This window comes from Trachemys scripta, chromosome 4 (assembly GCF_013100865.1).
Source record: "Trachemys scripta elegans isolate TJP31775 chromosome 4, CAS_Tse_1.0, whole genome shotgun sequence".
In the NCBI taxonomy this organism is placed as follows: domain Eukaryota; kingdom Metazoa; phylum Chordata; order Testudines; family Emydidae; genus Trachemys; species Trachemys scripta.
In genome coordinates this window covers 70,988,046-71,047,959 of record NC_048301.1, presented here as the reverse complement: position 1 = coordinate 71,047,959, position 59,914 = coordinate 70,988,046, and the positions used below count along the sequence as shown (strand labels likewise).

At 43.9% G+C, this 59,914-nt stretch overlaps 1 protein-coding gene across 1 annotated transcript; it reads right to left on the bottom strand.

Moving 5' to 3' along the window:
• Window positions 1-13,315: 13,315 nt before the first annotated feature.
• On the bottom strand, window positions 13,316-44,124 carry SPI1 (Spi-1 proto-oncogene). The gene is made up of 5 exons (XM_034769673.1): window positions 43,795-44,124; window positions 35,187-35,280; window positions 22,252-22,439; window positions 15,204-15,360; window positions 13,316-14,130 (listed from the first exon to the last, which is right to left on the bottom strand). Exons 1-5 carry the CDS (start codon window positions 43,837-43,839, stop codon window positions 13,814-13,816), a joined length of 801 nt encoding a protein of 266 aa, XP_034625564.1. The 5' UTR covers window positions 43,840-44,124; the 3' UTR covers window positions 13,316-13,813.
• Window positions 44,125-59,914: the final 15,790 nt, after the last annotated feature.

Here is a 59,914-nt window from a genome sequence, read left to right as displayed (position 1 = left end):
CAACCCCCGCCAGGGCCTCGTCCTCTCTGCCCATCCATGACGCATCCACAGCCCCCTGTAGGGGGTGACCAGAGCGAGGTCAGAAGGGAACGGGGATTGGGTCTGGCATTCTCAGGGTTGTGGGACACTGGGGGAGGAGGTGGAGTTCTAAGGGTCTGGGGGTGGGGTTACAGAGCGGAGCGTGGGCCCCACCCGCTGGCGCCATGGTAACCCCTGACTAAGGCGCCACTTTTGGAAAATGTGCTGAGGGGAAGTGGCTGCTTCCCCTGTACCCCTCCAGCTACGCTACTGGTGGGGGATCACTGCCGGGGCACTATTTCAGCCCCACATTTTTGGGTGGACCTCCCACCGTGGGAGCTGCAGAGCCCCCCCCCCCGCGACACACAAACACACACACCCTGGTGTTGGGAGGGGAACAGGGGAAAGGACAAAAAAAGCAAGAGAAGAAAAGAAAGGAGGGAGGGATGGAGGAAAAGGGGAAACAAAAAGGACAAACCCAGTGTCCCCAGTGATGCTAAGGGACAAAATCCCAGGTGCGGAATAAAATTCTGCCTCCTCAAGCTCGTGTTTTCCATTTCTAGAATTCAACTCTCACCCGATGGATCAGACTGAACAGGTTTCACACCTCGAGGAGGCTCTTACCTTCTAAACAGGGACGTCTGCTTTCTAGTACAAATCACAAAAAGGGAAGGAGAAAACTCGAAAGAGGTTCCTCCTGCCGCTCACGTATGTGAACCCGAATGTTCTCTCAGTCCTCAAAGAGAGACCTCGAGACAGAGACTTGCTGAAGCAAAGCCACAGGAGTCTCTGAGCTTTCCCGGGCCACTCGCCTCTGTCCTGCCTGGCTGATGTCAGCATCTCTCTGTGAGGTCACCACCTTTGACCAATAGTCTGAGGTCCTGCAAAAGGCCTTTGTGATGTCACTGCCACGCCCCTCCCTTGCTGTGCTAATGTCCTGCCCCTGGCCAGGCACTTGGGAGCTTTGAGCTACTCCCTGTGGATCACCCCACTCAAGGCCTGTTCATTCTAGGAAGCAAGCCGACTAGACAGTAAAACCTCAGACGCTGCTCCCAATGCTACACTCAGTTTTTCAGAAATTAGTAGACTTGATGGCCAGAAGAGACCATTAGAGCATCTAATCTGACCCCCTGCATGTCACAGGCCTCCTGTATGACACCATAGCTACTTTGGGGGCAAACACATTCCAGAAAGGCATCTAGTCTTCATTAAATGACAGCAAGAGAGGGCGAATCCACCACTTTCCTTGGTAGCTTGTTCCTGTGGTGAATCATTCTCACTGTTGAATATCTGTGCTTTATTTGTAATACGAATTTGTCTCTTTTCACCTTCCAGCCACTGGGTCTTGTTCTGCCTTTCTCTGCTCGATTAAAGAGCCCTTTAATACCCAATCTTTTCTCTCCATTAAGGCACTTCAACACTTCAATGAAGTCACCTTTCAATCTTCTTTTGATAAGCTAAACAGGTTGAGCTCTTTCAATCGCTCACTAGAAGGCATTTTTCTCCAGCCCTCAGAACATTTGGTGGCTCTTTGCTGCCCCAGCTCCAGTTTCACAACATCTTTTTCAAAGGAGGACACCAAAACTGGATGCAGTATTCCAGTATCAGTCTCACTGATGCCGTGTCACCTCCTGTGATGCTATTGACATAATCTGTAACTGTATAGATCACCGTTGTGACCACTGTTATATATTTGCAGCCAATATTGTATAAAGGTTGTCGTTGAAGGGGTCTATGGAGAGGTTCTGATTGGCTGATTATAATTATGCTATTTGTATATGTGTATCAGTTTTGTAGTTGACGTTCTGAATGTTGGCTCTATACTGTCTGTATTTCAAACTTGTGCTATGCTTCCGGGGAACACCCCAGACAAGTTGGTGTTAGTTCTGCCTAGCCTGCTTGATGGCCCACTGAGGACCATGAGCTATACAATTGATCCATTGAGAGAAGATAGATACACCTTGTGACTCAGCAAGGCATGCAGGGACCTGCCTATGGACAGAACTCTAAGGTTTTTCTATGCCACATGCTGGATAGAGTGTCCTTGGGACAAAGAAAGCAAAGACCACATGGCAAGAGACTATAAAAGGCTGATGCCTTGTCTCCATCTTGTCTTCAATCCTGCTTCATACTTCTGGAGGGACTTTGCTATAAAAGGAAGCTCTATACAAAGGACTGAATGACCCATCCCAGCTGTGGATGTACTCCAGAGACTTGATTTGAACCTGCAGTTTATTCTATCACAAGCCTGAACCAAGAACTTTGCCATTATTGTATGCAGGGCTGGCTTTAGGAAGTGCGGGGCCCAATTTGAACATTTTAGGTGGGGCCCCGTCTGAAAAACTAGGTCTTTAGCCTCTCAAATTGCAGACCCAAAATTAGTAGACACCTTTGACTTCAATCTGTTTGTGCCTCAGTTCCCTGTCTGTAAAATGGAGATAATAACACCCCCTCATCTTACAGGTGTGTTGTGAAAATTCATGAATGTTTGTGAAGCACTCAGACACTGTAGTGATCAGCACCATACAAAAGCCAATGAGGAAATTAATAATTCTATCTTCAGAGTTAGGTCTGAATAGTATACAGTAAGTAAGGTATGGGACCACACATTGAACAACGTGGAGAAAACAAAATATTTAATAGCTGCTCATTGAGTGTGCGCCATTCATTCTGTGCACTGAATGAGGCAGAAGTCCTGTGGAAAAAATAGCATGTGATTAGGAAATTAAAGATATACACATCATAATGCACAAGGGGGCCAAGATAAGGTTGCACAGACAACTTTAATTCCGGCATTTCCTAACATTTGAGAGCTTGACTTTGCAATCTTAATAATGGTCTTGTAATTGTGTGTGTGTGTGTGTGTGTGTGTGTGTGTTTGTATCCTAACTAGTTTAAATGCAGATGATATTCTTATCCATAAAAATGGATAATCCATTTTTGAATCCTGCCAAATCCTTGTACCCAGTGGTATCGTATGAAAATGAGTTACACAGGTTAATTATGTTGTCTAAACAAATATTTCCTTTATTCTTTTTAAATGTATTGCTTTTCATTAATTGGGAATCCTTTTGGTCTTACATTATTTAAAAAGAATAAATTAGACTACCTTCTCTATCATTTTTCTTATTTTATAATTAAATGGCAAAAAAAAATTTAACTCAGAGTTAAGATTGCTCAGTCATAGCTTGTGCCCTTCCAGAACATAGAGTTCTTCAAAACTCAAACTTCTGAATACCAGGAAATACAGAATTACAGGAAATACAGAATTAAGGTAGATGCCCATGCAACCTTATTTCTTCTGCTCTGGAGCTGGTAATAACCACTGGGTATTATGTGCAAACAGTTCTGCTGCATTCACTATTTTGGGTGTAGCAATACTAGGGTTACCATATTTTGAGTGTCCAAAAAGAGGACACTCTACGGGGCCCCGGCCTTGCCCCCAGCCCTGCTCACGCCCCCGCCCCAACTCCGCCCCCTCCCCTGCTTCCCGCGAACATTTGATTCGCGGGAAGCCTGAAGCAGGCAGCAGGTAAGCTTGAGGGGGAGAGGGAGGAGGCGCGACCCAGTCTGGCCCCCCAACCGAGCGGCTCCCTCCGGCCCCGGCATCTCCAGCCTGGCTCAGCTCGGGCCCTGGGGTGCCGTCCCCAGGCCAGCCCCCGGCCGAGCACCCCCGGCCCGGCCCCGCCGGCCCCCAGTCCAGCCCCCGGCCCAGCACCGCCGGCCCGGCCCCGGCACCCGGCCCCCGGCTCCCAGCCCAGCACCGCCGGCCCCAGCCCAGCACCGCCGGCCCAGCACCCCCGGCCCCGCATGTCCCTATTTTCCAGGACATGTTTGGCTTTTTGGAATTTCCCCCTGGACGGGGATGTGAGGCCCAAAAAGCCGGACATGTCCGGGAAAATCCGGACGTATGGTAACCCTAAGCAATACTGAATGGTGAAGGAATAAATTGGAGCATCTTGGAAGAGCTGTGATTGTCGTATGAGGAGATGTGGGTCTGAGTCCCTACACCTCACACACAATGTATGTTACCAAAGGAAAGAGGTGCATGTGTACCTTGGGGGTCTGGCCTGCATCATTTCAGTACAGAATCTTGTAGGTTGTGTCGTGTGAGCAGCAGGGCACAGGTTTTCTTTCCATGGATATTGACAGTAGTGAGTTGGGTTATGAGAGCAGTCAGTTGATTTCATGATGAGGAAGGGAAAGGATAGGTTTAGATAGTATCCTGTGTGACGGGGTTGTAAAAGGATATGAACTAGTTGTTAAATTTTACAACTGTTATATTTGTTGCAAAAGTAGGCACAGTGTTTGAGCGTAGGGCAAGTTCAGGTAGTGCCTGTCCAATAAAGGGGAATGTGTGTGTGTTATGGATGTTTTAAGACAACAGAGGACAGAGTTAAGGTTTTGTGGGTGTTTACCTTAACTCTGTATTTCTTGGTTTTCAGAAGCTTGTGTTTTGCTGAACTCGACATTCTGGAAAAACATGAGCTATCACCCAGCAATCTTAATTCTGTGTTAACACAATTTTTTGCTATTTATTTTCCGAGTTTGTTTTTTTTTAAACAGAAAGCTGTTGTTGGTAGGATTTAATGGTAATTTAGACTGTTGTAATTCTCACCTAGGTTTTCAGTTGATTTGGTATTGTTTCTAAGTAATAATCAAAAGACCTAACTTTTATATAGTGCTTTTCATTAGTAGATCTTTAAAGAACTTTACCTAATTTTTCCCATTTTACAGATGGGAAACTGAGGCACAGAAGGGTGACGTGACTTGCTCAAGGTCACACAGCAGGCTAATGGCAGAGCTAGGAATAGACCCAGTCCAGTAGTCTTTCCTCTAAACCACATGGTTGCCATGAGATTCCTTACTGTTCCTCCCTAGTCCCCTCTCCTGTACATTTTGTTATAATGGAAGGAAGATAATGGTTGTGCTATAAAATGTTTTCAATGTGTATTTGCTAACAGGGCCAGCGAGAGAAATCTCATCCATGGTCTATGTCCAAGACCTTGACGGTTTTTATTACATGGTTGTTGCAGTAACTTTAAGTGTGTGCAAGAAGATTGGTGCGTCTCTGTCCATCTCCATCTCCTGCTCCACCATTCCCTGCAACAAGTAGCTCCCCATCCTTTTCCTAGGCCACTGGTTGGAAACTTGTCACTGTAGAATCTATTAGCATGTAGCCATGTAAGAGTGTTACTCCTTGCTGTCTGCTGCCCCATGCTGCTGCACACATGTCACAGGCAGCAGCTTACTAGAAGGCTGCATGCTACCTTGGTTATGTAGCCTGAGCTACACACTCTGCTGGGCCCCCTCACTCCCACTACACACCACCTGCACCAGCCACTGCTTCAGCCAAGCTTCCCCAGCCATGCCTCAGTTCCACTCAGTCCACAATCTGGTTAGCTCCCCCCATCAGGGTGATGTGGATCTTAACTATTCATTTTCTGGATTTCAAATTTTTACATTTGTGTTACCTTCATTCTCTGTTCCACCCCAAATCCCTGCTCACATGGGCTGTCTGAGCTCCTCTCCTTGTCCATCCTTAAGGGTCCCCCAGAACACACGGGAGACAGGGAGAAGAGCTCAGGCCATCTACTCTTTCACCCCTACTCATCTCTCCCCTCTCAGTGAGCATATGCATGTCTAATTTATTTTCTTTTCAGAAATAGTTTGTGCCCTCAGTGTTCTGATGTACTCAGATTATTTTTCTCAAAAAATCTTAACTGACAGGCAGATTTCTTTCAAATGTTTAACAGTTCATCCTCTGCTTTCTGCCCAAGATGGGTTTCAAATTTTAAAGTGCATATCTCTCTATCAGTGGCATAGAGGGCAGACAGTTTGAGTTTTCCCTGTATAAGCTTTATATAGAGTAAAACGGATTTATTTGGGGTTTGGATCCCATTGGGAACTGGGTGTCAGGGTGCTGGAGATAGGTGACTTGCTGAGCAGTTTTTGGTTAAAGTCTGCAGCTTTGGCAGGGTTCTGGAGTCCCAAGCTGGGAGTGGAAAACGGGCTCATAGGTAATTCCAGCACGTCAGGTGACAGTCCCAAGGGGGTCTCTGTGACCGAACCCGTCACAAATATTTTAATTATATTTTCCCCCAAAGGGTTGGTGGGGGCCATGCACTCTGTTGGGGTAACCCTGGTGCATTTGAGACCCTGGTGTGAAGAGCTATATCCGGGAGGGGGAGAAACATTGCCAGAATGTGTCAACTTTAAGAAAAGGATTCCCCACACACATACCAGGGGCTATATGTTAGGAATCCCTTGGTCACATAGACACTGACTCCGTGGGTGCTCTGGGGCTGGAGCATCCACAGGGGGAAAAAATAGTGGGTGCTCAGCACCCACTGGCGACCCCACCGATCAGCTGTACCACCTCCCCCCTGCAGGGCCTCCTGACTGCCGTGATCAGCTGTTGAGAGGAGGCACAAGGGAGGAGGGGGTGGGAAGAGGTGGGGTGGGAGTGGAACAGGGGTTGGAAGAGATGGGGTGAGGACAGGGCCTGGGGTGGAGCCAGGAGTCAAGCACCCCTTGGCAAATTAGAAAGTCAGCACCTATGCTTGGTCAAATGGCCTCAGATTTGGGTCACTGATCATACCCTATGTCCCCATGAGGCATACCAAACTTCAAGGCAATCTAGTTAACCATTCAGATTTTAGAGCACTTAAAACTGCCAGACTTTAAACAGAAAGTTGGTTTAACTTTTTCTGTTATAATCACAGGTGGCCGGTGACCTGGCCATTGGGGGAGGCTAGCCCCTGACCCCTCCCCTTGTGTCTGAGGCCCCGCCCCGTGCTCCTTCTGCCCTCCTCCCCCGCAGGACCCATCAGCACCCCCACCACTGCCCCTGGCCCCAGCGCTAGGCAGCTAGGCGATGCAGCCTCAGTGTCCCTAGCCCCGGTGCCCCAGGTGGCCAGGCGACATGGCCGCAGTGCCCCCAGCCCCAGAGCGCTGGGTGGCCGGGCTGTGTGATCTGAGTGCCAAGTGGGTAGTGCGGCCCCAGCTGCCCCAAGTCCCTGCGGAAGGTAGGCCGGCCGGACCCAATCCCAGCCAGCCTGGGCCAGGGAAGAGCGCCGGGAACTGCATGAGGGGATCTGGGGGCGGGGCCATGCAAGGCTGTTTGGGGAAGCACAACCTCCCCCAGTCTACGATGCCCGCTGCCCATGGTTATAATCCCAGATTAAAAAAAATAAAACAGGAGTTAAGGTTTAGAATACATAATCAATAATTTAGAGGGACTGTAATTATTCCAGAAACAAGCCTTACAAACTCAGGAAATTGAGTTAATGTTAAACTTAAAAGAAACCCAAATATGCTAAAGTATAGAAATGTAAAGTTAAGGCACCCCAACAGCATTAAGGCCTTGTCTACACTGCAGAGTTTTGGTGACAAAAGTTATACTACTTTAACTAAAGTGCTTTAATTAAACCGCTGTTGCATGTCCACACAATACTCCTTGTGTTGGCAAAGGGCATCCAAAGCAGCTCTCATATTGACACGAAGAGCAATGTACTGTGGGTAGCTATCTCCCTGTGCAACTGGCCATAGGGTGCTTTGGGAAGGGTTTGCAGTGCCTCATGGGGCAGATACAGCCTCACATGATGCAGGTTTCCCAATCCCTTCTTTCTGTGGGCATCCTACTAGATTGTCAGCTGCTTTTCAACTGACATGCGAGAGAGGAGCGGAAGAGTGTGTGACAGGGAGTGTGTGTGTGTTGGGAGGAGGGACAGGAACAGAGTGTGTGTTGGGGAAGTGTGTGAGAGATTGTGGGGGAGGGGAGAGTATATGTGAGAAAGGAAGTGTGTGTGTTGGGGGAGAGTGTGTTGGCATGCTGTCTCTTTAAGTTCTGACAGCAACCTGAACAACCAATCCTGGGGAAGGGGGACACCTTCACTCCATCAGTCCCTGGCTCTGTACAGCACAACAGTTGCTCCCCCAGCAGCAGCAGCCCGCTCTGCCTGTCTGCCTATGATTCTGTGATTCCCTCAGAATTCTCCCAGAGCCTCCTCAGCTACGGGGAAGCAGCATCCTCAGCAGCACTGTGAGCTCTCCAGACTGAGAAATGTCAAAGCTTCCCGGAGCTTTGAAAGGAGAGGGGTGCATGCCTGCAGGGCTGCCAAGTTCAAAACAGCGAGCAGAGTGGCCACAGCAGGCATTGTGGGATACTGGGGGAGGCCAGTTATGTCGACATAATGAACGGCAGCATCTACACTGTCGACAAAACTTTTGCGCAAGAGCCCTATGTCTCTCATCAAGGTGGTTTTATTTTGTGGCCAAAACTGAAGAGTTTCGTCGCTAAAAGTGGCATTCCAGTATGTACATCTCCACTGTTTTGCCACCACAAGCTGCCTTTTGTCGACAAAATTCTGCAGTGTAGATAAGGCCTAATTCTGCCCTAGTCAGAGGTATAAGTGGGGAGTCCAATCCCTTTGCACCAAGACATCAGTTCTTGAAAGGCTTCTCGTACCACAGTTTCAGTCCTACTGTAGTGTTGCCCAGGGAGCTGAGACAGGAGCTTAGATGGAATTCTTAAACCCCAGAGACTCAGAGGCGTATTATCGCCTAGGCCGACAAATTTGCAGGGGCAGCAAATTTATAATAGCAGCATTTTTGTAATCGCGGCATCAGTGATGCCACAATTCTACCAATCATAGCGCATATTCAAACCACCAATGATGGCGTGATGCCATTTAGTAAATTTACTCGCGAGAATCCTGAACGTTAATAATATGACTGGAAGGAAGAAATTAAGCGGTTCTCAGTTTTGGATCCATGCGTGGTCCTGCGCTATATGCGAAATTGTGCTATACAGACACGTGTTCAAGCAAGGGTCTGCTGTACTCGTAATTTTATTTATAATAAAACTTGTAAATGTTCAATTATTTTAATGATATTTAGATTCATTTTAGTTCAAACAAATTTGTAAAAAAACTAAAACAAGTTCATATGGGGCCGGGGGCGGCAATTATTTCAGGGGTTGGGGCGGCAAAATCATTAATCCGCCACTGCAAAGACTGCATTCCTCTTCACCGCAACCCCGCCCCCATAATCCTTTGCATAGCGCTGGCCTCCCTAACACACCCTTTTCTTGCATTGTCCCTTGCCTCCTCCCTGCTTCATCTTCTCCTGTCCCCCCATAGCCTTGCTTATGCTGCGTCTGAGGTAGAACTGCAGCATCTCATGACTGTTGGTGTCAAAAGGTGGCTCATAGGTTGCACAGTACTAGCATAAATGCTCTACCTCTATCTATGGCTATAAGTGGAATGTCCCTCATGCAACCAGCACAGTTTCTCCACCTATCCCTAGCCTGATGTTTCATCAGAAAGGGTCAAAACATTGTAAGACAATAGATATTGCTAGAGTCAGCTCACTAATACTTTCTTTGAATAATATTTCTAAAAGGATTGATTAGGAGCCAGACGGTAATTAAGACAGATAAAGTGAAGAATGGGTTTCTTGAACACAGACCAGATTAGAATGTTTTATATCTGCAGGCCAAATGAATACCCTGCTTGAGGGAGTCATTGATGATTTCCATCAGCCGTGGCTGTCAGATATTCCTACAAGGTTTTACTAATCATAGTTTCACGTTGCTGATTATGGTCCAGACTAAATTCCTTCAGCACCCTGTGACTGGGCCAAACTCAGTCAAAGAAGGTGGGAAGGTCACTGTTTTCTACTTCATCTTAGCCTCCTTGAAGCTACTGAGGCTGTCACATATTTGCTCAAATTTTCTCTCTAAAATTGCAGAACAGCTCCTGTTTGAGTGTGTGATGGGGTAGAGGCAATTCAGCTTCATCAGACAGACAGCTAGCTATTTAGAACAGTTCAGCTGGATGAGATATATCAGATACTATTACAGAGAAAAAAGATCCTTTGGTTCCCTTGGCAGCTGGGGCACCTGATTATTCAAACCCCTATGCCACAGATGGCAAATCTAACCAGATGCAGATGGGGATTTAGTATTGTTTCTAAAAATATTTCAAAACATTAACTTGAGGAAGAGAAAAAGATCTTGGCTTTGGAGATTAACACCATTATTTTAAACTACTTGCTAAAATTACATTCAGAATTTTTTGCAAAAAATGTTTTAACAATAAATATTTCCTGTTCCCCATGAAATTGTTTTCAGAGATCCCCACGTGGAGTCTGGATCCATATTTCATGGACCTAAAACTAGGGTAGGCATTGAAGCTTTATATTAGAGATCAAAGCAACTGCTCGAAAGGTAGATTTTGAAGGAAGCACACAGGCATCCCCTCCTTCAGAGTCCTGGCTGTCAGATCTCAAATTGTTCATCAGAGTTTTTCATTTAAAATTTGAATTTATGTTAAATTTCAATGTTTGTTATTTTCTCTGTCTGCTACTTCCTGGAGAAACAGAAAAGCAAATGGGAACTCTGATATCTGAGAGAACTCCCTGGTGAGCTGGAAATACCTGATTTAAGATCTTCCAGCCATTCTCTCATATTGTGTATCACAGATTTGCTCTGTTTGAATCATCATAGTTTCCCTGTAAGAGGAAATGATACCTGTCTACCAAGCTCTGATATCAGCGACTGTGAGACTATTCTAGGCCAGTTTTGCTATGCCAGCTGTGTTTGGGATGAGGACATAACTCACATCTTCATGAGGAATTCTCTTCTTTCCTCTCAACTCAGGTAAGAAAGGGACAAATGTCTTGCTCCTAGACAGTTCCTGGAGCTGAGTCACCCTCAGTGCCAAAGAGAAAAGACATGACTAGGAAAGAAGCTCTCAACTTCAAAATCAGCACTGAAGAAATCCTGAAGACAGTCATTGGTAGGAGTTCTTCCAGCCTTCCATTGAGAACTGTCTCAGGACCAATAGAGGTACCAGCCCATAAAGTCTACCACAATGAGGCAAATGGAGTTTAATGGTAATAGCGTTGTGTGATGTAGAAAGCAGATCACTAAGTTGCTTCTAAAATTATAAAAGGCTTTCCTTAGGACAGTTTTACAATCTCTGCTATAACATGACACCATCTGAGCGTATAAATGCTCAACTAACAGCAAAGAGATTTCTGAAGAGCATTGATTTAAAGAAAGGCTTCAAGATTTTTTAGAAAGCAACAGAGAGTCCTGTGGCACCTTTAAGACTAACAGATGTATTGGAGCATAAGCTTTCGTGGGTGAATGTCCACTTCATCGGATGCATTTTTTAGAAAATTAAAAGAAAAAGCAGTCCCCCTGTCAGCAACTGCTGCTGTTGATAAAGTTCTGAAACTCTTGGCTAGCTGTAATTCTCAGATTTCTAGCATCAGTAAATATATTTACCATGTTCCTGAGTCAAGACACTGGAAAAAGTTACACACTTGGAAAAAACCACTTTGTGCATTTTGTTAAAGCAGCTGCTTCTTCCTGTCTGGTTCCAGGGAATTACCACTGCACAGTGATGAAATCAGTCTCTTCACTTCCCCAATGGGACTGTTACTATAGACAAATTTGACTAATTTGGAACATAACTTTAAAGACTCAACCCTGCAGGTGCTGAGCACTCTCATCTCCCACAGGCTTCAATGGGACATGAGGGTGCTTAGCACCTCTCCAGATGAAGCTCTAAGAAATCAAAGTTTCTTATTTGCCCATGTCTTCCTCATCATCATGTTTGACAGCCTATGTCACTGTTGAATATGTTTGTTTAAATAAGAACCAGGCTCTTTAATCCCAGCTTTCAGTCTGGTCTGCTCTCCTGAATTATGGTATGTAATCTCCCTTCCATCTGTTTTAGAGACCTTTGTTACACCTTCCAACTGTACATGCAAGGTGCATATTATAAGCTGTGAATATATACTATGCATCTTGTACAATACTCATGGGCTGTTTGTCAAGATGCCTCATGTATTTCAGGATGTAGAAAAATTATTTGGTAGTCTGTGATCATGTAATTAGACTATTGTAATACATGTGCACGGGGGGGGGGGGAAGAGAGGCAGAATAAAGGTTCACATGGTATCTTAACTGTGACATTTCCTAATTTTTGAGAGCTTAACTAGAGCCATGAAGTCTTAACATTCTCCTAAAATAGGCTGGTTTTGTTGGTTTGTTTTTATGGAATCCAGTAAAGCTGGTTAATACTTTGCGCTGTGAAGTAACTTATATCAGTACAGAGTTATTAGTTTATTATTTGCTTTACAATAGTGCCTAGAGGCCACAGTTAAGATCTGGTTGTAATCGATTGTGCTAAGCACTGTAAAAGACACAGTAAAAGGACAGTCACTATGCAAAAGTGCTCACAATCTAAATTAAGACAAAATGCAAGAGTGGATGTAACAAACAGGGCTATGTCTACACTAAAGAGTTTACAGCAGCATATCTGTACTGATGCAGTTGCAACGATGTAAGATCTCTCATGTAGCCACTCTGTGCAGACAGGAGAGAGCTCTCCTGTCGACATAGCTACCGCCACTCATTGGGGTGGATTAACTATGTCTGCGGGAGAGCTGTGAATATTCATGCTTATGCTGGCGTAATTTATGTTGCTCAGGGGTGGTGGAATATTCACACCCCTGAGGGATGTAAATTTTGCCGATGTAAGTGATAGTGTAGACATAGTCTAGGAAAGAGCAAGAGAGAGAGGATAAGTGAAAGAGGAATAAGGGCTGGTCTACACTGAAAACTTAACTTTGGCATAGCTACATCTCTCAGGGGTGTGAAAAATCCACACCCCTGAAAGACCTAGCTCTGCTGACCTAACACCGCTACCGCCTCTCAAGGAGGTGGATTACCTATGCCAACAGGAGAACCCCTCCCATTAGCGCAGACAGTATCTACACTGAAGTGCTGCAGCTGTGCTGCTGTAATGTTTCAAGTACAGATAATCCCTGGGTGTAGACATACCCCAACATGGGTTAATGTAAGCCAATTATGTTCAAAGCAATGTGTGGGTATAAATTGCAACCATCAGTATAAGTGAGTGGAAAATTCTGAATTGGTGGTGTGTTGCACCTTCTTTGCATTTAATATGCACAGGTGTAAATGATGATACAGCATGCATGGCAGTGGTGACTTGAGACTGGTGTGTGCATTTTTCAGGTTCCTAGTGACTTTTAGGATTCTACAGCCTCCCATACTGTGATCCCTACTCACTTTTGTTTCATAGTCTGAGAATGCTTCTAACATTTCCAGGGAAATAAGAAGCCCATGGAGACATGAAATGTTGATAAAGTCCAGGAGCCTATTCTGCACTATGCCCAGTTACCATACTTGAGGTGATACTGTGTAAATGCAAGTGAGACTAGTTTGTGAAGCAGCCATTCGTCATGCAAACACCAAGACTTCATTATATCAAATTTTATTAAATATATACATGTTATTACTATTTAAACAGAACAGGTATCTTTCCAAGATCTGCAAACTTCTCTCTAGCTGTTGAGAGCTGCGGCAGAGCCTGTATTAATGCTAGTTTAAAAGCTGTAAGCTAATGCAGTGTCACTGAAGATGACACAGCACTGCCTTTGAAGGGCAAAACTTCATCAACTGTATCCATTAATTACAACACAATCAAACAAATATTTTCTGACAATAATATATTTATACACTTTTAAAATTTCCCAACTCTGTCCAGCTTGTTGGATGGAAGCAGAATTCTTTTATCTGTAGGATTCTGAAGTGCTGAAGAAGGGAATTCGTACCAGAAACATCGGACGTAAAAAGCCCTGACAAGGTAGAGAAGTGGGCACGTGAAGCAAAGAGAAAGATGCGTCCGTCTCCTCTGCTAATATCCAGCCAGGAGGTCTTCATTTTTTGGTTTGCTCAGGGTCCCAAGGCCTGTGCTCAGTGAGGATAATGCTTCCTATCAGTGCTTCCCCTTCCCATTACTTCTCCACTAAACTGGTAGGTCAGCTTCTTCTTGACCTTCTTGACTTCCCCCGTCTTGCCGTAGTTTCTCAGTGCCCGTGCCATCTTCTGGTAGGTCATTTTCTTGCGGTTGCCCTTCTGGATGCCCCAACGGTGTGCCAGTGCCTCTTTGTGTTTGGAGGAGAACTGAAAAGTGCCTTTTTCCTTGTCCACCCACCAGATGCTGTCCTTCATCTCTCCACTTCGAAGAAGGTCCAGAAGGAACTGATACAGACGGATTTTCTTCTTGCTGCCTGTGTGAGGGTCAGAGAGAGAAGGCAGTGGTGAAACAGCTTCATGGCTTCAAGTGTGTAGCATGGAATGGGGAAACTTGCACAGTTCATACTGTTGTTTTTGCTAACATGCTATTTGAAGAAATTCTTCAATGTACAGCAGTTATAGAGATAGATGATGCTGGGATGTAGTGTGGCCTAGTGCACTGAGCACAGGTATAAGAGCTAGTAACTCCTGAGATCTAGCCCCAGCCCTGACACTGGTTTGTTCTGTGGTTTTGGGTAACTCAAGTGAGTTAGTGTCTGGTTTTTTTTCAGAGGTGTTGAGCATCTACAGTTCCTATCAACTTCAAGTGAAGCTGTAAGTGCTCAGCACTTCTGAAAATCAGACCCTTAAGCTCACTGCCTCAGTTTTCCCATCTATAAAATGGGGATAATATCTACTTTCCAGAGTTGTTGTGAGGATTAAAACCAGTGCACTACTTTCAACGTATAAATCTCTATATTAATGTTAGGTATTTATTACAGCAATAAGAAGTTAGAATAGGTAGGGCCAGGGGCCTAGAGCCCTGATCCAAAGTTCACTAAAGTCAGTGGAAAGACTCCCATTAATTTCAGTGAGGTTAGGATCAAGCCCTGTGAGAGGTGTGAAGGGCTGGTGGTAGCAATCAAGTGTGGGTAACTAGCCAACACATTCTGTTTATAGACTGCATATAAGGGATGGGTTCTAAGTGCTTTTTAGAAAGGGATGGGGAGTCAGAGGAGTGGAGGCAGGTCAACTGTTCCAGAAAGCAGAGGCAGCAGAAGATCAACTTCTGGCAGAGGAAAGGACCAAGGGGTGACTGAAATGAGGCCAGAATCAGCAGAGCAGAAAAGATAGGTATAGGAGAGATAAGATCAGAGCGAGAGAGATGGGGATGTAGCCACGAAGGTTTCAGAAGATAAGAAAGTGGGTGAGGAGCCAGAGGAAACTGAAGCTTCTAGGGGTTGGGTGAAGGGGCAAACACAGTTAATTCTTTCATACCATCTGTCAACATCATACCAACACAGTCTGCACACTTGTGGCTCAATGCAGCCTCTCTGGGTTTACTGACCTGGCTCTCCATGTATAATTCCAGGACGTGGGTCCACACCATCAGTCTCCCCATCTGATACCTCCAAAGGGGGGCTCTGCCTCTCCATATCCTCCTCATCAGAGCTGGGCTGATGTGGAGAGGGATACTGTACGCACATCCGAGGCAAATAGGTGACCTGTAGAAGAGGGGAAGAATGGTGTGGGGAGGAGAAAGTGACAGAGCAAGGGGCAAAAAATGAAAAGGGTAGGTGTGAGGGGAGATTAACAGAAAGGGAGGGAGAGAGTGACAGGTGCATGAGATTATTTAAGATCATAAGTAGAGATTTAATTGCTGTCACTTAAATACAGTGTGGTTTAAACCTATTCAGAGGACCAATCAAGTTGAACAAAAACTGTCCTTAGCAGTCTTGGCCAATTTAAGAGGGGAAGGATGAAGCAGTGGAAGACAGAAGTGAGTTCTAGTTTAGGCCCTGCACAATCATGGCACCTCTTTGTGCCTTGGTTTCCTCACCTATACAAGGGAGATAATTTTCTCTAATCAGGTCTACATGCCCATCACTGTGGTATCTTCCTGTCTGCTAGGGGTGTGGTGGTGGATGTATTGCTTGTAAAGGAGATTCCTAGAGGGATGTGGCAATAGTCATGCCAAGTGTCTATTTTTCTGACAGGATGAGACTCCACCACTTTCCTAATGTGAAGACAGTATATTCATTTAACAGATGTCTTTGGGTGACAGATTATTCCTGTGGCTGGGATTTGCTGGGATGAGCTTTCTCCAGATAGATCTTCTGGGGAGGTTTCACAACAATCACCTTTAAATGTGGGGGGAAAAACCCATGGTGCCTGTGATATAGTGGGGAAATACAGAAGCAGCACATTCCTTGGTGATTTCCTGGTCCTTGTTAACTTTCCCCAGTCCAGGGCCAACCTCTTATAGGATCTTTTTCTAAGTAAGACTTTCTGGGGCAGCCCCTTTAAAGTTGGCAATTCTAAATACTTGTAGCCACAAAGTAGCCATTTTAAAACTGGCTGCTGTTTACTGTATCTTCTTCTTGTCTATCTGGTATATATCCATTACTCTTTTGCCTTTCTTATTGCTGAAGAGATTGGGCCCTGTGAGAAGGTTCTAACATTGCAGGAGCATATCCCACCTGAACTGGGGACAGCTCTCTCTGGTCCTCACCTGCTTTGAGGAGGGAGGATGCTCAACACTAAGGTGGGGGATGTACCATACTGGGTCAGATTTTGCACCATTTAGGTGATGTTAAATGGCTGAAATCAGACCCTAACTGGCCATCTGAGAATTCCCCAATGTAGACCTCTCACCTGGTGTAGAGCTGGTGTAGCCAGTTCCTATGCTAAATGCCTGGTGTTGGAGGTATGTCAATTACAGGGTGAAGTGTACTTCTGCTCTGCCAATACTTAACTGACATGTGATCCCTTGGCATGAGCTAGTGCAGACCTTTACATCAGGGCTGGTGCAGATGGATCTTGGGAATGCGAGAACTGCTCTTTGATTGCCACCCCCACCCCTTGTGCCAAACAGAGCTCTGTGCAGGAGAAAATATGGGCACTGTCTCCTCACGCTTTTGTGATAGTGAGACCATGAGGTATATTTCATCCTCCTGTGAATCGCATGGAAGTCAGGCAGGCAAGGTACAGAGACCATGCAAGAGGTTAACAATAAGGAAACCTCTCCTCTGCCACCAATGGAGGGACATTGCTGTGTGGGTCCAAATAGTGCAGGAGGTAGAGGAGTAAGGAGGTCACTCCTTCCACTCCCCCCAAAACACCACATCTTATATGATGCTGGTGAAATGTGCTAAACTGATAACCCAGGAGACTGAAGGCCTCTTGAACTACCCTCCCTTCCCTCCAGCACTGTGTGGGAGAAAGGTGTTCTGCATATGACTCCCTCAGCGCAGGGTTAGGTGATGGGTGGGGGGGAAGTGCATGGTCTGTTCATGACTCACAGTGCCCAGTCTGGGGTCAAACACTGAATGACTGGTACTTTTCTGATGAGTCTCAAACCATCCTGAAATGTCCCAATAAGGAGTGTGCAAGTGGATTGGTTGAAGGGTGCAGTGGCTGGCGGTTAGTGAGTTGGCAGATTGGCTGGAGGCGAGCATGGCAGGAAGGGCCGTGATTGGGTAACAGTGTGTGTAAGTTTCCTGTCAGATGCCCCAGAGTGAAACTCCAAACCTCACCACAGAGTCACCTTAAGTGTTTTACAGTTGAACAAACTGCAACTTCAAGGATGAGAAGGAAGGGAGAGGTGGGGGTGGGGGTGGGAGTGGGAAATAAGTAGATGGGAGAGAAATGGGGAATGGTACCCCTGGAGGGAGAAGGGGGAGGTGGTGAGTGTGGTACCAAAAGGGGGAAAGAGGACAAAGCTAAACAATGTCCCTGGAGGTGGGGGAAAAGAGCATGGGATGGTGCTGTGGGAGAGGAAGGATGAATGATTCCTCGAGAAAGGGGAAGGGATAAGATGTGGATAGTGCCTCAGGAGGCAGAATGAGTTTCTCCCATACTATATATACTTTCCATATCTGTTATATTTTTGGTAACACATATTGCACTGCTGTGTGACATTCAGAATATGTGATATGTACGATATCCTGAAAATATTACACAATGAGTCACTTTTCCTGTTGGGGTGCTTGCAGAGGCAGATGATTAATGCAATCGTGGAGAGGGGAGGTCTTAGAAACTGCTGGCTACTTTCCACAATCTGTTACTACCTAAGTATTCCTGCTCTTTATTTGTTTTTCCTCTGTCCACTCTTCTTCTTTCCTTCTTCTTCCACACAGCCTTTTCTTTTCCTTACAGTGTTGTCTGCTGAGAGCTATTATGGGCAAGCTAAGTAAACTTTCTTAAGAAGACCTGTCCAAGGACAATCTGGAACTCAGATTTGGTCTAACAAAATAGTGGGACTGTTCCAGTTTTTTTTGGTAGCTAACTTCTTGTATGTCCCTCCCTCAATAACAAACTACTGCTTTGATCTCACATGACTGTAGCGACTAGCACATTCAGCATGAGGATGAAAGTCAGCCTCCTGCTTCTTCTGTTTCCTTGAAAATGCCTTGTAACAGTAGTTGTATGATGACTGCCATCTGCCCCAACACTTAGGGAGATTAAACCACTGCACACAGCACTAAATGCATGAGCTGCTATAGCTTGAGCTAAAGTGTGACGCAGTAGGGAGCGGGGCGGATTGACCTGGGATTGTCGTCTAGTTTTACTGGGACTGTCCGCATTGGGGATGGGATAGCAGGGGATGATTTTACTTGAGAGTTATCTGAGCTTGTAACCTGAGCCAGGAGGGGGGTGGTGCCAGGTGACACCTTTGCCCGGGAAACTGGACAAAGGGAGGGGAGGAGCTGGGGGAAGGGGCAGAGAGATGGCTAGAGGGGGGTTGGTTTTCAGTTTGGGGTTGGATGGTGAAATGCAGGGAACCCCAAAGCTGGGGTCTAAGCTCCCTAACCCCACCCCCAGAAGGACTTGACTGAGGGGTCCTGGTTATACCTACATGCTCTGCTTGGGACTGTGTTCCTGTCATCTAATAAACCTTCTGTTTTACTGGCTGGCTGAGAGTCATGGTGAATCGCAGGAAGAGGGGTGCAGGGCCCTGACTTCCCCCCACTCTGTGACATAAAGCTCCCTAACTGGGAACTGTAACACTCATAGCCTCTTCACAGAATGAACTCTGTAAACCACATTCACCAGTAAGTCACAGCTGCATTCCAGAGTACTCTTTGAGGAGAAAATAGAAATGTAATGCTGGAAGGGACCTTGAGAAGTCATCAAGTCCATCCCCTTGTGCTGAGGCAGGACCAAGTAAACCTAGACCATCCCTGACAGGTGTTTGTCCAACTAGTTCTTAAAAACCTCCAGTGATGGGGATTCCACAACCTCCCTTGGGAAGTCTATTCCAGAACTTAACTACCCTGGTACTTAGAAATTTTTTTCCGAATATGTAACCTAAATCTCCCTTGCTGTAGATTAAGCCCATTACTTCTTGTTCTACCATCAGTGGACATGTTGACCACCATCGTCTTTATAACAGTCCTTAACATATCAGGAAGACAGGTCCCAGCTCAGTCTGTTTTTCTCAAGACTAAACATGCCCAGTGGTTATTGTTGTTTTTTAACCTCCCCTTATAAGTCAGGTTTTCTAAACCTTTTATCATTTTTGTTGGTCACCTCTGGACTCTCCAATTTATCCATAGCTTTCCTAAAGTGTGGATCCCAGAACTAGACACAGTTCTCCAGCTGAGGCTTTACCAGTGCCGAGTACAGCAGGACAATTATCTCCTCTGTCTTACATATGACACTCATTATTATACCCCAGAATTATATTAGCCTTTTTCACAACTGCTTCACCTTGCTGACTCACATTCAATTTGTGATCTACCATAACCCCCAGACTCTTTTCAGCAGTACTAAATAAATATGGAGCTATACCTATCTCATAGAACTGAAGGAACCTTGAAAGGTCATCAAGTCCATTCCCCTGCCTACATTAGCAGGACCAAGTACTATCCCTGACAGTTCCTCCCCGCCCCCAATTACTACCGCCTCACCAATTATTGCCCATCTTGTGCATTTGATTTTTTTTCCCTTCCTAAGTGTAGTACTTTGCCTTTGTCTTTACTGAATTTCATCTTGTTGATTTCATACCAATTCTCTAAACTATCAAGGTCATTTTGAAATTTAATCCTTGCCTCTAAAGTGTTTGCAACCTCTCCCAGCTTGATGGCTAAAGATTTTATAAGTATGCTCTCTACTCCATTATCCAAGTCATTAATGAAATTATTGAATAGTGCCAGTCCTAAGCCTGACCCCTTCAAGACCACACTAGATATGTGCTCCCAGTTTGACAGCGAACCATTAATAATTACTCTTTGAGTTCAGTTTTTTAACCAGTTCTGCATCCACTTTATAATAATTTCACCTAGACCACATTCCCGTAGTTTGCTTATGTGAATGTCATGTGGGGGTGTGTTAAAAGCCTTGCTAAAATGAAGATATCACATCTATTGCTTCCTTCCTATCCACTAAACCAGTAACCCTGTTAAAGAAAGCAATTAGGTTGATTTGGCATGATTCGTTCTTAACATCCATGCTGGCTATTCCTTATAACCCTATTATCCTCTAAGTCAGGTGCTCTCAAACTTCGTAGCACTGCAACCCCCTTCTCAGAACAAAAATTACTACATGACCCCAGTAGGGGGGACTGAATCCTGAGCCTGCCCAAGCCCCGCGGGGAGGGTGGGAAGCCCAAGCCCCACTGCCCTGGGGGAAGGGGGTAAAGCCGAAGCCCCTGGGCTTCAGCCCAGGGGCCTGTAACCTGAGCTCCGCCACCCAAGGCTGAAGCCCTCTGGCCTCGACTTCAGCTCTGTGTGATGGGGCTCAGACTTTGGCAAATCTAACCCAGCCCTGGCTACCACATTAAAATGGAGTCCCAATCCACTTTGGAGTCCCTGCCCACACAGTTTGAGAACCGCTACTCTAAGTGCTTACATATTGATTGTTTGTTAATTTTTTCCAATATCTTTCTGGATATCGAAGTTAGGCTGCCTGGTCTATAATTCTCTGGGTTTTCTTTGTTTCCCTTTTTAAAGATAGGTACGGTGTTTGCCCTTCTCAGGTCTTCTTGGACTTCACACATCCTCCATGAGTTCTCAAAGATAATTGCAAAGGGTTCTGAGATTGCTTCAGCTAGTTCCCTAAGTACCATAGGATGATTTTCATAAGGCCCTGTCATCCTTAATAGATCTAATTTGTCTATTCCGTAACCTGTTCTTTCCCTGTTTTGGCTTCCATGGATGGAATTAGCCCTATCACCTCTGTACTGAAATGCCAGACAAGGCGCGGATGGGTGAGTGGAACAAAGCAGTGGGATGGGCAAAATCTCCTTCTCTGCCGCCATTCGGTGATGTTTATAAGGAAACAAAGTGGGGTCAATACTCATTTTCAGCCTTCGGATGGACATAATGGTCAGTCACTGCATTTCAGCAGCTTGTCTAAATGCTGGAACTGGAACAGCTTGAAGCTCCTCACAGAGTGGTGTCCCACGCATTTTTTTCCCTGTCTTTTTGTCAGTACCTGATTCTGTTTGTTTGCATCTGCACCCTATAGTCTACATTTCACATACTATTGTTGTGTTTGTTGTGTGGTAGATTTTGAGGCTTTGCAGTGGATGAGTTTCCTGTTGGAAGAAAAATTAGCCACATAGATGCAGGGTATTTTCTCCTAGGCTGTTTAATTAAAACAATATACATACACAAGTCCTATTTACTCTGAGCATTAATGGCATAAACAGCTAAGGGGCTTCCATCAGTTATGTAATGCATTAGGAAGTGGGTGGGTCCTTAATTTTAAATGTTTGCTAAAGTGTTACAAGGGATGGGTGAGTGTTGAAAATCATCAGAACATGTGTTTCATAATTTATGGTCAGCCCTACACGGCAATTCCATCTGCAAAACCTCAGCTAAGACACCATTGTGTCCATGTCTGTAGAACTGCCTTGGAGCCAGGGCTACCAGGATCTGTGGCTTTCAGAACAGCCTGCCAGGTAGACTGCATTCAAGTCAGGGACCTCAGGGTTTGCAGTTCCAGGGCAACCTGCCAAGTATACTACCCCAGAGCTGGGGCTCCATTCTCATTTGTGGAGAAATTTGAAATATTTGATTTATGTTGATGTTCCAAATTGGAACGAAGCCAAATATCAAAATCCTCTACGAAACAGAATGACCCTTTCTCTACACAGCTCTAAAAAATCACACTTCCTTTAGCAGTGAAAAGACAGCCTGTGAGCCGCCATCCAGACAAATGTGCTTAACCAACACTTCTCCTTAGCGTGGTTGCTGTAGCCAGCCCTTCTGTGGGACTCTAGGCTAGGCTTTCTGTTTAACCCTTTCCTTAGGGAGTTTTATGTCAAGATCCATAACTTGTACCCTGCATTTCACTAACACCTTTGGCAAAACACTGCTCAGTCTCTGATGCCTCTTGTTCCATGCTCTTTACTGTCATCCTATATTCTGTGCAAAAGGTGACAACCATACCTGGTGGTTGAGGCCAATATGTGTGGTTGGGATCCCCGAGTCTAGGACATGCATCTGCTCAAACTCCATGTGCCGATAGAGCTGTTGCAGCTGAGGTGGCTGTACGCTCTGGAGTTCTGTAAACTGGTTGTCCCCGAAGCTCTCAAACTCACTGTGCATGTGGTGTGGGTGATACTCCCAGTAATGGTCTAAAAGAAATGGAACAATTCTCTGTTAATATAGAGGTAAGAAACATGCAGCATTCATCAAACCTTTTCACTCCCTGTTCTCCCTCTCCCCATGTAGTGACCAGACCCCTAAATAACACTCTACATAGATCATCCTGCCTGTGAACAATGTCTCCTCATCTCCAAGATGGCCTTGATGGGGGCCAATCATCCTATGGCAACTTTCAGTAGAATGATACCATCAGACAGACACCTAATAGGTCTCAAAGGGAATATATTATATGTTGCAGAAATGGTAAATGCTGACCCTTTGCTCTGTGAACAAAAAGTAAAGTTGTTTCTTTTAGGGCCAAGTAAATTTTTTTTAATTTCACCCAGGGGCTAGTATGTTGCAATAATTTTTCTTGCCTCTCAATGTCATCACAGTCTTCCTCATTGTGGGGTGAGGAGGAGAGAGAAAAAAAATTACAGATTGCTCCCCACAAATAATCTTTTCCATTTTCCACTTGGCCCCGTCACATCTATATGTTGCAGAAAGACCATGGTGTACTGCTAGAGTCGGCATGGAACCATGCCTCACTATACCACACACACACACATGCATATACAGAATCTTACAAGATGAGATGGGGAAGAGGAGCTATTGGTGAGTCCTGTTTACTTTGTTGTACTGTGGGCCTAAATTCTGAGGCAAGCCCCCCTCATTTCTGTAGCATGGCAGTGCTAAATTTTGTGGCACACTAGAAATTTCTGTGACAGATTCAGATACATTCAAAAAGGGGTTGTTTTGGTTTTTTTTAATTAAAAAGATTAAGGCAACCAGTACACTATTTCTTGCATTATTTATCTTGAACTTAAAGTCAACACAGGTCTCAATTTTGGATTATTGTTCAGTTTATGCTGCCCCAAATTTTCAGTGTGCTGCAGAATTTTGTATTGGTGATGCATAATTTAGAATCTGCCAAGGGACAGCCGGAGGCTTTGCAAGCTCCATTTCACTCACAGTCAATAATTATAAGTACAAATTTGGGTGTACTCAGGTTTTAAAATCTAGCACTAACTCTCCGAATTGATGGGGTTTCCACCATGTCCCTTGACAGTATTCCACCATCTAATACGTCTAATTGTCAAAAAGCCCTTCCTGATATTCACCCTGAATTTTCCCTTTCTTACTTATACCCATTACTCCTTGTTCTAGCCCCTTGTACTATTTAAAATCATTTGTCTCACCCTTCACATATTTGCAGACTGCTATTATGTGCCCTTTCAACATACTTTTAATTGTCACTTAGCCTAGCTGTATATACTTAGCTCCCTTAATCTTTCTGTATAAATCAGTATTTCCAGCCCCCTAATCATGCTTTTGCTCTTCTCAGAATTCCCTCCCATTTGTCAACATCTTTCTGATATGTGGTGGGTAGAACTGTTCCAAGTGTAGTTGCATTAAAGTCAGAATGAGAGGGACAACTGGTCCTTATTCTGTGATATGATGTTATTGTACGTGACTGTATCTAGATACTTATGTCATCCATCAGCAAAGTGTCTGAGCACTCTCCAAGTATCAAAAGCAGAAATAAGAATAATAGTCTCACTTTTCCTTCAGACTGAGAAGGGAGAGAAGCTTAATCAGTTTATAGGGTTTTGGGGACTGGGGTTGTTTAGAATTGTCGCTTGTTCGTGTGTATGTGAGTAAACGTGTTTGTTTCTGGGTGTAGCTGCATGAAGAACTTACTGAGATAAAGCTAAATGGAAAAGATGAGTTTTGTATTTAGTTCTGAATGTGGTGAGGTTTGTGCTCATTCTTTTCTTTCAGGAGTGAGTTCCTTAGTCTAGCCCCAGCTCCTGTGAAAGTTGTCTCCTACTGTCATGAGCTTCTCCCATGGTTTGATGGTTTCATTGTTCTAGTCTAACATAGCTGTCACGGGAGATCGTGGTCACAGTGGGAGAGGCAGTCTCTCTAGTAGCTAGGGTCAATCCCATGGACAGCTTTCAAAATCAGAACACTAACTTTGAATTGAATTCTGCATTCACGGGGGAGCCAGTGCAGAGATTAGAACCCCAGGATGATGTGTTCACAGCAACATGTGCTGCTATGGCAGAGGAGAAGTGGGGAGGGGGGGGTTGAGGTATGACTACACTGCAATCACAGTGTGATTGCAGCTCAAGTAGATGTACCCGAGGTAGCTCGGGTATGGGAGCAGTGAAACCTCGGCAGCACAAGCTGTACAAGCCCACCTGGAACCCTGCGTAATTTCTCAAGGGGCAAGCACGCGCTGCCGCAGCTTCACTGCTCCAGGATCCAAGCTAGCTAGATTAAAGCTAGCTCAGGTATGTCTACTTCAGCTGCAGTCACACCCTGTGATTGCAGTGTAAACATACCCTTTGCCTCCTTTGTGACAGTGGCAAAGGTCTGTAGAAATTATTTCTCTGGGTCTGTTTGTATCAAATGATTTTTGGCCACCCATACTTGTTTTCTTCCTTTCTACTTTTTCTATCACAGGTCATTCACGTCAATATGTGTGGGAGGGGATGCTTGGGAGTCTATAGCAGTAGTCAAGGAGTAGTTGTGTTGCCTCACTAATTCTACTCTTTGGGCTCTTCGTTTTTCTGTAAGCAAGGTCTGAAATTTGGCAAGGTCCAACAGTTTACGCATTTTCAGAGGGGAAACATGAGGGTGGTTGTTTCTTGCCTTGCAATGTGAGAGTGTTTTATTTATACCTGGAAGAGGAAGTGGTCTGAGTAGGATATTAGGATGGTTCCTGCCATTTTTTTAATGTTAAAATCTAACATCAGAATCCAGTCCAGGGTATGACGGGCTGTGTGAGAGTGTGGGTCCATAGGTTACCTAAGGTGGAATGTTCCAATAGGAGGGTTTGGGCTATCCTATCAGAGGATTATTTGTCTAGTTAGAAGATTGAGCCTTTTGTTTTCACATGCAGACTTAGTCACTATGATCCATTCACCAGTTTCACCAGTCTAGATTGTCACAACACATTCTACTTAGGATTGACCATGAATGTTCCAATTGATCCAACAGGCGGCAGCCCATCTTTTGGGTGACAAACTGATGAGAGCATAGTAAACAGTGCTCTGCGCTGGCTCCTCAGCCTGTTCTGGACCTGCTTGAGGGGTCTAGTGTTAATCTTTAAAAAACCCTCAATAGGCTAGGGCTGACTTTTTTCAAAGACCACCTCTCTGCAACCCAGTGTAATAACTAAGATTAGCAAGGATGCCATAACTGACCCCAGGATGAAACTCTGGGTGTCCTCAGTGTCAAGTCCTCATCTGTGGAACTTCCCACCATCAGTAACCATGGCTACCAAAGAGGTAACGAGTTATGCTTCATACATGTGCAGCCTTTGTAATCTTCATTCCTAAATAGGAACATTGTGAGTGCTTCCCAGCAGGCTTCCTTGAATCCTTCTGTAGCCATTTTTCATAGCAATTGTTTCTTCTATATTTCAGGATGTCTCTTCATTTGTTGGAACTCCTGTCAAAGCCTCTGCTACCTCTAGAACTTCCTTGTTAAGGCTCTTCTGGACAGCTAGATTAACTTTTAGAATGCTATTAATTCCCACCCCTGTTAATCACTGTCACCTGGCCTATTCAACAATGAATTCCATTTTTATTTGAATGGTGTAACAAGTGGTGCCATCGTCTCCATCAGGGCATCAGAGTCTATGACTGGAGCTGGCTCCTACAGCTTGAAGAGAAAAGAGCCCTTAGGAAGCAAGCAGCTCCCAACCAAGATACGTACATTTGCAATAACTGCCAAAGATCATGCAAATCTCGAATTGGACTATTCAGTCACATGAGACATTGCAAATCGTCTATCTACATCATAGGCTGCAATTCCCACTGTCTCCTCAGAGACGAAAGGATGCCAACAACACAACACATGTTACTGAAGTACTATAAGAAAGTAGCTGCAATTCAGATATGATGATGATGATGATGATGATAATTATGCACCATCTTGGGAGTTATCACACCGACCACATGCCACAGATAGGTAACAAACCTGCACCATGTCATAAGTTAACGTAACACAATACTGTACCCACATGCATAATACTGCTCCCATGTATGCAACAACCCTTGTGAAGGGAGGACAGTCCCTATTTCTTTTTAGTGAATTATTTATCAATCAGTTCTGCTCTTGAGCAAAACTTTCTTAATCCAATATATTTTGGTGATGTTGAAAGATAAATCCCCATGTCTGTCTCCAAGTATCCCTACCGTCAGAGCATTCAGGTGTGGATAGGTATGCTGCACCACATTAGGTGTCAGCACTGCGCACCAGAAGATGGGAAATTATAAATATCCACTTCCCCAGATATTACTATTATCAATTTGAGTTGGAGTTTTTTCTTTTATAAGTTCTTTGTAGGTTTGAAGTTGGTAATGAGGTGTAGTTGTTCCTTACTGGTCAGAAAGATGCAAAGGTGGAGAGAGAGGAGAAGAAAGGGGAGAAACACTCAGGAAATGAAAGTGTCTACTTTGTGGCTCAAGGACAGCGTCAGTAAAAGCCAAGCTGTATCTGCACTCTGGAGTCATTCTGAAAAATTTCATGTGAAGTGAAAGAGGATGTGAGAAAATTCTCTGTTGTAGAGACATGGAGACCATGTTTGTTTTGGTCTTTTATGTAGTGAAAGGTTAAAGGAAGGACAGTGATGAGCCCTGAATTCATTGTCTTTACACACATAGAGGATGTTGGCCTGCTGGGATGCAATAATTGCTCTACAGTAGAGCTGTCAATTAATTGCAGTTAACTCACGCAATTAACACACAAAATTAATTGTGATTAATTGTACTTATACCAATAGAATACCAGTTGAAATTTATTAAATATTATTGGATGTTTTTCTACATTTTCAATATTGATTTCAATTACAACACAGAATACAAAGTGCACAGTGCTCACTTTATATTATTATTTTTTTACAAATATATGCACCGTAAAAATGATAAATAGTATTTTTCAATTCACCTCATACATGTACTGTAGTGCAATCTCTTTATTGTAAAAGTGTTACTTACAAATGCAGATTTTTTTTTGGTTACATAACTGCACTCAAAAACAAAACAGTGTAAAACTCCAGAGCCTACAAGTCCACTCAGTCCTACTTCTTATTCTGTCAGTCGCTAAGACAAACGAGTTAGTTTACATTGACGGGAGATACTGCTGCCTGCTTCTTTTTTATGTCACCTGAAAGTGAAAACAGGTGATCCCATGGCACTTTTTGTAGCTGGCGTCATAGGCACCAACTTTCCCCGGCGCCGGTGGGTGCTCACTCCCCCCAGCCCCGCCCCGACTCCACCATTTCTCTGCCCCGCCCCCATTCCAATCCCTTCCCCAAAGTCTCCGCCCCAATTCTGCCCCCTCCCTGCCCCTATTGGACCCCTTCCCCAAATCCCTGCCTTGGACCCACCTCTTCCCCCGAGCGCGCCGCATTCCCCCTCCTCCCTCCCAGCCACGCAAAACAGCTGTTTCATGGCGCAAGTGTTGGGAGGGAGGGGGAAAAAGAGGGCACATGGTAGGCTCAGGGGAGGAGGCGGAGCGGAGGCAGAGGTGAGCTGGTGCGGGGGCGGGGAGCTGCCGGTGGGTGCTGAGCACCCACCAATTTTTCCCCGTGGGTGCTCCAGCCCTGGAGCACCCATGGAGTCGGCACCTATTGCTGGCGTTGCAAGGTATTTACATGCCAGATATGCTAAACATTTGTATGCCCCTTCATGCTTCGGCCACCATTCCAGAGGACATGCTTCCATACTGATGATGCTTGCTAAAAAAATAATGTGTCAATTACATGTGTGACTGTACTCCTTGGAGGGAGAATTGTATGTCTCCTGCTCTGTTTTACCCGCATTCTGCATATATTTCAAGTTATAGCAGGCTCGGATGATGACCGAGTATATATCGGTTTTAAGAACATTTTCACAGCAGCTTTGACAAAACGCAAAGAAGGTTTCTAAAAATAGCTACAGCACTTGACTCAAAGTTTAAGAATCTGAAGTGCCGTCCAAAATCTGAGAGGGATGAAGTGTGGATCATGCTTTTAGAAGTCTTAAAAGAGCAACACTCTGATGCAGAAACTACAGATCCCAAACTACCAAAAAAGAAAATTAACCTTCTGCTGGTGGCATCTGACTCAGATGATGAAAATGAACATGCGTCAGTCTGCACTGCTTTGAATCATTATCAAGCAGAACCCACCATCAGCATGGAAGCTTGTCCTCTGGAATGGTGGTTGAAGCATGAAGGGACATACAAATCTTTACCGCATCTGGAACATAAATATCTTCCAACGCCAGCTACAACAGTGCCATGCGAACGTCTGTTCTTATTCTCAAGTGACGTAAATAAGAAGCAGGCAGCATTATCTTCTGCAAATTATAATCAACCTTGTTTGTCTGTGAGATTGGCTGACCAAGAAGTAGGACTGAGTGGACTTGTAGGCTCTAAAATTTTACATTGTTTTATTTTTGAATGCAGTTTTTTTGTACATAATTCTACATTTGTAAGTTCAACTTTCATGATAAAGAGATTGCACTACAGTACTTCTATGAGGTGAATTGAAAAATATTTTTTTTTACAGTGCAAATATTTGTAATCAAAAATAAAGTGAGCACTGTACACTTTGTATTCTGTTTTGTAATTGAAATTAATGTTTGAAAATGTAGTAAACATCCAAAAATATTTAAAATAAATGGTATTCTATTGTTGTTTAACAATGCAATTAACCGTGATTAATTTGTTTAATCGCTTGATAGCCCTAATCTAAAGGCTTTGATATCCACACCAGATATGATGGCTTTAGTCCAGGATTAGAAAGCATAGCTCAACCTCTCTAGCATCCTTCATCTCACAGGAGTTGATGTTCTCTTGCCTTTGCTCAGTGAATACTAGCTAGACAACTAGGAGGATGGAAATTGGGCTATAGAAAAGTATCTGTTAATGAAGCGGGATCACTATGTTTTACCTCTATCAAAAACCAAATGAGCAAAAAAATAAAAATAAAGGAAATCAGGGAAAATACTGAGAGCCTCTGCAAAATGTACTTCTGATTCTCTGCAGAATCATTCCCTTCCCAGAGAAATGCCGCCTTGTCTATAACTATAGATAAGCTCATTACTTCTCACTTTACTAATTAACAATCTGATCATTTCAGTAATGCCAAGCATTCAAAACTCATGAGTCAGCTCCCCCAAATCATGATATTTTATTTTTATATATTACCTCATTTCTTTAATTTTTATTATTTTGCTCATTTGGTTTTTGATAGGGGTAAAACACAGTGACCCCTCTTCATTAACAGATGTGTTATGTTTTTTTATATATATATTAGGGCTGTCAAGCAATTAAAAATATTAATCACGATTAATCGTGTGATTAATCGTGCAATTAATCATACTGTTAATAATAGAATACCATTTATTTAAATATTTTTGGATGTTTTCTACATTTTCAAATATATTGATTTAAATTACAACACAGAATAGAAAGTGTACAGTGCTCACTTTATATTTATATTTATTTTTGATTACAAGTATTTGCCCTGTAAAAAAACAAAAGAAATAGTACTTTTCAATTCACCTAATACAAATACTGTAATGCAATCTCTTTATCATGAAAGTTGAACTTACAAACGTAGAATTATGTACAAAATAATCCGAATCCAAAAATAAAACAATATAAAATTTTAGCGCCTGCAAGTCCACTCAGTCCTACTTCTTGTTCAGCCAATCGCTCAGACAAACAAGTTTGTTTACATTTGCAGGAGATAATGCTGCCCGCATCTTGTTTACAATGTTACCTGAAAGTGAGAACAGGTGTTCTGATGGCACTGTTGTAGCCGGTGTTGCAAAATATTTACATGCCAGATGCACTAAAGATTCATTTGTCCCTTCATGCTTCAACCACCATTCCAGTGGACATGCGTCCATGCTGATGATGGGTTCTTCTCAATAACCATCCAAAGCAGTGCGGACCGAAGCATGCTCGTTTTCATTATCTGAATCAGATGCCACCAGCAGAAGGTTGATTTTCTTTTTTGGTGGTTCGGGTTCCGTAGTTTCCGCACTGCAGTGTTGCTATTTTAAGACTTCTGAAAGCATGCTCCACACCTCGTCCCTCTCAGATTTTGGAAGGCACTTCAGATTCTTAAACCTTGGGTCGAGTGCTTTAGAAATCTTACATTGATACCTTCTTTGTGTTTTGTCAAATCTGCAGTGAAAGTGTCCTTAAAATGAACAACATGTGCTGGGTCATCATCCAAGACAGCTATAACATGAAATATATGGCAGAAGGCAGTTAAAACAGTAGGGGACATAACAATTCTTCCCTAAGGAGTTGAGTCACAAATTTAATTAATGCATTATTTTTTTAACGAGCGTCATCAGCATGGAAGCATGTCCTCTGGAATGGTGGCTGAAGCATGAAGGGGCATATGAATGGTTAGCATATCTGGCACATAAATATCTTGCAATGCTGGCTACAAAAGTGGCAAATGCCTGTTCTCACTTTCGGGTGGCATTGTAAATAAGAAGAGGGCAGCATTATCTCCTATAAATGCAAACAAACTTGTTTGTCTTAGTAATTGGCTGAACAGGAAGTAGGCCTGAGTGGACTTGTAGGCACTGAAGTTTTACATTGTTTTGTTTTTGAGTGCAGTTATGTAACAAAAAAAAATCTACAGTTGTAAATTGCATTTTCACAACAAAGAGATTGCACTACAGTACTTATATGAGGTGAATTTAAAAATATTATTTTTTTGTTTATAATTTTATAGTGCAAATATTTGTAATAAAAAATATGCAATTTGATTTTGATTACAACATAGAATACAATATACGTGAAAATGTAGAAAAATATCCAATTATTTAATACATTTCAATTGGTATTCTATTGTTTAACAGTGCGATTAAAACTGTGATTAATCACGAATAATTTTTTTAATCGCAATTAATTTTTTGAGTTACTCTCGTGCGTTAACTGTGATTAATTGACAGCCCTAATATATATATATGTATATATATATATATAGAGAGAGAGAGAGAGTTCTGGTTTTATTAATTGTCTTCTGGATCTTGAGCTTTTAGGACTCAATCTTGCTTTTCTCTGCAACTATGAGGGCTATAAACTTTTTTAAAAATGGAAGTTGAAATTCTTATGTAATCAAATTATTCCAGGATCTGGCGCTTTAAGAAAAACACAGAACAACATGAAATGGGGATAAAATATGAAATTATGAGCATGGACAACACTTTAACTCTCTCACACAAACTTGGTGGTCTCCCCTCTGCTCAGCAACAATTTAATCACAGAGTTACAATGAAGTCTCCTACATTGAAGTCTTGTATTTTAAAGGATATGTCAGCACTTCGAGCTGGAGAGGATGATTCCCAGCTTGAGGAGGCATACCCATGCTAGCTCTCATTGAGCTAATGCACTAAAAATAGTGTAGCCAAAGTGGTGTGAGCAACAGGACAGGCTAGCGATCCCTAATACATACCCATCCAAGATCCTAGGCATATACTTGGGGCAGCTAGCCCATCCCGCAGTTTGTGCCACCATGGTTATGCTCTCTTTTTAGCATGCTAGCTCAATGAGAACTAGTGTGTGTCTCCTTGAGCTGGGCATCACACCCCCAGCTCGAAATGTAGACATACCCTAAGACTGCATTGGTCTTACAAAATGTGCTACACAATACTTACTGGAACAACGAGGAGTCCGGTGGCACCTTAAAGACTAACAGATTTATTTGGGCATAAGCTTTCGTGGGTAAAAAAACCCACTTCCCAAATAAATCTGTTAATCTTTAAGGTGCCACTGGAGTCCTCGTTGTTTTTGTGGATACAGACTAACACGGCTACTCCTCTGATATTTAATACTTACTGGCTTACTAAAGTATTAGTAAAAATAATTAATAATTATTTTGCTATAGCCCCAATTTTAGAGGTCTGCTGCTCACCATAATCACACCAGGGCTGTCCTGAGGATTTTTGAAAAAGCCTTGTGATATATTTTTGGAATACATCTTAAGCGTAATGAACCCTTCACACTCTGCCCCTCGCTACTAATCTGTTATTGTATTTTATCATGTTGACACCCCTTTTACTACATTGATACCACCACCAGCCCTGACTCATTGTTTGTCCATTTATCCTACAACCGTCTTTGCACTTTCCTCCACACCACTCCTTACACAAAGAACACACCCCTTAAAATAGCTTGTAAAGTCTCTTTCCTGTGCTCTTTTATATCCCTCCTCAAGTCTCATTGCTACTGTAATGCCTACAAGAAATTAGCCAACTTGGGGATGGCTGATATTTATAGGAAACAGCAAAAGAGTTGACTTGTATGGTTTATTTCTCTCCTTTACTTCTTATTTCTTGCTTGTTCTCCTAGATAATGAGAAATTCAGGGGAGGGACTGTGACTTACTATATGTTTGGACAATGTGCGGCAAATTGCCGGTGCTACCATAATACAAATAAACAATAATTTATGTGAAATGTGTGTTGGGATTGTGAGGTATTGTTCCCGCCTAACCACCTCTAGTAGGAGAACTGAAACCCAGCTGTATGTGTGTGTTGGAGATTTTGCATTGTTGCTAACATTAAGGCCTTGGCTACACTTACCCGGTAGTTCGACGGCTGGAAATCGAACTTCTGGGTTCGACTTATCGCGTCTAGTCTGGACGTGATAAGTCGAACCCGGAAGTGCTCGCCGTCGACTGCGGTACTCCAGCTCGCCGAGAGGAGTACCGCGGAGTCGACGGGGGAGCCTGCCTGCCGCGTGTGGACCAAGGTAAGTTCGAACTAATTCGAACTAAGGTACTTCGAACTTCAGCTACGTTATTCACGTAGCTGAAGTTGCGTACCTTAGTTCGAATTAGGGGGGTAGTGTAGACCAAGCCTTAGAAAAGGTTAGCAAGGGGCAAATGTCCATATAAACTGGGGGCCTGGTTGTCCTTAGGGCCCTGATTCAGCAAAGCACTTAGTATGTACTTAAATCTTGTTGATTTTCAGTGGGACTTTAGCACATTATTAAAGATGTGCTTAAGTGATATGCAGAATTGGGGCCGAGGTTGGAAGGAGTGGATGCATGGCGGGGGCAGTGTGTGCGCATACACACGTAAATGCATTCTGGTGAGTGTTAGGACTTTTAAAATATTAACTACTTAACTGTCACAACCAATCTGTTAGATGAGTATAATCCCCATTTTGCAGATGTGGAAACTGAGGCACAGAGCAGTTAAAGTCAATGTTTTCAAATTTGGGTGTATAAAATAAAACACCTGAATATGCATCTCTAGATTTAAGTGCCTTTCTTTAGGCATTCAAATTTGACTATTTTGACCAATATGCCTTCACAAAAGCTACAGTGGTAGTTGGGTCAAAATAGGATTACTCCCTTACTCTTTCCCTTATTTAGTGTGCAATTAGAAATTTCATATCTGGTCTGTGAATGCAATGTCAAGAGCAGATTTAGGTAGTTTGGTTTTTTTTAAATTAAACATCCCAGGTGTGAGACAAGCCTCTTCAGAAACTTGCTGTCCTGTGCCATCTCTCTTATTAGCTATAGTACATTATGTTGTGAATTTGTTAGATCTCTTAAACTAAGCAGGGATGGCCCTGATTACTACATGGATGGGAACCTTCCAGGGAAATCTGAGGAACTGCTTTGAATGGTACAGTAGCGGATGCTTTTCAATTTGAGTCAATACTGACTGATGTCCCAGCATGGTGCTGGTTGGATGTTGTGCTGCAGAAGGAGATGTGGATCACTCAGTGAGGGGTGGTCTCACTTCAGCGTGAGTACTGAGCTCAGTGCCCCTAGAACATTTGAAAATACTTCAAAAATTAACTATCAAAAAGGAAATATTTTTATTAATTATTAATTGTGGTTTGTTTCATATAATAATGCAGGATCAGCAGAGATGTGCTCAGTTAGTGTTCACGGCAACTAGGAAAATGGTTACACTTTCAGATGATACAGACTGAACAGTTTCCTGCATTTATCACATTAATGATGTCAAAAGAGTCCAGACTTGGCTCAGCTCAAACACTAATGAGATCTTACATCCACCAGAGCAAAGCCCAGATTTAATTCTAATAGGATTTTTAAAATATAGGAATCCACCAAATTAAATCCTAGCCAAAACACCAACAGGCCCTCCAAGCTCCAGGTACACCACAGCTCTAATTCAACATTAATTGGATATCACATGTATAAACTGAAACAACAGATTAACATGTGTTTCAAAGTAAACCAGTTTACATACAATCAGTTGTAAGATGATGAGAAAAAGCAGGTATAAACAGATTTAAAGAGAGGCATATTCTCAGGGTCTGGGGGAGGGTGAAAGTTTCAGGTAGGTGGGACAGCAACCCGGAAAGGTCAAGATAGAAGAGTAGGTTATGTGGGATTGAAGGTGGTCAAGAGCTCGGAGAAATACATTTGAGATTGAAGAAGAAAACTGAATAGTTAGAATTGAAGTCAGAGGAGAGGTAGAGATGGAAGTGAGTCAGAGAAGTAGGGTAGAACAAATCCATGTCCCTTGAGCATTCTGAAACTAGGTGAATGAGTTTGATTTGGATTGAGAGATTGTGTTGGATGAATAAATATTGTTACTAATTCCAAAATACATGTATTTACTCCATGTACCATAAATGGCATCTTTGCTTCCTCCCTGAATGCCCTAAATCTCTCTTCTCCAGGATCCTAAGATGTAGCATGCTTCAGGGAGATTTTTTTCAAACTTACCACCGTGACTCTCTCCATCACTGTTGAGATATTGGTAATAATCATGGGGCTGACGGTAGAGGTCTGACTCATAGGATACCACGTCTTCTGAGGGCTGCAGAGAGAGGAGGAATGGTTAGGCCTGAGAGCCTGGACAAAACTCTCTCACAATTATTTAGATCAGTTAGGCACAGGAGGGGAAGGGGGATGCCAAGACACTATCTGTCAAGGAGGGGATGGGGAGAGGAGGGTCTTCAAAAGTTCTTATTTTACTAGCAGGGAATGAGGAAAAAATAGAAACCAAAAAGCGGCCTGCAATAAAGGAAGTTCACTTCCTGGGAGCCAATGGGAAATGAGTTTGCTGCTATCATTGCCGTAGACAAGGAGATCCCATTCATCCTACATAGTCCTTTGGCTAGCAGTTGGAAAGAAAAATAATTCAAGGACTTGTATAATGCTGTAGGAAAGGTGTGCTCTTGTGCTCTTGGAAACCAAGCACAGGCCATGATGCTATGCTACCAGCACAGATGACAGCATGCATGCCTCCTCCCTAGTACTGGCAGATACCCACTCTCTTCCCTCCTCCCCATCACCAGTGCCGGCAGACCTCTGCCTTAAATGCTGGCTCTGGGTGCTTGTGGGTGGTCTATGTGAATGGTGCTGAGGTTTGTGACTGCTAGTGTGTGGATATAGGTGAGTGGTCATGCTGGGACTACAAGATTGAAACACTTCATTTCTGATCACTTGTCCAGGACCAGTGTTCAGAAAAGTTCACTGGTGCTGTAAGCATTTGTATTGTTCTCCTTGAAGTGTTTCAGTCCTCTGGAAAATCCCAAACACTGGACACTACAGCGTGTATATCATGTAATGGAGTAAGGTATTTTTAAATAAATTTGGTGGTGTTTAATATTAGTTATGCATAACTCAATTGTTTCACCAGACTAAAAAAAAATTAATCTTTCTCTCTTTTGGTGGTTCCCATTCCCAGCACTATCTAATAGATCCCTGGAGTCTAGACCACTGCTGACATCACAAGCAGTTCCCATTTCCAAGCTCAAGAAAAGCAACAACAGTGCAGTATTATGCAGTGGACTTCGTTAAACTTTTGTCCAAATAACTTTGTTGTAGTACTTTCTTTCTGGAGAAACAGGAAATTCTTACAATGTCAAGTACAATGAATAGTCTCTCAGACTTTGCTGCGAGAGGAAATTACAGTTTGGAGATAAATATAAACATTTCTATAATTTTTTCTTATCCTGAGATGTTTTGTTTAATTAATGTTCAAGAGCAACACAAATATTGAAAATAATTTAATAAATTAGATGACACATATTTTTAAAACATCATTCCAATTAATATCTTGCTTCCATATTCTGACCTCTCCCCCAGCCTGAGATATGTGCTACACTTCTTTGTGAAAATGCCACAGGCTTTTCAGACTCGTCCACATCCCTTCTGCTAGATTCTCTGCCTTTAACACTGCAGAGTGGCTGCTGAGTGATCCCACTTTTTATTGCAATCCTAGTTTTTAAATCAAAATTTGGAGTGACAGTAATCAAAATCCTTCCCCCCATTCTGTCCTCTCTCCCTTAAGTGACTGAAATTTTAGGGGTTTTGGTCCCCAAATGGGAACCCCTGCCATGCTCCTTCCCTTGTTTGTTTTCCCCTCCCTCGTCATGGCAGAGGAATCCAAACAGCACAAGGAGGCCTTCTCAGGAGCTACAAAGGAGGATGTCTGCCATAATTCCTCCCAGCCTATGCACCCCTTGCTATGACTAGGGAAAGGGACTTAGCATCTAGACTTGACTTGGTAGGGCCTATGCATCCCTCCCCAAACAGCCAAGTATTCCTGGAACTGACTGTCTTCGCTGATTGTACACTCTTCAGAATTAAATTAAAAAATCTCCCCAAACTCACCTACCCCCAATCCAATTCAATCCAAGGGAAAAGTTTCAGGGTCGCAGCCCAGGTTTTTAAGTAGGTAATTGAGTCACTTGGGAAAGAGTCTGGTATCTTTTCTGACTCTCGTTATTGCCAAAAAGAAGCTCTGGAGTCCTAGGGCTGACCCTCTGTGCTTTCTCCTCTCTAATTATGTATCTGATGATGTGTACTGTGGCTTAGGAGCTCCCTCCCGCCCAAGATGATTAAGATACAAAAGGGAACATCAGCCCAAAAGGAAGCGACTGCTCAAAGGACTGATGACCACCACCTCAAAAGAAACACCAAAAGGCCAAAAAACAGGAAAAAATCAGAAAGTATTCCAGATCCTCATCTCCTGCCATTAGATGTATTTCCTCCGCTGAAGAAGGGGGTACTCTTAGCTTTGGAGTATGATAAAACCAAGCTAGAGAAGCAGGAGAGGTTCTCTCTCCCACCCTCCCCCCAGATTTGTTTGAAAACATGGGGAGTAAGGTGATGGTTGCCATTAAGATTCTGCCAGAACAAGAAGATGAGCAGGCTAACACATGGGAGAAGTATTTCCCATTGAAAATTAAAACAGAATTTGCCTTTCCTCATTGATTACTCCTTCAAAGATGGCAGTAGGGTGGAGCGTGAAACTCACAACAAAGGGGAAAGGGTAAGCACTGAAATGCTACAGGGTCCTAGAACCCAAAGACTTTTTTTCTCCAAGATCAATGCAGCAGTGGCAGCACTTCTGGAAAAGGATGTGGCAATTCTATAGAGGGGGATTTCTTCCCAAAGGATAAAGAAGATAGAAAGATAGAAGTGAACCTTGGAAGGGACTTTGAAGCTTTTTTAGTGTCCTTCAAAGCCTCACTGGCACCATGACTTTGTTAGCACCACCTGTTAGAATGTTCTGATGGGATGACCTAAAAAGCCACAACTCAATTAAAAACAATACTAAAGAGGCAGACAGATTGCTGTCATGGCCTTAGAGAATCCATAGAACTAACTTGTTGGCCAATGGATAATTTATTCAAAGCAAATCTTCTATGCCTCAAAATTCTCAGGTACAGCTGTTCAGGAAAAGCTTGATAAAGTGGTAGCTAACAACCAGGACAAGCAAAAGTCCAAGAAGGACAGAAAGCTCTCACACAGGACAGAAGCTGTATTCACTTGTACCCACAAACAAGAGGTACCAGAAAAGGGACTCCTCTTATTTGAGGGTTAAGACCTAGTCCCAAAACACTGAAGGGAAGCCCAGATCACAATGAGTCCAACCCCTCCTTCCAGGTCAGTATGACTGCAACAGAACCTGTGTCCATCCAGAAATAGGCCTACAGGGCAGTATATACCACTTCTCAGATTTCAGATAGGTGGGTACAGGACAGAGTACAGCATGGATACTCTTTGGTCCTCCTGGTTTCTCCTCCACATCCTTTCTTCATGCCCTCTCCAATTACAAGTGATCAGAAACATCAAGTAATCCTGATTTCTCACACCTCCAACAGCTAATGATGATAACGATCCCTCAAGAGAAAAAGTGCTGAGTGTCGTACTCAATTTTCTTCATAGTGGGGAAAAAAACAGGAGTCTGGTCTGTATTAAAGCTCAAGAGTCTGACCAGCTTGATAATGTTCTGAACTGATGTTCTAGCTTCCACTGTCTCTCCAACTTAACTCACTGTATTTTGTTTCCATATACATGCAGCCTGGATACAGGTCATGTCAGTAAGAATTTCTGAAATCTCTCCTCTTAGAAGACATGAGCCTTAGTGCTTCTTCTTAGTCATTTGTAACCACCAGTGACTCTCCCCCCACTCATAACTCATAAGAAATAATTCTTACTTTTTTTGACAGAAACTTCAACACACAAAAGAAAAAGAATTGCATGTGCTAGTTATGCAAAGTGCAGTTAAAATATTAGTCTTTGTAATACAGGAACATTTCAGGAAAACATCTATGTATTCCTTTCACCCCAAATACCTGAGTCTGAAAGCATCCCAATCCTCCATAGCTAGATGGATCAAGTGCTGTATCGTTAAAACATATTCAGCCACACATAAACAAGTTCCAGAAAGGTTCACTCAACACATTCCACAGCAGCATCCTGTACAGAAAGGGCCTCAGCCACCACAGAGGAAATCTGTAAAGCTGCCACCTGTCATCCGTAAAAAGTTTTATAAAGCATAACCAACTTCACATTCATATCTCTGAAGATGCATCCCTTGGCAGGAAGGCCAAGCAGTGGTCCCAAAATAGATAAATACTACCAGTTTTAGATAAGGGAGAGAACTTTCTTCTTTCCTCCTTGCTTCTCCTTCCCTAATATTTTTTCCTTACTACTTGTGATTCCCCAAATTTGGGAGTGAGGTGAGGACACAGAGAAAAAGTTTTACATGATTACTTCTGTTCTGGGACTGACCTCTTCCCCCAAGTCCTCCCACACAAGAGAACTCCAAAGTCACATGAGGTGTGTTCTGCCATCAGTATTTACAGGAAGAAAGGCACAGGGCAAATGTCTGATGGGAGAAGAGGTCAGTTCCAGAAAGAAAATATCAAGTAGCAAATTTTCCATATTCCCCCGTTTCAGTATAATTTTTACCAGCCAGTAGTCTCTCAAACTTGATTATCATTCTCAAATCTAACTGTCTTCAGTGGGAGCTGTGGGTGCTCAGTGCCTCTAAAAATCAGGCTTCTTTTATTTAGGTTTATTTATTTATGAATTTAGATGCCTAGATTTTAGACACCCTATTTTGAAAAATTTGGCCTAAGATTCTCTGCCTTGTGGTTTATTGGCCTTTCTGGTCACTGCTCCCTTGGACAAAGGAAAAATATCATATTAATTCTTGCATCCCATGCCAGTCTGCTCCTCACAAGGACCTTAAAATGGAACTTCCTATCACCAGTGTATCTAAGTAGATTCTCTCAGCTGTATGGGTGGGATGAATGATATGTGAAGATCGATAATAAATTGATGGACAATTTCTATTTTCTCTCTCCTTTTCCTCGATGAACTCTGTCATAGTAAGACTGAATGTTTTATCAATCCTTCATAGAATTCATCTCAAAGTCCCTCCTTAAATCACTGTTTAGTTTCTGCTTTAGGTTTCATTAAACTTATATTTTTGTCTATCATCAGGAAGAGAGAAGAGCTTTCCCTGAGCCCCTTCTCCCATTGACACCAGCATGTGCTCCTGAGGTCTCTTGGCCTCCCCACACCATGCACTTTGGGCTAGCCTGCCCTCTTCTGGAGCCCCCCAACCAGGCACACATTTTACCAGGTAATTTAAGCCATTATTACTTCTGTGATACAAATTGATCTGAAACCTTTTTCCAGACAGGAAACAAAAGAGCAGCATATTTTACTTTTTAGAGATTTTAGTTGATGTATATTATGATGATTCCATGCCCTCTGAGGAAGGGTGACAGGAAGTTTTGCTAGGAACTGATTGTGCTTTGAAGCTGGTCTCCTTTCCTACATGCCCTGAGCTACAGTATGTTATCCAAGACCTCAAGCAAGTGTTCAGCAAACACACAAATCAAATATGTCATTGAAATTAAAGGGAGAATTGCCCCACCTTCCCTTTGGTTTAGCAAACCTAGATAAAATTACTGCAGTAAGAAACGAGCTACAAAGCTATTTGGACAATGTAAATGACAGAAGTTGAGAAGAGCTGCAAGCGTTCCAACTGAATTCCAAGTAATAGTCTGAATATTTTTCTCTAAGATTTTGTCATATGGTTCAATCAGATTGTACATTTACTGAATTCTGTTTGGGTTTTTGTTTTTTTCCCCCTTGGTGTGTGAATATGGTTCAATCAAATTGTACATTTACTGAATTCTGTTTGAGTTTTTGTTTTGTTTTTTTTCTCCCTTGTGTGTGATTCAGAAATACCCAACACAGCTCCCCGTGATGTGCAGCTGACACTGGTTTATGGACAAACGCAACCTTATTTCCTTGGAAAAATTTACAAAACTCTTTTTTAGAAAGGATGGGGAAATCATGTTAACTCCAAAGACTCAGTGGCCCACACAGGAAATGCAGGTGTGCTGGACGTGCTGTATATGTGTGTGCTCTCTCACACACAAAATTTCACACCAAAGCTGTTGGTTCTACAGGCAGCTCCTTAGAAATTCTCAGGCATCTCAGGGCAGCACGAGACAGAGGTTTACATTGTAGACCTTTCTGCCTTGGTGTTAAAGTGATTAGATCCAGAAGTGCACTAGAGAGGACATTTGTCCCAGTTTATAGGATTCTTCCCACTGCGTCTTCCACATTAATTGTTTAACCTCCAAAGAAAGAAACTGTGACTTTTAAACCATATTCAACCATCACTTTCCAAACCAAGCCTAATGGTTCTCTAGCAGAATCAGGAGGAAGGCAGTTACAGACACACCCTAAACTGAAAGGGGAGGGACAGAAGAGGGAAGTGTCACTTCACAGAAACACTGTCTCTATAAACAGCTAATGTCTGTCCCCTAAAGAGTCCCAGTGGGCCAGCCACTTACAGTGAAACTGTGTGTGCTCAAATTGCTGGCACGCAAAGCACCTAAATTCAAAACAAAATATAAAAATTGTGGAAAATACAAAGTAATCTATTTTTGAATATTTTTAATCACATAAATCAGAAAAAATATTTGTTCTGTCAGGTGCTTCAATAAGATGTGATTCTATTTCCACTATAAATAGTCTCTTCTCTGAACAGATTGTAGCTAGAACTCCAATCTGAATGGATTAACAAAGGTTATAATAATGGGCAGATGGTGTTGGATTTTCACTCACTCCACACCCTGGAATTTGAGAGTAGAAGAGAGACTCCTCAGAAAGAGTGTTATAGGTGAATGAGACCCTTAGAGCAGTCAGGAAACCCCTTCTCTCTCTTTTCCCTCAAGACTCCAAGGGAAGATTGGGTCAGTTTTTGTAGTAATGCTTGTCAGAGAATTCAGAATTGTGGCATGACCTCAAAACAAGCCCAGAGAGTCATTTATGGAGAACAGTGGAAATCTCAATATTCATTCAATTCACTCAAATCCTTTTCAAATTATGATCCTGACAGATTCACAGACAGACTGACTGGACTGATGTAGGCAACATGGGACACTAATAATTTTGCATGCTCCTTCCACCCGTGGGGCAACTTTTGGATTCCATGGTCTCCAGTCTGAGAAATATTGCAATACTGTGTGAAGAGAGAGATCCTGCTACAGTCACACATATTTTGCTAGCAACATTGATGCCAACAATTAAAAGAAATTGAGGGGTATAATTTTGGAGGATAGGTAGGGCGATGGGAGATGGCAAAGAAAAGACCTGCTACAAATTTTGCCAAAGTGTCCTTGGGGCTGTACTGTTTCCTAACTGAGTATACATGGCCTGTAAGTAAAGCATGTGCCAAATAAAATCCCCTCATTTGACTTCTCTGGAACTTATATAGAGTTAACAAGTGTACCTAGGCTCATCACCCACCCATTCCACTTCAGAGACGCCACATTACAAATCTGGTGTTTCTGAACAGCAGGTTGGTGAAACAACTTTCTTAATAAACTATGGCTTAGTTAGTTAGTTAATAAGATATGGATCCCATGGTCTTAGTCTGAGAAATGTTGCAATAGTGTGTGAAGAGGGAGATCGTGTTGCAGTCACACATACATTTTGCTACCATCATGGATGCCAACAACTGAAAGCATTAAAAGGGGTATCTTTTTGGAGGATGGGTAGGGCGATGGGAGATGGCAAAGAGAAAACCTGCTACAAATTTTGCCAAAGTGTCCCTGGGGCTGTATCGTCTCCTAACTGAGCACACATGGCCTGTAAGTAAAGCATGTGCCAAATAAAATCCCCTCATTTGACTTCTCTGGAATTTATATAGAGTTAACAAGTGTACCCAGGGCCATCACCCACCCATTCTAATTCAGAAACTCCCCATTACAAATTCTGAACAGCAGGCTGGTGAAACAACTTTCTTAATAAACAATAACCCCCAAGTTAATTGCTTTAAAATAAGAGTTAACAGTGTAACAAAGCTTCAAAGGCAAAAGGGACAGAAAAGTCCAACGATCACTTATAAAAAGGAAAGTTTGTGTCTCTGGAAAAAAATGTAGAGATTTAGTTAAGGTTTTATCTTGAACGTTCTAGCTGACTTTTTATAGTCCAAAAAAGGAAAGTTTTCAACCCCATTATACACAGATGGGTGGAGTGAAGTAGGGGAGATTTAGGATTATTTCAAAGACACAAATTTCACTCATATTTAAGATAAAAATCTCAAAATCTATAGAAACTGAATCCAGAGACTAGAATCTTGTCCCTTGCAAATAGCAAGCAGCCGTGGAGTTTCCAAAATATAAAACCAGCACTTGGTCGCTTTTATCTCACAGACTGGCAGATACTTTAAATACATAAAATTATGTTTAAATATACAGATTATAAATAATTACAACCTCAAACAAAACCCAGCTTTTATACCACAAAGCCAACTTTTGAGAACTAATGCGTTAGATCCATAAAATATAAAAATACTCAGAAACTATACAAGTTCAGAGAGCAAACATTAACTTTCCATTCATTAGAAAACTTGTCACTAGCTTTATACATTGACCTGAGCCCAACTTTCAGGCATTACAAACACAGACAAAAAGAGGCATTCTCAAATAGTAAATCCTAATTTGCTTTGTCTTTTGTTGCTGAACCCAATGAGCCATATTTGGAATTAACCCCATATACTCACAGGGGAAATGAGGGGAAATCCTTCCATTTTGCAAGCTTGCAACATTCAGCCAACTTCTTAGTGAATTTTCTAATTTCAATTTTCAAACATCCAGAATAACTGACTTTAAAAGTTGCATTAAAAAAAAAGCAAAAAAACACAACACAACAAAAGTGAGATCTTTGGACTCCTTGAAGTCCCCTTGTTGTAATGGATCTCAGGATAGGAGAAGGGCCCTAATTAGCTTTCATACTTTTCTGTAATAGGTTCTGAGGTGAGAACCTTCCCTAGACTTATCTGAAGTTCCTGATTTTATCAAATGTCTGTAGAAGGGAGATAGTCCCTGGGCTGTATCAGCTCAGTGTGACATCACATCAGCCTCAAACCCAGTTTGCATAAATCTCATTTCAAGGAGTTGTAGTGCTGAAACAGGAAGTCTGTCACCAGCCAGATCTGCCATAGGCAGGTGCTTACTACATAACCAACAGCGCAGGCCCCACCAGTAAACAAGCATACTGGTGCAGTGTTTTTTATTGACAGTGAGAGAATAGAATGCTTCATACAAGTAGAGTTGAAGCACAGAGATGTTATAGCTCTCTGGTTTAATGCAGTAACACAGACCTGAGTTAGTGATGCTGCCTATGATGGTAATACAGTTACAAGAACCTGCATCAATTGTAGCCGTGTGTTGGAGTGATGCAGCAACATATCTCAGTGTCCATGATATCCCTTTCTGGGAGCAATGCATACTCAAAGATATAGTCTTAAGTTCATTCAAAAGGCTGAAGAGAACCCATGGACACGGCTTAATAATTGCTTCTAATATGGAGTTAAATGATTCATTGAAAGTGTTTAAGACCCTTCATATGTTTCCTTGAGGTCTCTGAACTTATTGGACTGTGGAAAGGGAAAGCAACAGTGGGGAGTGGAAAAGTGTCCCTTTTTGGGTACGTCTACATTGCAAAAAAAGACTTGTGGCAGCAAGTTTCAGAACCCAGGTCAACTCACTCATGCTACAAGGCTAAAAATAGCAGTGTAGATGTTCAGGCTGAGGTTGGAGCCCGGGCTCTGAAACTCAGCGAGGGGGGGTGTACCTGTCCCTTTGTGTAAAGAATCTGAAGATTCAGATCCTAACATTTTCCTGAGCAGACTGCACCAGCCCTTCTTCCCATACATCATTCCTCCCTCTCTCTGTCCTGCTGTTTTACTTATATGTGTCTGCACTGGAAATATGTGTCCTATCATTGTGCCTGGTGCTGACAGGAAAACGAGGAGGCATGGAGCAGGGTGTGGGGGTGAGGCCTTGCAGCCTGTGTAGAGCTGACATTCTCTCTAGCTCTGCAAAATGCCTCCTCATCTTGCAATTAGTTGTTCTTATTTTGGAAAAATGAATTGTGGTTGTTTGGATTGTTCCCCTTCATTCTATGCCCTGTGCCACAGGTTCTGCTTTTGACAGGAGCATGCTCACCGCTCACCTGGGACTATGTGTGGGGGAATTTCAGCTAAAGTGCAAACTTCCTCCCTCTTACACTGGTAAAACCAAAGGCCGGTCACAAGTTCCTCTCCTTCCCAGCCCTGAAGAACCCAACAAACAAACCATATTAGCAATGGGCTGTGGCTGGGACATGATGGGAGGTTAACTCTTGATGTCCTAGATTGACTTTCTTCCGTACTGACTGGTACCTAAGCATCACATTCCTATTTTGCTGGCACCAAAAAATCTTGTAGTTTACCTTGAGGAAAACAAGCTGTGAAACAGTTCACATAAAAGACCACCTTCATCTCTGATAGGTAGCAAGCTTAGTGGGTAAAGGGAATGCAGCAGCTGGGTAGACCTTGATGTTAGTAAGAAAAAAAGGAAAACTACAGAAATATAGATTAGATGTAAGTACTCTAAAAGAGATACAAAATTAGCTAAAATCAAATGTAGAGTCCTGATTAATGGTTCATTGTCAAGTAGGATCCTACAGAGATCCATTCTGGGTCCAGTCCTATTTATATTTTCATTCGTGACTTGTAGCTTGTAGAGGGGAGTTCACTAATCAAATTTATTGATGATGCATATCTGTGAAGGGATCAAAAGTACTTGAAAGACTAGGATTAAAATAAAGCACATTGTTGATCATAAAATGTAAAAATGATCAGAAATCAATAAAATAAGATTACAAACAAATGTGAAGTCAATGAAATACACAAATCTTGAATATGGATAACTGGTTGGACTGTGGTTATAACAGATGATAAACTGAACTAAAGTAGTCGTGGCTATCTGGACATCATGTATAGGGAAGACATGCTAACTGACTGTTAGTACAGTGAAACACATCTTAAGCACCCACTGGAAGGTAAAAAAAAGTTAAAAGTGGTGCTTAATTCAGGTGGCCTTCTACTAATGACAAAATTCAACTGTAGTCAGTATATTAGAAGATACTTTGGGGTCGTCATTTAAGACAGGAAATTACCTAATAAGGATGGATGTGTTCCACAAGCTTCACTGTACTCAAAGGAATGCTAGAAAGAGGATAGGTGTCAATTATCGTACTTTGTCAATTAGAACAGAATAAGAAGTCATAAAACTTGAGCTACGGAAGGAAATATGCTGTAACTCTAAGAACAGTCCAGCAATGGAACAAGCTGCCAGGGAAGTGGTAGAATCACCCTCAGTTGAAATGTTCAAGGCTAAGGCAAAACACTAATTTAGAGTACTAGATTTTGGTTAGGGAAAATAACAATCCTGTTGTGATTCAGCCTAGATGACTATCTAATCTGTGTTTTTATACCAAGCCTATCACTGTGGTATTTTAGTGTTCAAAGTCACTTGTGAGGTCCTTTCCAACCCAAATGAGTCTATAAGTAGTTTAATAAATTCAGGTACACTTTGAATTAAGAGTGTATCCATCATTGCTCATTCCTAAAAGGATGCCTATTAAGGGATGTAAGTTTGCACCAGCCTCTCCGGATCCCTGAACATTTTATGAGATTAGACTGTATATATGTGGAACTACATATATACAGGTGGGTTTCCAGATTATAATATAATAGCACACTATTGTATAGATATAGTTTTAATCAGGCCATGAATTTTAAAATGCAAGAGGCTTATCCCACTGCCCCCCCCCCCTGCTTCACTCTGTCAGACACATCCATGGAAAGTGTTTATAAAGAAGTTCTCAGAATTATTTTGATTTTTCTCTTTCTCACTATCTGTTCCCATCAGAGACAAACTCAGGTGGGTTTTTTTCTCTCTCCAACCAAAGTGGAGGGTCCCAGAGTCTCCGTTAATATAATTTAGTTTTTATACAGTGCATGGCATTTTACAGATAAAACATAATCTCTGCCTTGAAAAGCTTCCAAACTCAAATTGTACAAGACATAGAAAAAATAAGAAGCAAGATGAGCAGGTAAATGAAGGCCAAGGTTTACACAAATTAAGGTAATCAGAGGTTCCTTGGTTTTGCATTGACATTGTTCTAGGTTTGTTTGTTTGTAATTTTAAATATTTGTATCTATTTGAAAATAGCATTTGCATTAATTTGGTTTAGGGGTAAAGGGCAGCATTAGAAAGTCAGAAGAAGTCAATTTGAGGATGGATTTTAAGAAGGAAAAGGAAGCTGCCTGGCATACAAGAACAGTGATGTCATTCAAGGCAACAGGGAAGGGTGAGAAAAAGCAGACAGGCATTTATTGGAGAAGAATACAGAGGTTACAAATAAGTGGAAATGGCACATGGTACGAGTAGGTGAGTGGCAGGAGCTGAGATGTGGGAATGAACAGAACTATTTAGAGTCTTGAAGATGAGAACAGATAGTTTGAACTTGATGTCAAATGAGAGAGGTAGAGCCAGTAAAAGTACTCAAAATTGGGGGTGATGGAATCAGAGCAATGGAAGAGGAAGATGAGCTTAGAAATGGTATTTTGAATAATCTGGAGGATGTAAGGCCAAAGCGTATTTCCACACAAAGTGCACACAACTCTAAGACAGGGTACATGGTATTTGGTGCTCCTCACACACAGAGTGTACTCCATCTATTGGAAAGGCTCCTGAAGTTGCCTTGAAGCAGGCTAAAGCAGCCTTTGCTTTGTTGAGAGTTTGGGAATAACTCCTAAACTGGAAGATAAACCTCTGGAAAAGCTTAACAAGAGGTTTAACATAATCAAATTACAAAAGACCCCTTCTCTAAACAACATTTCTCCCTGCCAATGTATATGGCTGAGGCACATTTTAAGCAGCCCCACCCCCAATTCTACCCATTTATTCTTCAAACCACCTCTAACCACAAGCTACCAGAACAGAAGGGTTTTAACTTACAGCCACATCACACGGAGGTCCCTTTACCTCAAACCTTGCCTGGTGCTCACAAGGTAATTTTTCTTCCTACCAAAACCACATACAGGTCGCTGCCTCCTTTTATCTTGGTGACTCTTGTCACAAAAGAGCTCTTATGCAGTCTATGCTGCTGAGCTTTGTTGTGATGATGAGACATGGCCTCTCTGCACACTAGGATCCCACAGGTCTTGTATACCCTCCCCACAGCTATGTTGTCCCTAGGATTTGCACTCTCTTCAGGGCTGAGGTGGCTTGTTGGCCCTGTATACTATCCTCAGAGACCCGATGCCATGAGGACTTTACCCTACACTCCCAAGAGCCAAGGTTCCCATCAGGTCTTTTACATTTTCCCTGCATCTGAGGTGCCGTGGGTCTCTCTCTTAAACCCTTTGTTACATGTGCTACCACTGAGGCCCAATATGTAACACCAAAATACAAATCCTTCTTTATTTCCATGGTGGAAACAAGAGCAGGGCAAGAGCTGATGTGAGTCTCCTGGCTAAAGAGGAATTTATTACCCCTTCTTTACAGATATGGAGCTTGAACCTAGGTAGCCTAACAGACTGAACACAGACACCACTGACAGACATACTCTATTGTATCTATGTGAGGTCCTATCCCTCACTGAAGTTCCCCTCCAAGAGCACTAGAAAAGGTGTGCTGGTATAGCAAAAAAAAAAAAAAAAAAAAAGTGTGTGTTTGCTGGTATAGCTTATACCAGTTCTCTGAACAAAATAAACTGTACCGACATAGAATTTTATGCCAGTATAACTGCATTTACACTAGGGTTTTTGCCAATAATGAAATATCACCAATAATCACACTTGTAACTGACATTATACTGGCACGAGTCTGTAAATTTAGACCAGGTCTACTCTATCTCTGAACCAAGATCTCCTGTCCACACAAACTTGCTGCCTTTCTAGCACGTGGAGATAGATTTCACCTTTTAGCCCAGGAGAGGGAAGTTCACAGCCCATCCCAATCTGCCACCCACAGAAAGATTGATATCCATTGGCGATGTGATGTGGCTATATAGTATTACTGAGGCAAGATTCAAAAAAATAGGGTCCAGATTGTCAAAAAAGGTCAGCACCCAACAGCTCCCACTTAAGCACCTAAATATGTATTTAGGTTTTCAAAAGTGCTCAGCACCCTGCAGCCCCCATTGCGAATTATCTACTCCTAGACACACAAGGAAAGAATTCATAGTTCTTCTTTGCGTGATTGCTCATATTGATTCCAATTAGGTGTGTGCGCACTGCGTGTACAGTCGTTGGAAAGTTTTTCCCTTAGCAGCTCCCATCGGTTCGGCTGTGGAGCTCCCTGGAGTGGCGCTGAAGATATGACCCTGCCAACCTGGCCCTCCTCAGTTCAGTCTTACCGCCAGTGATGGTCATTGGAACTGCAATTGCTTGTGTAGCAAGTGCTTCCCTTAGCATGCATAGGGTTTAAGCCCTGCGGAACCTGTGCCAAGAGGCGACCCCCAGGACTCGTACCTGAAGTGTCTGGGGAAGACGCACCAGACAGAGAAGTGCAGGATCTGCAAAGCATTCCACTCCAGGACTAAGAAAGAGTGAGTCTTCCGTCTGAAACAGCTCTTGATGGAGTCTGCTCTTCGCCCCCAGTCTGCCGTGGACCGTCAGGACCCGGCACCAACCGTGTCCGTGCAGAGTGCCCTGGCCTCTGTATGTGACATGGCGCCAAGGAAGGACTCTGGCCTAAGAGACCCTCGGCACTGGCACTCCCCAGCACTGCAGGCTGCGGAGAGAACCCGGCGCTGCTCCCACTCCCCACTGCCGCGCAAGCAGCACAGAAAGACTGATAGGGGTCGTTCCCCTGTGCTGAAGACAGGCAGCAGCAGTGTGTCCTTTGCAGGAGTACTCGGCGCCAAGAGCACAGGAGTCGGTGCCGTCAACTTCAGTCCCGTTAAGGGGACCGTTGAGTCCAGCACTCAGCAACACTCCTGAAAGGCGGTGGCAGAGTTGGAGCTGCCCTCTACCCTGGACACTTTTGAAGCTGCCAGGGATCTGATTGCCATGATGGCACCTCAGCCCCCGGCAATCAGAGTCAAGCCTCTGGTGCCACAACGACCGGCACTGCCTAGTGGCAAGCTGGCTATGATGAGGAAGTCACCCTCCCCAACTCGGCACCGCTCCCCGTGGCACTACTCCTGATCTCTCTTGTCATGGCACCGTTTGCTGGCACCAGGTTCCAGGTGGGGTTCTCCAACACCATCGGGGTGGCAATCACCCTCCCCGACATCGAGGGTGGAGTGGCATCGGTCTCCCGCACCGCCTCCTCGACACCAGTCCCTGACACCAGATCCTCAACATGGTCCCCAGCACTGGATCCTCAGCGCCAGTGCCCGGCACCGGACCCTTGACATTGATCCCCCACACCGGACCCTCAGCACCTGTCCCCTTCACAATACTCATCGGCGTTGCCGTGGTCCTCATGGTCAAGGTCGGCTTCGTCGGATTCAGAATTCTTCTACTTGCAACATAGCCGGCTCAGGTCGGAAAGGCACCAATATGATGCAGGTGTGGTGTTTTGGCACCCCCAGTGGTAGCCACCTGCACAGTGGCCCTTTTGGACCCCCTGGGCTTACCACCAGGCCCAGGGGTTCTTTTCCAGGACTCCTGGTTGGTGGCCTCCGAAAGTTGAGCACCCCCACTGCCCAGAGACTGACCTACGCCTCGGGGTTTCAAGACGATGCCAGCACAAGGCACACCGTCCATCCAGGCCACTGCCACTGTGACACCGGTCGGTGGCGAGGTCCTCGGAACTGGTTAGGAGGATGCAAGAGAGCTGGAGGGGCAGGAAGACCCTGCATCACCTCTGGCCTCGTCATCCTTGTCCCCGGACGAGGCGGTGGCAGGGGTTTTGGCCTTGGGACCACCCCTAATCGACCACAGAGCCCTCCAAGATCTGCTACGCAGGACTGCCCGCAACATGGGGTTGCAGGTGGAGGTGGTGGTTGAACCTGAGGACCCCATGGAGGACATCTTGGCACCAGAGGGACCATCCAGGATAGCTCTGCCACTGATAAAAACGATCCAGAGCAACATTAAGACTCTGTGGCAGATCCCTACATCTATCGTGCCTACCGCTAAATGCGTTAAGCGGAAGTAGTTTGTACCCTCTAAAGGGTATGAATACCTCTTCTTGCACCCACAGCCCTGCTCCTTAGTGGTGGCCATGATTAAGAAGAAGGAGAGACGGGGCAGCAGGGACAGACTCCCGAATCAAAGCAGTCAAAACAGTACTTTTTGGTAGAAAGGTCTACTCTACTGGAGGCCTGCAGCTGAGGATAGCTAACCAGCAAGCTAGCCTCAGTAGATATAACTTCAACTCTTGAGCCTTCATGTTGAAGTTTAAGGAGCTGATTCCACCGGACTCCAGAGCCAAATTTACGGCTATAGTCAACGAAGGAAAGACAGTGGCATGGACCTCTTTACAGGCCTTACTGGATGCTGCAGATTCAGCTGCCCGCACCCTTTCCTCTGGGATAGCCATGAGAAGGGGCTCATGGTTACAGGCATCCGGGTTGCCCCTGAAAGTGGAGCAAACCCTGCAGGACCTGCCATTTGACAGGGCAGGCCTGTTCTTGGAGCAAATGGACTCCAGGCTGCACAGCCAAAAAGACTCCCGGGTGACCATGAAATCGTTGAGCATGCACACCCCGGCAACCCAACGTAAACATTTTAAGGCGCAACAACAACAACGCCCCTATACTCCTTGGCCATGGGAGGACTTCTATAGGAGGAGGGGTAGGAATGGCAGGCGCAAACTTTCCCATCCCCCACCCGGACAGGGCCAGATCCCGACCAAGCCATCATCAGGCTCAAAGCAGGCCTTTTAAAGGTGCACCCAAGGACAGCAGACCTGCCATGACACCGGATCCTTCCCCTTGTTTCTTGAATCGTCTATCCCACTTCTACTGTGCTTGGTCCCAAATAACATTGGACAGCTGGGTTCTTCGCATGGCAGAAGTGGGATATTCTCTCCAATTCTGCCCGTCCACTCCCTCCCACCCCCCTTCTCCGTCCCTCTTCAGGGACCTTCTCACGAGCAACTCCTTATCCAGGAGGTGCAGACAGTCCTTGCCATTGGAGCGGTGGATGAGGTTCCTCAGGAGCTCAGGGACAGGGATTCTATTCCTGTTATTTCCTAATCCCCAAGGCAAAGGGGGGGTCTCAGACCCATTCTAGACCTGCGAATACTCAACAAGTTCAGCAAAAAGTTGAAGTACCGCATGGTCCCCCTGAGTGCTCTTATCCCTTCTCTGGATTCGGGAGACTAGTATGTTGCCCTCAATGTGAAAGACACGTACTTTCACATAGCTATATGGCCTGCACACAGACAATTCCTCGGGTTTGTTGTCGACCACAACCATTATCAGTTCATGGTCCTCCCCTTTGGCCTGTCAACAGCCCCCCGGGTGCTCACCAAGTGCATGTCGGTCGTCGCAGCCTTCCTCCAAAGGAGGCAGGTGCAGGTATACCCCTACCTCGACGACTGGTTGCTCAAGGGACACTCCAGGGAACAGATGGAGTCTCAAATCCGATTGGTCAGATCCACTTTTGAGAGACTGGGTCTTCTCCTCAATATGAACAAGTCGACTTTGTTACTGACCAAAAGAATAGAGTTCATTGGGGCAGTATTGGACTTGATACAGGCAAGAGCATTTTTTCCAGAGCCCCAATTCCAAGCGATGACAGACATTATTCAAGGCCTCAGGCAGTACCCGACCACTACAGCAAGGGGATGCATGAGTCACCTCGACCACATGGCAGCCTGCACCTACGTGGTCCGGCATGCCAGACTGAGGCTCAGACCCCTCCAAGCGTGGCTTGCTTTGGTCTACTGCCCGGCGTGCGACAGCCTGGACTCAGTGGTCACTGTGCCAGAGCAAGTATCCGATGATGGCTCGAACCTCAGACAGCGTTCGAGGGAGTCCCCTTCAACAGCCCCCAGCCCTCCTTGTCCCTGGTAATGGACACATCAGCTCTGGGATGGGGCACACATTTGTGAGATCTCCAAATGCAGGGCCTATGGTCACAGGACGCGCTCTCACTTCATATCAATATCTTGGAGTTGAAGGGCGGTGCAACTAGCATGCCAAACCTTTAAGGCCTGGCTATAAGGACAGTTCCTGGCAGTTATGATGGACAACACCACTGCCATGTTTTATATCAACAAGCAGGGTGGAGCCTATTCCTCTCCCCTATGTTGGGAAGCCCTCCAGCTCTGGGAGTTCTGCATAGCCCACTCCATTCACCTGGAGGCATCCTATCTCGCAGGAACTCAGAACGAACTAGCGGACCACCTCAGAAGATCCTTCCACAATCACAAGTGGTCCATCCGCCCGGATGTCATACGCTCCATCTTCCAGAGGTGTGGGTTTCCCCAGGTCGACCTGTTCGCCACCCGGCGCAACAGAAAGTGCCCGCAATTCTGTTCCTTCAGAAACACACCCCAGACTCGCTTGCGGACGCATTCCTGCTCTCCTGGGCAGGACGTCTGTTGTACACCTTTCCGCAGATCTCTCTCGTTAACAAGATCCTACTCAAGACCCGTAGAGGCAGGGCCTGGATGATTCTGGTGGCACTGGTGTGGCCTCGCCAACATTGGCACACCACACTCCTGGAGCTGTCATGTTGCCACTACTTCCGGATCTGATCACACAGGACCGTGGTCGCCTTCATCACCCCAACCTCCCGTCCTTCCATCTCGTGGCCTGGAAGCTTCATGGCTAAATCCCATGGAGCTCTTGTGCTCAGAACTGGTAAGAGAGGTCCTATTCGGCAGCAGAAAACCCTCCACTAAGGCCACATACCTAGCATAGTGGAAAAGATTTACCTTATGGTGTGCTCAGCATCACACACCTCCACTCTAGGCACCCATAACACTACTGCACCTGAAACAGCAGGGTCTTGCAGCGTCGTCCATCAGGGTGCACCTTGCAGCCATTTTGACCTTCCACCTGGGAGCAGCCAGGCATTCCTTCTTCGCCACTCCCTTGGTTGCCCATTTCCTCAAGAGCCTGGAACAGTTATATGCACAAATTAGACAACCAGTCCCTGCGTGGGATCGTAACCTGGTCCTCTCCAGATTGACAGGGCCCCCTTTCGAAATGCTGGCAACTTGCTCCCTTTTCTACCCATCATAGAAGGTTGTCTTTCTGGTCGCCATTACCTCAGCAAGGAGGGTGTCAGAGTTACAGGCCTTCACTTTCAACCCCCCCCCCCTCCTCCACACACACACACATGGTTTTTCATAAGGACAAGGTACAACTCAGACCTCACCCTGCCTTCTTTCCAAAGATGGTGTCACATTTTTACACCAACCAGGACATTTTTCTGCCTGTCTTCTTCCCTAAGCCTCACATTAATATCCGAGAACAGAGGCTGGATGTTCGGCAGGTGCTAGCCTTTTACATCAAGCACACAAAGCCATTCCAAAAGTTGAACCAGCTGTTCGTGGCAGTGGCAGACTGGCTGAAAGGTCTCCTGGTCTCATCTCAGAGACTCTCATCATGGATCACGTCCTGCATCTGGACTTGTTACGAGCTAGCCAAGGTTTCAGCCCCGGCTCTTAAGGCACACTCCACAAGGGTGCAGGCTTAATCGGTGGCGTTCCTGATCCAGGTCCCGATACAAGAGATCTGCAGGGCGGCAACATGGTCCTAGGTACATACGTTCACCTCTCATTATGCCATCATCCATCATGCTAGAGATGATGCAGCATTCAGCAGAGCGCTGCTCCAGGCAGTGATTCCATAACTCCGACCCCACCTCCAGAGTAGGGCTTGGGAGTCACCTAATTGGAATCGGTATGAGCAATCACTCAAAGAAAAAAAATGGTTGCTCACCTTCTCGTAACTGTTGTTCTTTGAGATGTGTTGTTCATATCTATTCCAATACCCACCCTCCTACCCCTCTGTCGGAGTAGCCGGCAAGAAGGAACTGAGGAAGGGTTGGGTCAGCCAGGTCATATATTCAGTGCCATGAAGGCGCCACTCCAGGGGGCTCCACAGCTGACCTGATGGGAGCTGCTAAGGGAAAAACTTTCTGACGACTGTGCATGCGGTGTGCTCACGCCTAATTGGAATGGATATGAGCAACACATCTCAAAGAACAACAGTTATGAGAAGGTGAGTAACCATTTTTTTCACTACCAAGGTACAAATGAAAAGGGTTATTAGTCTGCATGATTCAGAGTAGCTCACTAGAGTCAGGAAGAAGTACACAAATGCACACATGCTCTTTGGTAAACACCAAGGAGGGAGAGGGATTGGTTAGGACAGTGCTACTCCAACTTTTTCATGCTGCAGACCATTCCTTACAAAAAGTTCTTCTCATGGCCCCTTCAAGCCCCAAAACTCCTTGGTTCGCAAAGTTTCTTTTTGCAAATCACTAAAAATGGTTCCATGGACTGGTGAGGGTCTAGGAGCCACAGTTTGAGAATCAGTGGTTTACAATGATCAAAAATGTTTCTACAGAACTGTATTGGAAAGATACAAATTGCTTCAATATTCTATTTTATGGACAAAGAAGAGAAGATCTCACTTTGGGCAATCCAGATGGTTTCAGCATCTGCCTTTGACTTGGCTCTCCTGGATTATTTACTGTCTTTATAACCTCTTTTTCATCCTTAAGGCATAATCAAGATGACTGTGTTAACTTATGTCAGTTAGATTTTTAAAAGGAAGGATTTACACCCAGGGGCAGCGCCAGGCACCAGCACAGCAAGCGCGTGCCTGGGGCGGCAAGCCATGGGGGGCGGCCTGCTGGTCACCGTGAGTGCGGCAGGCTGGCGGCTTTCGGCGGCATGCCTGCAGGAGGTCCGCTGGTCCTGCGGCAATTCGGCGGCGGGGATGCCGATGGTGCAGCACTGGCGGACCTCCTGCAGGCATGCCGCCGAATCCGCGAGACCAGCGGACTGCATGCAGGCGCGCTGCCGAAAGCTGCCTGCCTGCCGTGCTTGGGGCGGCAAAAAACATAGAGCCGCCCCTGTTTACACCTTTCCATTTGTGCATAAATCTCCATCTTCTTATAACTTGTATTTATTTCTTCCCAGATAGTTAAAGTAGCCTACATTTGAGCTTTTGCGGGAGTGTTCACTCTGCCATCTATCCCTGAAGACTGCATTCCCAGTAATAATATCAGCCAGTAATGTCAGTGAGATTCAACCACTAATAGTTGACTCCCCCTATAGAGTATTCCATAAGGATATAGTAGTTTTATACTCACACCCCAAGTTCCTATCTAAGGCAATCTCTGATTACTATCTGAACTAATCCATTCATTTACTTGTTTTTCCCTAAACCACACACTTTACCAGGAGAAGCTAAGATACATAACTGAGAGGCAAAAAGGGCCTGTAGCTACTATGCAGATAGGACTACAACCATATGTAAATCTTCTATTTTATTGGTACCATATCAAGGAGGAGACAATCTCTGTTCAGATATATTCTAAATAGATCACACATAATATACAAACCTGCAGATACAATAGTACCAGTAAGCCTTACAACATTTCACTAGGTCCCAAGCAGCCTTTACAGTCTGTCTCAGGAATCTTTTAGTTGGCTGCTACCTGGAGTTCTATTCATGTTTATGCAACATTTCTCTCTTGACTTGGCAGCTATATGTAAAGGCCTGTTCCAGAGGCAATCCAACACTCATTGTTTAATTAATATTCCTTAGATTCACCTCTATTAAAACTTGTTACTGCTAGTAATCCCCCTAGAAGTGGGGGTCTATATAGGCAGTACTCAGAGGAGAAGAACTGTAACTCACAAATAACTGTAATTCTTTGACTACATTGTCTGTATAGGTCTATGCTCCCCACTCTCCAGCACAACTGTTTTGTCTGGGATTTTGAATAAGCAGAAGGAACTGAAGCATTAGGAGTCACAACTCTTTGCAGAACCTTACTCCAAATGTTCAGCTCTACAGGGAAGAAATCATGCAAGCGGCTCCCATGCTCATAACTTTCCAAAGGCATCTGATTTGGTTACAGAAGCACATGCTCTTTCAGAAGTGTGGATCTGTGTTTACAGTTTTTTCAAAGAACTACTTGCTGGTGAGCAGCCTTTCCTTTTAATGCACCTTTTAAAATTAATTTGGAGACTTAGATAAACTTTGTCTTAATAAATTAAATTTGACATCAGTTAGACTCCTTAGCCTCTGCAGAATTCTGCGTCTGCATTGCTGAAATTCTTGTGTACTTCAGATTCCTTGAAACATGGAATGGCCAGCAGAAATCTGAACATCTTTTACTGAAGGAGCTGTAAACTTGTCCTATGCAGACAGTCTGAAGAACTTTAGAATTGGCCTAGAAGAGGTAAGTAGCTGGTCTTTAAGCCATTCATTCCCTTAGGACCACCCCTGGGTTATTATTTTAACACCTTCCCCCATGGATACAAGGGACATAGGCTCACTGACCTTACAAAAAGCTGATGTTAATTTTTTGTTTGGTGTAGTTTTTTCAGCTGATGCTTGCTGTGTTCATAGTACTGTACCTTTCATGTGGTTGTGTTGTTCTCTGTGGGCTTGTACTTCCTGTCCGATATCATTTTCACTGCTTCACATACTGGTATCATATTTCAGTCCAACTTGCCATAAGGTTTTTCATGAGGTCCAATCTCTTTTAACACAACTTTTCTACCCTGTTATGATTCAGTGATTCTTCAAACTAAACCCAACAGCTAGAGGCAGGAATATGGGGTAAAGGGTAATAGAGTAAGTTATATGAACAAATGATTGGGAGGGGCTAAATTTTGAAAGGCCTTAAAGAAAAGGCCCAAAGCTTGTATTTGATACAACAGATTAGGAGGATTCAAAGGGGAGGGGTGATATCAGAATGACAAATCAGGAAGATGATAAAGCAACAGCATTTTGAATGCACCTCTGATGGGGAGAGACGGAAGGCCAGAGAGGTGGAGGGTAGCAGTAGTCAAGATGAAAGATGGATGAGTGTTTTAGTAGTATGGGCAAAGAGAAAAGACTAGATCTTAAAGATGTTATGAAGGAAGAAGCTGCAAGATTTGGACAGAGCCTGAATGTATGCCTCTGGAGAGAGTGGAGTCAAAGATTATACCCAAATTACAGCGCTAAGTGACAAGGAGACTGGGGGTGCTGTCTGTAATAACAAAGACAGCAGGGAGAGGAGAAGGAAAAATCCAGAGTTTAGTTTTGATCATGTTATGTTTATGTTGGTAGTGAGACATGCAGGAAGAGACCTCAGAAGAGTAGGCCATGATGTCTGCATGTATCTGTTGAAGTCGAAGTCTCCTCGACGCAGGAGGGCAGAACCTCTCCCACAGATCAGATCTGAAACACACAGGTTTAACAATGTTGAAAACCCAAGACTGAATGAAGACTGCATTCCACTGTCAGATGAGATTGTGTGTGTGTGAGGCTTAGGATGTTGAGCATGTTTATGTGGTTGACAAGAAAAGATGGAAAGGGGAACTTGAGGTAACTTAACGTGTGGAACTGGATCAATTTACAGTAATTCCCAGAAGGAGTTAAAATATTTTGGGGGGTTAAAGTGAATCAGACTCTGCACACTGTTCTCTGGAAATTCCCTGAATGATTTCTGCGGTCACTAAGAAAAGGGAAATGGTTCTTTTCATAGCAGGAGATGGCAGGAGACTGAGGAGCAGACACCAAACTAGAACTGAAGCTGAGTATTTATAACTTTGCTGGCTCTGTCCCAAATGTGCAGAATTCCTATTAGTCAAGAAGGCAAACCTTCAAATTGGCTTTGTCTTATGAGAGCAATTTCACCTACAAATCTGAGAGCTAAAATGATGATTTTGGACAGTCATTGCTGTATTTGCAATACCCTGAGTTTGCTGCAACTATGTGGAATGTGGGGGCAGCTGTAGAAATGAGGTAAAACTTACTTCTCTGCTAAGTTGAGCTGCATCTCTCATCAGCCACCTCATGTTCTCTTCTCTGCCCTCCCTCGACTTGAGGTATGCAGTTTCATTGTCTATTCAATCCAGGACCTTATCTATACACTAAACTTTCACTGGTTTAACTAGTGAGTTTTTAAATAGCTAAAATAGTGAAAACCCTTGTGTGGATAAATTTAAATCAGTTTACAACTGGGTATTATATTTTTAGCTTAATTCAAACAATTTACAAACTAGTTGTAGTTAAATTCATGCAAGTTCTGTGTGTAGATCAGCCCCCAGACTTCTGAATCATGACCTAGAGAAGCCAGCTGACTTGGTTTTCTTGGTATGGATTTCCCCGCTAACACCATCTGCCTCCAGCCAAATCGTTCCCACAACCCCTCCCTCCTATCAACAGTGGCACTAGGGATCTCTTCCGCCCTCAGCAAACTATAAGTCTGTCCCTCCTATGTGGCAAACATGTACAGGGGAAATCTTTCTCCACATGTAATTGCCCCATATGAGTACCCAATCTACTCTTTGGTAGAGCTGGCCTTTTGTGCAGGATTCAGAAAACACCGCAAAGACTTCACCACTGCTGCTGCTGTCCATCCAGCCATAGCTCCTCACAGGGTGAAGGCCTTCTTAGCATTTCTCTTGTCCATGCATCTATTCCAACTGTTCCTAACCCCACTGCAAGGCAAAGGGCTTTTCAGTGTTTCTCCTACCTAGGTTTCAGAGTAACAGCCGTGTTAGTCTGTATCCGCAAAAAGAAGAACAGGAGTACTTGTGGCACCTTAGAGACTAACAAATTTATTAGAGCATAAGCTTTCGTGGACTACAGCCCACATCCACAGAAGTGGGCTGTAGTCCACGAAAGCTTATGCTCTAATAAAT

Coding starts and splice junctions, on each gene's coding strand:
- SPI1 (XM_034769673.1), bottom strand. CDS start 43,839: ATGTTGCAAGCTTGCAAAATGGAAGGATTTCCCCTCATTTCCCCT. Junction 35,281..43,794: donor GATTTCCCCTCATTTCCCCT/GTGAGTATATGG, acceptor CTCTCTCTGCAG/CCCTCAGAAGACGTGGTATC. Junction 22,440..35,186: donor TGATGGAGAGAGTCACGGTG/GTAAGTTTGAAA, acceptor CATTTCTTTTAG/ACCATTACTGGGAGTATCAC.